At 45.8% G+C, this 72,089-nt stretch overlaps 1 long non-coding RNA gene across 1 annotated transcript; it reads right to left on the bottom strand.

Moving 5' to 3' along the window:
* Nucleotides 1-43,392: 43,392 nt before the first annotated feature.
* On the bottom strand, nt 43,393-47,587 carry LOC138381502 (uncharacterized). The gene is made up of 3 exons (XR_011233161.1): nt 47,294-47,587; nt 45,010-45,118; nt 43,393-44,179 (listed from the first exon to the last, which is right to left on the bottom strand). It is a non-coding gene; the product is annotated as an uncharacterized lncRNA (long non-coding RNA).
* Nucleotides 47,588-72,089: the final 24,502 nt, after the last annotated feature.

The following is a 72,089-nucleotide window of genomic DNA, read 5'->3' as shown; positions in this document are numbered from 1 at the left end:
AACATTTTAAATCCTTTCTCAATCTTATTTATTGGGGGAAAAGTGGGGGCTTTTTTAGCCTGTAATTTGCCTTTCATTTCTTTTGTAATGTTTGACAGAAAGTTTTTTTGTGTGCTCAAGTCTATCGTTTCTGTTTTAATGCCTTCTACCAGATTTAAGCTTAGAAAGTCCTTCACCCAGAGACCAAGGAGTTATTATCTCTTATTGTTTCTACATTTTAAAATAACTGAGTTCTAATTAATCTGCGGTTTATTTTGTAAAGTTAGAAGTGGATATTTTCCCCCCAAATCTTGCTAATTATTGTACCATCCCTGATTGAGAAATTTTTCATTTCTCCATTAATTAGTGATATCTCATTTAACATGGGTTAAAGACTGATCAGTTTTTACTGAGCATGGCGATGTTCACTGACCTCCTACTTCTTGTACCCGTGACGTTCAGAGTCACCTGCTTTGCATTCGCCACATGCTATAAAATCTGGGGAAGCAAGTTCTCCTGCATTTCTGCTCTTGTAGAAAGTTTTCTTAGGTATTTCCACCTATGTGTTCTTCCAGATTTATTTGGGAAAATTGGAATTTTCCATTCTAACACATAGCTGCTCCATCTGAAAAAAAAAATGTTTTTAGCTTAAATTTTAGTTTTATTTATTTGGCTCTTTTGTATTTATTATTAAGGATATTCTTGTCTATTTTATTTTGAGGGAGCTATTATAAAAGGGATATCTTTTCATTATATGTTTTAACTGGCTAAATGCTCCTAAACAGAAATTTTACTTACTCTGGTGTATTTGTAGTGAGTTTGGTTACTTTACTGACTTCTCATATAAATTTTTCAACTATTAGGTAGATCTCTTGAGCTTCTGTGTATACTTGTGGAGTGATCTGAGAACGGGGTGCTCGTTACTCCATGCACCAGGCTTGCAGACGTCCATACGTAGGCAGTTCCAACCCAGGCAAAGCTAACGGGTCACAACAGAGGTCAGAACGAGGGCTGACCGTCGGCAGGCAGGAAGGAGGGCGGGGAGGCATTCCTGGGGCCCCTGCCATCCTGGTGCTGTTCTTGGTGGTGGCCACATGGTTACACAGGTGCACTCAGTGTCTGTGCATTTATGATCTTTGGATTTTTCTATTTGTATGTCTTTTTTTTAATGGACATGTCACTTTTATTGACAGTTTAGGGCCACAATGGACAGTTTCACAGAACAGAAATAAGATAGTCCAGGACAACAGAGTGTAAAATTGTATCAATAGAAGACAGGTTCATACTCGTCACCCTCACCCTCTCCCTCAGCACTGTGTCCTCCAGTCGCCTCTAATCCTCTCGAGGGCAGCTTGAGTTAGCGGCCCTTATACCTAGACTTATACACTGCCCCACTCTGTTGCCCAAAAGAATAGTTTAACAAAACCCAAACTTCTAAATTTAATTAACAAATTATTTAAACTACTATTTCCTAAGGAGAGGCTATGTCTCCATCTCCTCTTACCGCACCCTCCCCCGCACACTGGCACACCCACATGTGGGGAAGGGTCTGCAGATGGTCCACGTCGTGCCTGCCACTCACATGGTGGCAGCCCTGAGTCACACGTGGACACCGCCCTGGGAGGGGCTGGCGTGCAAATCTCTGAGGGGGTGGGGTCCTCGTAGAGCTGGAAAATGAGGACTGAAGCTTTGGTGGTTAACCCGCTACCTGTGTAATGATGCCAACACCGAGACAGAAACAACCAAACTTGCAGAGACAGCAACAAGACCAGGGCAGGGAGACAAAGCTAAAAGGAATCCCCAGGAGACCTGATGTGTCCTGGCCAGATACGCAGGAGAGAAGAAAGGGACGAATCAGGTTGGATTTTTACCTACGCTGTGACTTAGTAAGTGCCCTCCTCCCCGGTGTAAACAGCGAGGCTTGTCAGTTACAGCTCTGGGATCCGGAGCTTGGGGATACTCAGCATTTAAAGGCAACTTCATAAAAGGCTTCACAATTTTATAAAATTGAAAATGGTTTGGGGTTGTTTTGTTTCCATATCTTTGGGGTGATAAAAAGCTCAGACACTACAGAATGCCTCCAAACCCTTGATAATGCACATAAAATGTCAGGGCCCGTGAGCATCCTGAAGTTTATCCCCAGGAACCCCTGGGATCTATGGATCCCAATGTCCTGATCTGAAATTTGTGTCTATGAAATATATCCAAGATATTTTGTTATGGGAAAACAAAATGCACTGCAGACAGTATGTATAGCTTGATCCACTTTTCCTTCCAATATTATATGTAAATCAAAATTCATTATCTGAAGGGAGTGAAATTGGAGGGTTAAAAGATTTATTTTGTCTTTTTAAAAATACACTATATAGCTAAACTTTCTGAAGTATCTTAAATAGCAAATATATTACTTTTTAAATGTATCTAAACATATGAAAAATTTTAAAAGAAATTAAGTATGTTTCCCACAAACCCAAACTCTGACCGAATCTTACATCTCTGATGGCTTAAAGCAGTGGACTAGAGCAGCCACCATGTCCCAGAGTCTTGGTCAGTCAGCCCAGAGCAGCTCGACCAGCTGCCGGACATCTGTCCCTGGTCACTTCCCTCCTCCCTCCCTCCACTCTCCGCCCTTCATCTGCTCTGTGAGTGCTTCTTTCTCGGCCACTGTTGGCCACCTGCCTCGCAGACTGACATGGCCAAGGACATCTGAATGTCAGGTGAGCCTTTGCTCGACCGAGCTGCAGTTCTGTCGGGCCACCCTGTAGCCCTGTTCTGTCACCAAGACACTGAAGTTCTCAGCAGCAAAAGCCCCTACCTGTTCTTGAAGACTCATTCATTACTTGTTAACTCAGGCATTTATTCAGCACATGTTTACATAGAACCGAATGTGTCGGGGGTTCTACAGAAACAGAGAAATTAGCTATAAAAGGTAAATGGAAAATCCACCCAGCTAGAAGTTCAGAAAACATGCTCTCACAGCTGCTGCGCTAAGCGTCATGTGAAAAGGAGTCACTTCTCACTAGAGAGCAAAGAAATGCAAATTGAAATGACAGTGAATTGACATTTTCACTTGTCAGTGATGAAAATAAAATTATAAAACTCAGTATTGGTCCAGGTATGATAATAGACAATTTCTGTCGACTGTGGGAGACCAGGTATCAATACAGGTGTGGCAAGTTAATGTAGTAAGATACTCATTTGTGCTCCGTTCCCTCTAAATTTTTCTTCCTTCCTACAAGGAAGGTAGAAGACTATTCATTTCCTATTGCTTTGTAACAAATTACCACCAATTTAGCAGCTTAAGACAAACCTTGTTTATTAGCTCACGATTTTGTAGGTCAGAAGCCCAGGGAGGGCTCAGCTGGGTTCTCAGGGTCTTACAAGACAGATTTGGGTGTCTGCCACCTGTCATTCGTTTTGGTGGCCCTGGGGGACAGTCTACTTCCAAGCTCATGCAGGTTCTTAGCAGAAGTCCACGCCTTGCTGCTGGAGGACCGAGGTCCTTGTCACGCAGGAGCTGCTCTCAGTTCCTGGCAGCTGCCTACATTCCTTGTCACGAGACCTCCCTCAGCCTCCAAAGCCAGCCTGTGGTCACCCTCACGTGGAGTCCCTCTCACGCTCTGGACTCCTGTCTCCAAACATGACCCCAGACTCTTGTAAGCACTTGGCTGATTGGTTCACACAACTGTTGAAAATAAATAAAATAATTTAATAAACAAAACAAAATACCGAGTTTTGGCGTGGCATTTGCACAGTATTTTTGAGGCAGTGGATAACGGATACACTGACCTTCCTACGGCTAAGACACCCCAGATCTCCTGACCTGGGCAGGGAGCCAGCACCGCCAGCAGCAGGAGGATGTTTGCTGAGACGAAGACGAGGGGTGGCTGCTGTTTCTTTGTCCCTTTGTCTTGTCTGTCTCTTGAAAGTGAATTCTATTTCACCTTTTGTGTCTCTCAATTTCACCCCTTCTGCACACACACACACACACACACGCACACCCTTGCCCTGACAGAGAAGCAAGGACGGGCAACTTGGCTGGCAAACTTCGAGAGGTTTCCACACCTGCTTTAAATCTTATAGCCCTGTGAACCAAGCCAGGGTGCAGCGCACTTCAGTGTGCTTTGGCCGGAGATGTTAGACTCTGACGTCACAAAGTCCACAGAGTCCCGAGGGCTGTGGAGAAAAGGGAAGTCTTTGCAGGCAGAGGGCGGGACCCAGCCAGGAGGGCGTTAGGCTAGAGGGCTGCACTTCCCTCTCTCTTCCGCAAGAGGAAAGGACCAAGCTGGCCGTGTGACGCTGGTGGCGGGCTCTGGTTTCCAGCAGACGTCACAGCAAGAAAGCCGCGGCATTTTTATTTTGGGATTTGGCACAGTGCCCCGAGGGCACACTCTCTCACGTCCAGCTCTGCCTTCAGCCCTCTGCTCAGCGATCCTGCTTGCAGTCCGCTGTTTTCTCCTGCCCACCACACACCTGTGCTCCCACCCCCGGGACATACAAACACATGCACACACCTACTCATGCGTGCACACAGTCAGACACACAGAGACACATAGACACGCACATGCACATACACACAGGCACACCTTCAGGTACGGACACACTTACACACATACACATGTGCACACAGGAACATAAACACACACTCTCAAACACAAAGACACACGTGCTCACCCAGGTACACATGTGCTAAGATGCACACACCTACACACAACTTCCAGCCCACGACGTCCTGTCAGCCACGCGTGTGGATCTTCTTCCCTGATTGTGTGCTGGCCCTCCGACTTTGCCTCTGAACTTGGTAATTGCAGTGTTGGGGAAGCAGAACCGCAGAGCAGCCGTAACAGCAGCCCCGGGGCCAGGGAGCCAGACGCCAGCTCCCAGCAGGGCCTGCACCCGCCCTCTCTGCTGACACAAGGTTTGGATCTAGATCATAAACCCCTTAAGTGCCTTCATCTTCCTTTCTTATGCTCATTTTCCCTCAAAATCGCCTCTGCTTTTCTCGCCAAGGCCTTTGATTGTCTTTGTGTTGCTGGAAGCTGAGCACATCCCACCCCGAGGGGCTGCACGGTCCTGCAGGGTCAGACGCCTGCAGGCAGGGAGCCAGGCGTCTTCCCCGGCACAAACCCAGCAAGTCTCGCATCCAGCTACCTTCTGTCGAGGGTGGCTTCTCCTGCTTTCTAGCTGTCCCCATGGCGTTTGGACACGGTCCCCAGCTCCTGCAGCTGCAAGCTGCGCAGAGCCAACTCGGGCACCAGCTTTTCACTTCCCGACTGCTGGAAGGTGCCAGCGGAGGACAAAAGTTATCCTTGGTGCTTAGGCTGGATTCCACTCCACTTGGAAAGGGAGACTTAAACAATTCCTGGTGGTTTTATATGAAAGTTTCCTTTATAAACACAAGAGTGAAGCTGGTGAAGCACCTGTGCCCTGGGGTGGGCCCCAGCCCGGGTTTGCGTCAAGAGTAGGAACTTGGATGTCCCTGTGAAATCCACCTTTGCAGGGACAAAGCCCCCAGAGGATGGCTTCTCTGATGGTTGTGGCACATTACCATTGATTTGCAGAGGCAGCTGTCACGTGATGAGAGGTGCACACCGGGGCCCCCTCTTTCCTTCCAGGGACTCATAAAGGCTGTGCACGGCTGACCTGGCCCCACTGCCACGAGCTTTGCTGCGAGGCCACTCGTGGATGCTCCTCACCTCCAGGCTCCCCATTCCTGCCATTTTGCAGCCCCCGAGTCCCAGCTCGGGGAGACAGCAGGGCCACTTCGGTCCCTACATTTCCCTTACGCCACCCAGGTACCCCCAGGCCAGGCAGGGCCAGTGTGTGCCAGGACCTGGGCCCCTCCTCCCGGCTCCTTCATGCAGGCTCCAGGCACCCAGGCTGGCTGGCGGCAGTGACCGGTCCCCAGAGCCTCCAAGCTCCTTTCCCGCAGATTCCAAAACAGGGTGCCATCCGCTCTGTTCTCAGCTTCATACGGGCACAGCCACTTGTAGCCTGGAAACAAACCACCTAAACGTCTCCTTAAACACCCTGAAACCCCACAGCGTGGAACTCACGACTCCTCATGTTCTCAGCCTGGCCCAGATACCTATTTTAAGAGTGATCTGTGGGGGGACAGAGGGAGAGGGGTGCCCAGGACATAGAATTTAAGAAGAGTGTGCCAGTGTCGATGCCCGGATTGTGTTACAGCACTACAGTGCTGCAAGGGGCCCTGGGGGAAACTGAGTAAAGAGTACCCGCGATCTCACTGTGCTGTGTTTTTACAGCTGCATGTGAATCTATTAATACAATGATCTCAAAAAAAAAAAAAAAAAAAAAAGAAAGAAAGAAAGAAAAAGAAAAGAAAACTAAATGAAATGGAAAAGCAGCCAGAGACACACCATGTTGCTGTGGGCATTCTGGTAAGCCTGCATTCCTTTGGGCCCCTTTTATCTTTATCTTTCTCCTTTGGGTTTTCTTTATCTTGTCCCTTTAGACTAGTGACCTTGTCTTGTACAGTTTCCCCGGAGGAGGCTGATTCTATTGATAGTAATAGCCGCTGGTTAGACCTGCTGCAAACACAGGTAAGAGGTGCCGGGTCTGGTTTCCTGCCCAAAGTATCCCCTCTCCCCGCTCTCAGGGACGGAGTCCGAAAGGCTTTCCTGAAGTCACTTGTTCCTTCCGCAAACATCGGCTGGGCACCGGCGTGTGGTCACTCATGGTGTTGAACCTTCCGGGCTGGAATACAAAGGCACGATCAGGGACCCTCTGTCAGAACAACCCAGAGCAGAGGGAAGAGACACGGGCAGTCGGCACGTTGTAACACTCTGGAACCACTGCCACCAGGATGGGGATGGAGCTCTCACCCAGCCTGTGCTGGTGGCCTGCCTGGAAGAGGTGGCCTAGGGTAGTTCTTTAAGATGAGAGGAAAGGACATCTGCCTTGTCTCTGCTGGGTCACCTTTACCCTCCTGTTCTCTAGCATCTTCAGCACAGTGGGGGCACCCCGTCCCCAGTGCCACATGTGTAGATCAACCCGTGTCACCTAGCATTACACATCACATGACCTGACATGCTTTGTTTCGGGGTTAGACCCATTCGGTGCCAGACATAATGCAACGGAGAATAATTACTGAAAGGGACAAAGGTGAGAATTTAGGCCCAGGAAAAGACTAGGAAAACTGAGCAACGTTGGGCATCTGTAAAACCTAAGTGGACTTTGATCTCAATCATCTCGTCCCAGCGCTCAGCGGGACAATTCACCCAGTCTTTCTGCAGCCTCTACGGAGTTTCCAACCTGTGTACACCAAATTAGAAAAAAAACCAACAAAACCCCTCTAAATTACTTAAATCCACTCTCCACCTTCTCCTCTCCTGCCTCTGACTGCAGATGGGAAGGACGTCTCGCTGTATTTAGGGACAACTTTACTCCAGTGGCTCCGTGAACCACCAGAAGGACTCTCCAGTAGGCTAGTGATGGCTTAGAAAGTTCCAGATAAGTGGTCCTCAGAATCCCCTGGAGGGCTCGTGAAGACACAGGCTGCCAGGCCCCATCCCCAGAGTCTCTGATGCAGCAGGTGTGGGGTGGAGACCGGGCGCCCAGGCGATGCTGATAGGGACGCTCTGGGCACCACTTGGAGGACTGCTGTTGCAGGCACCTTCTAAGGGCCAGGTGTCCACCTTTCACAGCCTCCCTGGGGCCTCCTGTGGTCAGGACGGGCGTGTGGATGCAAAAGGGACAGGGACCAGCGGGATCCTTAAATGGACTCTCTCATGCACATCTCGCTACCTGCTACAATGTCCCTGCCACAGTCAGCATGTCTGGGGAGTTAGGGGACAGGAGTAAGAATTCTGAACCAGAAGTCAGGTGACCCCACTGCCCCAGTTTTAGTCTGGATGCTACCACTTGCTTCCTGGTTGATTTCAGGAAAATGACACACACTCTCCATTACTCTGTGCTTTCTCCATTTAAAACCCCCATCTGTCACACCAGGTCTTATAGGATAAAGTGAAATAAAATATAAGAAAGCAATTTTTTAAAATATAATTAATTGTTTTCCTTCTGTTTTGCTGTCGTATCACACAACAGAGCAGAGCACTGGAAACAGGACACTCAGAACCTGAGTGTCAGGACCTCAGACTTGACATTCCCACAAGAGTGGGCCAAAGACGCAGGAGCAGGCAGTGCAAGGGGCTTCGTCTGGTAGTCAAGACCCTCGACCTCGGCCTTCGGTAACAAACATGCCAGGCCTCCAGTGAGGAACGGTGGGTGATGTGGGTCGTGGGGCGTAGCAAACGGGAGTCTCAGAGCAGGGTATAAGCAAGGTTCTAAGCAGGCAGTCGTGGTGCTATGTCTCAGGACTCGGACGGTCCTGCTGCGGGGAGTGGTTCCAGGACAGGACTCTCACCGCCAGACGCTGCAAGCCCCTCCTGCCCATTTCAAAGCCGGACACACCTGGGATCTGGCCCGGTGGCTAACGTCTGTCATCCCAGTGTTTTGGGAGGCCAAGGTGAGAGGAATGCTTGAGGCCAGGTGTTTGAGGCCAGCCTGTGCCACACAGCGAGACCTAAAACAAAACATAAAGCAGGGTGCACCTGCTGGTTTGGACGTCAGACATTAATCAGACAGGCACTGGGAAGCAAGCTTGGAGACCAACACTGAGTTTGCACCAAAGCAGGAATCCTTGAATCCCTCCTGACTGAGAAAACAATTGGGGCCTAGATGAGCCTAACTTGCTAAAAGTGCCAGTTAAGGAGTGTGACAGATTAGACTAACGGTCCCACCTCTGCCGTGTGACTACACCGTACTCCCTCCCCCAAAGATGAGGAATTTGCAATGTAATGGAAGAAGCAACAGTTACAACAAGATGTGCTAGGTAACACGAGAGGAACTTACTCAATAGGAACTATCAGAGTTCAGAGAGACAAGGACCAAAACATGACCGGGAGGCTGGCAAAGTCTGAGCGTGAGGGTCTTGTCTACCAGCCAAAGCTGCCCTGCCTGCCTGCTTCCCAGACAGAAAGGAAGTTTTCTCAGAGACAGCACTCGAGCCAGGCAGCGTGAGGACTGATAACCAGACAGCTCTGAGCCTGCCCTGCGTTGAACACAAGGCAGGTTGCTTCCAGGTAGAACAGAAAACAACCGAGACCAAACCCAGGGTTTGACTTGCATAGGAAACAATGAACTTCCCAGGCCCAGGGCCACAGAATGCCACGTTAACTCCAGTCGGTGATCTTGAGAACGAAACCCGTGATACCTTGAATGGTGCGGTTGGGTCAGTCCCTGTCCATTGCCACTCCTGAGTGGGGACATTGCCAACACAGAGAACCCAAACGTAGTCTCTGAGCAGGTGTCTCCTTGCCCAAACACCAAGGACTGATATGAGCAGACCACTGCAACAGCAAAATCAACTTTCTGCAGAGAAAAAGGCTAAACATGTGATTGACTCTTCCAGAATTCCTTTTTAAAAAGTCCTCTGTACATCTTGACTGTGATCTGGAAGATTATTTGTTTGTCTGCAGTAAGTATTCAGTGCAGGACTAGGGAGGGGCACTCTAATGTGGAAAGCAAAGTGGAAAAAAGGCTCCAGTTTCTAAGTAATTGATATCCTTCCTTGCAGAATTTTATTTGAGTTCATAAAACAGAGAATTGCTGGAAGCCCAAAAGCAACCAATGATAGACAACAAAATCAAGCCTCTTCTATGCTCGGCCCAATGTCTTGGAATATGTGTGTGCCCTTTGTCCAACATCTTCTTGGGCAGCCATGGCTTCTTCACCAGAGGACTTGGGCAGCCAAACCAGAACTGTGGATAGAGCTGGTCTGTCTCTACCTCCCAGCTGCCCACGCTGGTCAAAGTTAGCTCTCAATCTGGAGAGCAAACCCTTTGACACATTCTCCCCCAAAAGCTGATGCTGTTTTTCTAGACTTTTCAGAGGGAGAGAGAGTGTCATACTTAATTGTATTAATATAAGTCATTGTTTGAACTATGTAACTTCTAGAGATATTTCTTAGAGGGTTACTATAGGTCACAAACACATTATGTGACTCAGAGAACAACTGATTTCCCCTTTTTAAAAATGGAGAAACCACAAGGCAGACAGATGAGGTAGCTTTCCCTGGCTCAGGCGGAAAGACCTACATCACCCTCTGAGTAGCTGAGACAGCTCAAGCCTGCTTGGGCTCATGAAGGAGAAGTGAAAATCTCTGTGCCACAGAAATCAGATGCACAGCGTGCAAACCCCACGTGTGAGCAGGAGAACCGCAAGGCTGAAGGGGCATGGTCCTTAGAAAGGCGGTTTCACAAAAGTCCTGGGATTTACGGCATCACAGAGACAAAGAGGATGGGTTGTCAGTCAAAACAAATAAAATAAAACAGTGAATAAAATGACTCTTGAACATGCGCTGTCTTTCATTTCACTGGCTCACGAATTTAATACTGAGTTGCCAGAATGAGGCCAGAAGACGTCTTTGCCAGAGTCTCCAAATCCCAGCTTGTTTAATGGCGTGACTTCCGGCTAGCACTTTGCAGAGGAGATGGTGAGAAGTGGTTGGATTCTGGACACAGACAGCAGGTGAAGCCAGCAGACTATGCACGTGGTTTAGATACAGGTGTGAGAGAAAGAGAAGGCAGGGATCACGCCCAAGGCGGGGCCCGGGCAGCCTCTGGCCCGTGCGCCAGCTGTGAGGCATATTTGCCTTCACTGCCTCCAACTCTCCAGCACTGATGTGAACTCCCTGCGCAGGAGCCCCTCGCCTGTGGGTGTTTGCCTCCCTCCGTCACAGGTCCTCTTTTTCCTCTTCCATAACCAGGGAAAGGGGTAATTTTGACTTTTTGCATGGAAAATTTTAGCTGCAAACTTAGGGCCAGTCCTTCTGCGTGCATTGTCACCTGGCTGTGAGTGTCCACAGAGTGGACAGCAGCTCCAGTCGGGTCTGAGACAGTTGGTTAGCAAAAGTCCTGTCCTGCTAAGTAGCCAGTAGACAGTGTTTCTCCCCACTGGCTGCCACCAGGGCGATGTTTGATGGTGAGAGACAAGGAACAAGCGTGGGGAAACTGCTGCCGAGGAAGAGAAAGAGTCGGCTGTGCACGCACCTGCAACCTAAACGTCACGAAACAGCTCTTACCCCCACTGCATGGGAAGTCCTCGAGCATTTTCTCTGCTCTTCTCTTCCATTTAGTTTCATTTTTTTTTTTTAAATGCTGCTCCAAGTCCACTAAACACGTTCTCTATTCTCTCACAATTTAGAAAATCACTCTTTCAGACAACACCGGATGAGAATATCGTTCTTGCTGAAATCAAAAAAGCGATCACGCTGCTTCTGACCCAGCCACCTTCTAAAGGGCCCGGGCAGGCAGGGCAGGCCAGCAGCAGGCAGGTGACTGAGGGGGACTCATCTCTGGAAGGCACTGAGCTCCCTGGGGATGTGCGAGAAGAGCAGCCAGGAGCACATCCTGGGCTTTCCTCCTGCGGAGCTCCCAGCACCCCCTCGGGCTCAAGCTGTCACCCCAGCCCTCTTCGGTGGCCCCAGGGCCCAGATGGGGCCACACCAACCACTCCTCTGGGACTGGCACTCTGCGTACAAGAGAGACACCATCTTGGAGTGGACAGAAGACCAGCCCATAGGTAGGTTTCCGTATCTTTTTTAAGAGATAATCTCTGTGGAGACACAGGGAGAGGGGCACACAAATAACCCACAGAGAGAAGGTTCCAGAAGATGCAACAGTTTCAGAAGATGACAGAGTTTGGAATGTCTTGGCCCCAAGTTCGCTGTGCAATGGCAGCTTCAGGCTTCCATCTTCCAACCGTCGCTTCTATTCATGGGGTCCAGCCAGGTCCCCGTTCTAGCCCGTGGTTTTCAGCCGCCTGTCTCAATGAACTCAGTTTAGGCCGTTTTTATAAACCAGATCTTGTTATGTTGTGTAACCACTGATTTGTGTTCATTATCTTGAACCCAACCACTTTAATGGACTCTTCTATTAATTTTAATAGTTTTTAATTTGTGACTCGATTTTTCTAGAGTCACAAATTAAATATCATATCATAATCATATCACAGGCAAATAAAGATAATTTTGTCTTCTTGATTCTAAGTTATACATTTTATTGCTGTTTCTGGACTTATTTCATCATCCAGAACTTTTAGAGCAATATTCAACAGTAGGAAATGGCAGGACTCTACTTCTGATTTTATTAAAATTGCTTTCAGCATGATATTGTCTGTTTGGTGTAAGATGTCCTGTAATATCTAGTTAAGAGATTTTTTCTTTTTCAATAACAATGATAGTTAAACTTTACTAAATACCACTTCAACATATTTTTCTGAGAATATCTGAAAATATTCAGATATTTTTTCTACTTTTATATTTTAATTTAAAATATGCATCAATAGATTTTCTACCATTGGAATAAGCCTTCAATGACATCAAAATCTTGTAACGTATCTATGAATTAACTTGTAAGTATTTTACTTAGGATGTTTGCAATTTTATTAATAACATACTATCTTTGCCAAAGAGAAATAGTGGAACGTACAAGGTCCTTACTTAATGGGTGTGGGGATGAGGCAGGTGGTGATGAAGGCTATAGAAAAACAGAGAGCAAGGGGGTAAGGGGTACGAGGGCTGCAATTTTATAAGGTGTGATCAGGGTAATATTTGAGCAAAGACCTGAAAAAGGCAACATTGTCCAGCCACATGCACAGCTCAGGAAGGGCACTCCTGGCGAAGAGAACACCAGATGCAAAGTCACATTTATCCTAAACTCAGCGGGAAAACATGGAGGGGAAAATCAGAAGATGAACATGATCATGTTGGCATTTATTTAATCAAATTGTTTGTTATGTTGAGATAAATGAGAAGATCTGTCAAAGCAGCTGGGAGCCAACCATGGCGATCTTGGTGAGGGGTGAACCAGGGCAGTGACCGGGGTGGAGAGATGTGGATGGTTGGAGAAGTGGCCCAGAGGTAGACTTGACCAGGTGTTTGCCTCTAGGGAGGGCAGATCTTGAAGCAAAGGGACCTTGAAAGGTTATCTAACCCCCACCCCAGGTTTCTGGCTTGAGCAACTGGGTAGATGGAGGTGCCATTGCCAAAGGACACTTGGAGAACAGACCATAACCCACATGGTTGCCAGTGGACATCCGGGTCCCAGGCCTGGGGAGGTGACTTCTGTCTAACCTCATCTCAGTATGACAAGGGACATGTGATCGTGCATTTTGACATGTTCCCTGCCTCCCACAAAACTTAGTACTGGGGCAGGACAAATTCTGCTGGTTTGAGGTATTAGCAGTCCCAGTTGCATGGAGTCGGCGCTAAGCAGAGGTAAAATCAAAGCATGGCAGGGCACGATGGGTGAGTTTCTCAGCCTACCTTTCTATAAGTAGTTGCCACATTTACTCATCCTGTCTTTTTATGAGTAGATTCAAGACTTAATTGAAAGGCAGGTGGTAAAACAAAAACAAAAAATGTTTTGTTATTTGGAACCTTTAGAACCTCTGCAATGAACAGAATCTTTGAGTCTCCAAAAGCTCATATTGTTGAAATCCTAACCCTGTCCCCTATGTGATAGTGTTAGGGGGTGATTAGGTTACAAGGGTGGAGCTCTCATGATGGAATTAGTGTCCTTATTAGAGGAACCCCAGAAAGCTCTCCAGCCCTCCTTTCACCGTGTAAAGGTGCAATGAGAAGTCAGCAGTCCACAACCAGCAGGGGCCCTCACCAGAACCCACCCATGAGGGCACCCTGACCTCAGACTCCCAGCCCCCTCAACTATGAGAAATGAATTTCTGATGTCTATAAGCCAGCCGGTCTACGGCCGTTTGTTGTACCAGTGAGAGTGGACTAAGACAGCTCTCGGGAGGTGACAAACAGGAAGCCCCAGGCGAGTAGAGACCTTGCCAGGTTTGGATGTACGATTCGGAGGTGGAGGGGGCGGAGTCATCTGCTCTGCAGAAATGAGGGAGAAGAGGTTGGATCTCCTGCTCTACGGTGGAGGGAGAGGAGATGTGAGAAGGGAGAGAAAAAGAAAGGACAGGTGGACCAGAAAGACGGCAAAGCCTTGAGCAGGGCATAGAACGACTCCTCCCCAGGACACCGCCCCACGTCTTAAGGAAAACCTACCACACTGGCGAGCGTCAGAGTGACTCAGTTCTTGAACAAAGGGGCCAAGTTTCAAGATTGGGTGACATCTAGAAGGCAGAGGAGGCCCAGAAATGGGAAGGATCACAAAACTCTGCAAAAATGCCTGGCTTTGAATGCAAGTTCTGTGTGATTCCTGACTGTTCACCTAAAATTCTGCGAAAATGCCACATGCCATGAAATTTTAGCGGTGAGGGAGAGAGTTAGGTTGAGAGGATATGTTCACCTCTTCAAAGAGCACATGGGTGCTGAGGGGCCAGCTGGGTGAAATGATTATCATAGAGTCCCTTCCCACCCCCAGTGACATCCCTCACTCCAGTTTGCTTTTTCCCTTTTTTTTTTTTTTTTGTCTTGTTATTTCCTTCTTCTGGCTCATTCCTTTGCTGGTGATATTTCAAATCTGTCCAACACTAAAATTGCCTTCTGGAACAATGTACCTGCCTCTGACAACGTGCGCCTCACAGCCTGGACCTCCATCTAGAGCTGTGACTTCAGAAATGAAGCAACCTCAGCCTTCCTGCCCCACATGAGGAGATTGGCTCAGACTAGATTTTCCTTGCTGTTATCCTCCTCTTCCTCTTCCTCCCCTCCCTTTCCTCCTTCATCACGATGCAAGCTACTGAAATCGCCTATGCTGTTTTATCAGTTGATTCTTCTACCACAGGTTTTCACAGAAATATTTGATCTAAGAACATCTGCTACTGTCTGGAACATATTTTTTTCCCCCAGTACTTGACTTTGCACTTCCTATAGCTGTCAGATACGCGTCGTTTCACAGATTCTGTGACATAGCTCCATATTACTGAACAAACATCAATTATGCTTATGGCTGGAATTGTGTCAATCTGAATGCAGAACGTGCCAGCTGTCTTCCCTGCTAACAGACGTCTTAATTACTCTGGTCTAATTATGCTGATACTGCAAGTAATGCTGTTTATTGTTGCTTTAGAAATAAAAATAATATCACTAAGTGACTTCTAAGGCTTTTCTGGTTGGGCTAGCTTTTGCAGATTCAAAACATTAAGATGCACGAATTCTGAACCACGCCTCGACACAATGTGGTTGCTCTTCCCGCCTGCCATCTACCGGTCTCCCTACATCTGGACCCGTCTTTGGGGGCTTCAACTGCATAGGTCCCTCCCAATTGAGTCCTTGGCTTAATTAATTCTATTGTCGGGTTCTTATTGTTGAAATAGAATTACGGAGATGTATTTGGGAGGTGTCATTTCAAGCCGTCGGTGTGACAAAATCGTTTTAGTGTTTCTCCTTCTAAACTTCTGTATTCTGTTTAAAACATCTATGGCTACTGTATCTTGAGACTTGTATTTATGTTTGTGGTCTTGGCAATTAGTATCATTTGTTTGAAAAACAACATAACACTCTCTCTCTCCATCTCTTTTTCTCTTTCTAAAAAATGTTCAATTTGAGATCTAATAATCCTGTTCCTAAAAACTAATCCTCAAGAAAAATTCTGACCCAAAACACTACATGCACAAAAATGCTTCTGAAAAATTCTTGTTTAATAACAAATCAAAATAATATTATCTAAATATTATTTGTGCAATTACTGCCACAAGGGGCACCCAGATTATCATCCTTGTCAATATTCTTTTTTGTTCCATGTACACATTTGCCATAATGAATGAGGTGAGGGTGTTTCTCTCTGCGTACCTAACCTGGCAAGACCAGTCATTGGGCACAGGGTTCTCCTAGGATGTTTAATTGATAAATGAGATATCACACATGTTTAACACTGAAACTTTCACTTTCTGCAGACCCGGAACTCCATAGCCGTGGCCAATTCACCACTCACGGGGACGGAACAGGAGGCTTCCCCTTTGCACAGCAAGGCATGGGACCTGACACTCCAGGTTTATTACAAACACACAGAACCAGCAGGTTTTGGTCCCTTCGATAACTACAAAGTCTCAAAAGAGGTTGAGCACATGATTTCCAAGGGCTGGCCCTGCACATCATTCAAAACGATGGAAGAAAACAATCCTTTCAGACACAGCTCAGGCACACCACCAGGCGTTCTCTCTTCCCCTTCTTCCCTGTCTGCTTTCTTCTCCCTTCTCTCCACAGACCCATGAGCAACGTCAAAGTTAGCATTAAGGATGAGGGGGTGAAATTTCCCACCTTGGCTATCGTTGCCCTTCCGATACCTCTGATGGATTAAGCAAACACTACAGAATGGCTAAAGCAGGACAGCGGTCCCAACAGCGAAACAACACTCGGGGGAGGAGGGACAGGCATATCCACACCTAACGGGTGCGGCGCGCACTGTCTGGGACGGGCACGCTTGTAGCTCTGACCCGGGTGGGGCAAAGGCAAGACATGTAACCTAAACATTTGTAGCCCTGTAATATTCTGAAATTAAAAAAAAAAAAAAAGAAAGAAAGAAAGAAGCATCAAAAAAAAAAAAAAATTCAAAAGTTTCTGCCCTGAAGGAATTTAGAATAAAATGAGGATTAAAGATACTGAATAAATGTGGTAAATTAAAAAAATGGAAGTTTTAAAGACTCTGTCAACTTGGAAATGGTTTTGATATAACATCAAGTGATAAAAGTTGAATGTGAAATTTAGTGTGTACTCTGTTTACTTCTATAAATGAAAAGAGTAAATAATTTTGGTAGTACTATGACTTATTTACTTATTTAATGTCAATATTTAGAATAAAAGGGAAAACTATTTTATACTGTATTCTGTGGGATTCTTAACAAGTTGCGTGATTAAGGGAAATACTTTTACATCCTTACACACCTCTCATTCCAAGTGGTAGAAAACACGTAAGAACATCTCCAATGTAACAACAGACTGTAGCATGTAACCCTTATGAGGAATCTGATCTGAAGATACCAGCTATAAAAAGATGTTTTTGAGAAAACTGAGGACATTTGATTATGAAATGGGTAAAAGATGATATTAGCAATTATTGTTAATTTTTCAAGGCAAGATAACGGCATGATGGTTATGCTTTTTAAAAGTCCTTATTGGTTGGAAATATATTTATATTAGAAACATGATACTTAAGATTTGCTTTAAAATTTTTTTTAAATGTGGGGCAGAGCAATGTGAGATGAGATTAGAAAAAGGATGATAATAGTTGAAGCTGAGTGATGGGCACATGGATATTTATTATAGTTTTTAACTTTGGGGTTTGTTTAAAAATTTCCAAAAAAGAAAAAATGACAATACAGCTGGGTACAGGTATGGAAATGAAAGTGAAGCAATAGCGGAATAATCTTGGGGCTCAAAGCATTAAATCAGAATAGCTTAGGATTTTGTTGTCACTGAAAAATGAGATTTACCGGATTCTTTTCCTCTGTGAACACTGCTGTCTGTGCTGTTGATTCATGTGTCAGATGCTAGGGACATGCTTTTGTGTTTGCACTGGGAAACGTTCAAATTTTCTTCTTTCTTATGAATCAGGTTATTTTTCACTAATTGTTCTTTAACTGATTGGTCAATACATTAAGGATAATCTAAATTCTACTTAGTGCTAAAGGGATTCTCAGAGATATAAGAAATAAATAAAGATACAAGAATGAAAGATTTAAAAATTCAAAGATCATACAAAATGAACACAGAAAACTCATGTTTCCAGGTAACCTTGAGAAAGTGTCTTGGAGCAGGACACCATATTTGTTTCTGAGTTTCCTGGTAACTGAGGCTAAAAGCAAAATACAGATTGTACTGAATATCTGAAAAGTAAAATCAGACACATTCATCTGTGTTCATAATGAAACTATCCTTATGATGAAATATATCCTAAGGATTATTCTTGGATATTGAACAACATGAATAGCACCTTCTGTTGCTGTTTTATGTAAGACACAGAGCTACAATTTAAATGAAAACTTCCTGAATTCATTGTCTATGAAGTTTCAAAATACAACATTAATTATAAATCAGTAGCATTGGTTCTGTGGAAGGTTAAGAAAATATGCTCCAGGCATTTTGTTTTCTGAAGATCTAATTAATGTGAATAATATCAAGGAATTAGCAAGCCATGCATCCTGAGCTAGTCTATCACACCGCCTGAGGGATTTGGCAGAACTTGGGTGTGGGCTGGAGGGGCAGCCTTCTCTCCCAGGCGCTCTCATGCCCGCATTCTATCAATTCCTGTGCTGTATTCAGGAAAAAACACCAGTTCTGTTAGACATTCCCAAGTGCCCTACCAAAAAGGGTTCAAAATCAAGTGCTGAGATGTGCTGGTCCAAAAAAAGTGGTTTTTCTGCTGTAAGACATCCTCATTTTTAATACACTGGGGTCTATTATGAATGTTCAAGAGGTGTAGAGTGCACCATTTCTCCAGTTTGGTTGACCATGGAATCCCTCTTCCTCCCTTCTTTTTTTTTTAATCATGTGGTGTACATTCTGATCTCTCTGTCCTCAACACGTTCTTTGGGAAATACTGGATTACGGCATCAGCTAAAATGAGAGCTGTGAGCTTTATATAACATTGAAAGCACCATGGTTCTCATTGTGTCATTCAGAGCCAAACTTGCAGACTCCTAGATTAATACGATGGCTCATAGCAGGTGCCTGATTGCCTGATTCATCCTCTCCCACCCTCCCATTAAAATACCATTGAAGGCACACGCAAAATTGCAAAATTTGCAATTGCACCAGAAGCTGAGAGTATCAATTAATTCTTGGCCACAGCCTAGGCAGGATTTCTGCCAATGGTGGTGCAGATGAGGACAGACTAAGAAACTCTCATTAGCTGATGCACAATGAGGCTTCTGAAACACAGCCTGGCTTCTTCTCATCTGAAGGTCGAGGTGCCCAGCAAACGCCAAGGAGAAGCTGGGCACTGAACTCCAAGCAAGATGAGAATTGTACCCCAAGGTAAAAAGGGCCACTTCCTTATCCCCAACCACTGACAGTTTTGCTAATCTGTATTTCTTAATGAGCGCACCATGAGTGAAGCAACCTGAGACCCTTGGTCATCCAAAAATACCCTTCTTCTCTTCCAGGCAGAAAAGGCAAGAGGAGACCTCACACTAGATGAACACTAATTACACCAGAAATGTGGCTAATGGCAGCCCTCCCTTCTGATCAAGGTCTGAGAGGAGAATTCTGTTAGCAACAGAGTGGTCAGTGAGGGGGTCATGCATGGGCCTGATGCTGGACCTTTCTACAGCACAGCTCGAATGTGTTAAGTGACCACAGTGTGGTTCTCAATGTAGTCTAAGGATATCATTTCAGTAGATATTTAGCCAATAAAGAGATGTTAAGCATTGGACAGATGGTGAAGTACCTTATAAGTTAGAGAGAACATTCGTACATTTGAAGATAGAATATATATCTTCCAAGTTATAAAAAGAACAGAAAATATAGTCTATAAAGCAAAAGACAGAAACAAAGGAAAATCAAGCATGCATAAAAAAGACATAGAGCATAAAAATAAGATGGTAAAAATAAGAGCAAACATATTTTTGAGACAATAAACAAAATAGTTACAGTCTCCTTTCCAGAGACTCTAAGACTGCCTCAAAAAGAAAATCTAAGTGGGTGTTGTTGATATGAGACTCACGACTAAGACAAAAGGACAAAATAGATTATTTTAAAAGGTACACAGATATATTGGGCACACACAAATAAAATAAAGCAGGATCTTCAAAAGTGATGTCAGACAAAATAATATCCAAGGAAAAATAATTAAACAGAAAAGATTATTTCATGTTGGTAAAGATATAATCATGATGAAACCACAAAAACCATGAATCTTTATGTGCCAAATAAAATGTCATTGATGTATTTAGAGCAAATGTTGTTAAAAATCTAAGAAGATATTCACCAGAAAAAAATTGTATTTGGAGATTTTAAGAGACCAAGAGAAGGTTTCTTTTGCAGGTCAAGGAAGGGATAGAAAATTTTAAGAATCATAGAAAATTTGGATAATAAAATAATGTGGTCAGTTGGGGGTTACCCTGAAAACAAATTTCATCCTCAAAACAAGACATGTACCTTCTTTTCAAGCAACTATGGGATATTTACAAGAATGACTATTACATAGTGCATACAAACACCTTGAATTACAAAAACAGCTATCTTGCATAGGATGTGTTATGAACTTTGCAATTAAACTAGAAATTAGTAACTAAAATTTAAGCAAAAAAAAGCAAAAATAACTTGTAAAACTTTAAACACACTTCTTAAAAAAACTTCGATTAGGAAGAAGAATTTAATTCCTTACAAATGCTTAGAGCTCTAGATTTTTGTCAGCAATTTTGATGCACCAAGACCATTCATTGTCATCTACCAGGTAAGACATTGTGTATGTGAATATCATGTTTTCAGAAACTCAGAATGGCAATGGGAAATGCTGAAATGATAGCTTACGTGTGAAAACAGACTACGGAACAATATGGAGCATATGCTCCTAATTTTTTTTTTTAAAGGAAATGAACCAAATTGTCAAGAGTGATTCTGTGAAGGGAAATTAGAGGTAATTTAAATTCACTTCTCTTTATTTTATGTGATTCTCAAATTTGGGGCAATAAATATGTAGTTATACAATAAACAAACAATAAGCATTTTTTAAGAAAAATATTTAACATTACAATGAAGTCCAGGATGTGCTGGCTGTGACTCAGATGCCAAGTGCCATGGCTTGGGCAGGGGAACAGCTGCCCCATCATTCCAGCCATCCATCCCAGACCCTGCTCAGATGTCTTCTGCTCAGGTACATCCTTGCTTGCCCCTCAAGGGTTCACCTTCGGGTCATTGGTTACTGGTGACTTCATCAGTCTGTGATTTTGAAGACTTCTTCCTTCTTAGCAAGTCAGACAAAATTACAATTTCTCTTCTTCCAAAATATGCTTCCATTTCCCTAACATCATTCCTATTCCCGCAACCCTGTACCCAGTGTGCTCTCTACCCCTTTTAGAGAAGCCCCACATGATTTGTATTACTGTGGGTGAAGGGAGAGGCAGAGAAAGAAGGCAAAATTCTCCAAAGAAACAGCCTTGAAAACTATCAACAGATCAGCCAGGGTAATTCCCAAAGAAAGGGCCTTTGTGAATCTTCACTGATTAATTTGGTTTCAGTCCAGAATGGAAAAACAAATACCACAGGTTCTCATGTATAAACCATGGATAGGCATGGTCGTAAAGTGGTGTAAAAAAACACAAGTCAAATATATGCTGTCTCCAAGAAACCAATTTAACTTGAAAAGATTCTCATAGACTCAAGATTAAGGGGTGGAAAAAAAAATATTTCATGCAAATGGAGACCAAAAGCAAATGGCAATAGCTATTTTTACATCAGATAAAATATACTTTAAATCATCAATAGTAAAAAATGACAAAGATGGTCATTAGCTAATGGTAAAAGGATCAAGTCAACAAGAAGATATAACAATCCTAATTATATATGCATCTAACATAGAAGCTCCCAGATTCATAAAATAAATACTGTTAGACTTAAAGTCTTTCCTTTTCCTTCTTTCCCTTCTTAAGGAAAGAAATAAATAGCAGCATCATAATAACTGGGGACTCCACTGACAGAACTAGAGAGATCATCAAGGCAGAAAATCAACAAAGCAACACTACAATGTGACTCTAGAACAAATGAACCTAACAGACATTCTACCCCAAAACTGCAGAATATACAAACTTCTCATCAGCACATTGGACATTTTCAAAGATAGATCATATGTTAGGCCACAAAACAAGTCTCAGCAAATTGAAAAAAAATCAAAATTATATCATGAACCTTCCCAGATCACAGTGGAATAAAACTGGAAATCAATTCCAAGAGGAACTCTCAAAACCACACAAACATATGGAAATTAAACAACCTGCTGCTGAGTGATCTGTGGGTCAATGACAAAATCAAGATGAAAATCCAAAAATTTTTAACTGAACAACAAAAGCAATACATGCTATTAAAAATCTTTGGGATACAGTAAAAGCAGTGCAATGAGGGAATATCATAGTATTAAATGCCTACATCAAGAAGCCACAGAGATCACAAATTAACAACCTAATGTCACACCTCAAGGAGGTAGAAAAAGAAGAACAAACCAAATCAAACTAGCAGAAGAAATAGCAAATAGCAGAACTAGATGAAATTGAAACCAAAATACACTACAAAGGATCAATGAAACAAAAAGTTGGTTCTTTGAAAAATAAACAAAATCGGTAGACCGCTAGTTAGATTAACCAGGAATAGAAGAGAAAGGATTCAAATAACAGTATTGAAACATTGTAAACAAAGGGTGACAGGATCGGGCAGTTTTAGAAAATAATGTGGCTGTAGGAGGAATCGTAAGTGAGATGTAGGGGCAAGAATGGACGTGGAGTCACAGGGAGGGGACCCGATGGAGTGGTGCAGGTGGCGTTAGAGAAAAGTGGACGGGTTTAGAAGACAAAAATCACACAGGGCTTCTTAACTGGGGTGACTTAATGCTCCAAATTCTGGAGACCTTTTTGGTTGTTACAACCAGAGGGAGGTGCTACTAGCATCTAGCAGGCAGAGGCCGGAGGATGCTGTTAACACCCCACCATAGGCAGGATGGCCCCCCACTGAGAATGCAGTGGTGCTGCAGGTGAGAAGCCCTAGGTCAGCAGGACTGAGGAGGGACTGGACCCCAGGACAGTCCCGTTTGCTGGCGTGTGTATGGGATCGGTGACGATGCCAGTCACTGAGGGAAAAGACCAGGCGTGCAAGGTAGACAGCAGGGTGAGGGTGTCTCTCCCTGGTGGACTCACCACTGTCGTCATTCTCACTGACACAGCGTGTCAATGTCTCTATCATCCTCCGGAGTCCAGTCCAAGAAAGCAGGTCTCTGCCTCCTTCGGCCCAGGCCAGCACTGGGGAGTGTCCCACACGGCTTCCTGGAGTATGTGATTACGTGCAGCTGGACGTTTACGTGTCTGTGGATTTCACCAGAAACCGCTGACCACGTTCACACGTGGGACCACACAGGGCCCAGAAGGGTGAGGTGCCCTTCAAAGGACTGACCTTTATTTTATGTTCAGTCTTTCCAGAGGGCTGAGGGTCCTCAGGAAAGACTGAGGAATCAGGGGACACCTGCTTGGTCCCAGATGGGAAGTGCCACTCTTAGCACAGTCCACCCTGCAGGGCCCCCGGAGCCCCAGCCCCTGGGACTCACCCCTGCATCCTAAGGAGAGGGGAGCGCAGCGCAGCTGCTCCCCCTGCGTGTCTGTAGGTGGGCGCCCGTGTCTGGGGCACCCGTTTCCTACTTTCACCCAGACAACTCAAGCTCAGTGCTCTCTTCTCAGCTCTCCCTTGGGGAGTCTGGGACCCCCAAAGATGAGGGGGACGTTCCCTCTGATTGTCCCTGTCAAAACACTGATTATGTCATTGATCCTGCTGGCCCCTTGAGGGCAGGGACTGAGTTTATGGGTCATCCCCAGAGCTCCCGAGGGGCACTGCCCTATTAGGGGCGGCCCAGTGGCCCGGAGGCACCAAGCCCTGCCTGGAGCAGGGTCTGTAAAGTCTGCAGAGATGAAGGCGCAGGCAGCGGCAGCCCCAACCTGGGCGTGGCAGGCACTGGCAAAGACGCCCCCTCGAAGCCCCCTGCAGCAACAGCAGCTTCTAGGCTCTGCCCAGTGACAGTGGAGGAGCCGGGAGGGACGGAGGGAGGGGGACAGCTGGCAGGCGCCATGTGCTAGCTGAGCCCATGCTATTCTCCATCACTGCTGAGACAGTCCTGGGCCCCCTTGAAATAGTTGCGAAGGCAGACTTCTAGAACAAGCAAATGGAGCTCCCAGAACAGCAGGTGCAGGCAGAGCCCCAGAAACACAGGGTATAACCACTATCTTGACCTGGTTTTCCCCACAGTCTCGTGGGCCAAAAAACATGGATCGTACCAAAATCACCTATTAGTCATATTTCTAGGAAATAGTCTCTCCATCAGACAAATTGCAGCCGATTCATAAGACAGAGACGAGATCTTGCCTATGTTGTAACAAGAAATTAGATGTGAATGAATAAAAGGCATTTATTTATTCATTACTTGATAGCCATTAATGATTTTTCAATTTTAAATCTTGGATAAGTTTTTGTTTTGTGTTTGTGTTTTGTTGTTGTTGTAGTTTTGTTATTTTGTCTTACACTGCGGGTTTGTGGCAGAATCAGTCCAGAAGTCAGGGCTCCGGGGAAGGCCTGACTCACTCGCCGCACCAGACCCATAGGAGAGTGGACCAGGCCGTCCGTCCTCCCCGAGGAACAAGAAAACACCCCCATTTTTGAAGGATTGGAGAGAGAGCATGTTGACCAGCAAGCTTAACATTCCAGACCACTTGGTGAGCTTTTTGCTTAGTGTGGATAGATTAGCCCTGGACTCAGCCCACCAGCCTCCAAGACTCTGTTGTGCTTTCCCAGCACGGTACCTTTAATTGTGCTGGAGCCTGTTCCTGGAGCTCTGGCAGCCCCTGTGTCGGCTCATCAAGACCCCACCATCGGCTTCCCCAGGGAGCCAGTGCTGACCGGAAGAGCCTCAGGGAGAGCCTCAGGCAGGGGTATTGGGGACCTCCTGGGTCAGCTGCCAAGAAGAGCGGGAGGGGCAGAAGGAGAAGGGGGGGTGGGTAGAAGCTGGGGGCGGTGCAGTCTCAGGGCCGGCGCAGCCAACCCCATGGGGCATTCTCAAAATGAGATGACCCCCAGAATATTCCACCACAGGGGCACAGTGCACAGAATAGAGGGAGAGAAAAATCTCAGAGACAGAAAAAAAATGCTGCAAAAAGAAATAGGAGATACTCAAGAGAAATAAACTCACCTTGACTTTGGGCAGTGAAATTTGGGAGAAGCATCCTCCTTTTGTCCCTAGGCAGGCACAGAACACCCTGCAAGTCTGCCCTCCCTTGGTCCCCAGTTCATTCAATGATTCCAACGCCTCTTCACCCCTCACTCAAGCCACGGCCACTGGGGGGTCTTTGCCTCTTTCCCGCTCTCCCCACATCCAGCGCATCAGTAAGTCTTACTGGCTCGAATTCCAAAATAACTTTTAATTTTAAAAAGGTTGAGTGCCAACTACTCTCATGTCACCTTCAGTTACCCGGTGAAACAGGCGTCAGTGTTTCCAGTTTCCACAATGCAGTTTCTAGGGCCCTGGTGGGTTCAGGGACAGTCCCAAGCTCTCAGGAGAGACCCCAACAGAGCCAGGGTGTTGATGCCCTGACGTGCTTGTTCTCCCTGCAGCTCGACCTCCGGCTTCCACCACACAGAGTCAGGACGTCACAACTGAGCACTGCAACTGCTTCAGCCGACGCCCACCTGAGTGGCACTTCTTTACAGCCGGACTAACGTTGTTCTGAGTTTTAAAGAGTGCCCCTCCCCATGTGACAGTCATCTGCACAGACAGGACCCTGTGCCTCCTGTTTCCTTCTCTCGTTTACCATGACATCAAGACACTGTCTTCGCCAGGCGCTGAAAACAGAAGCGGGTGTTAGCGAAACCGCTGCTGTGCAGAGTGAAGTGTCCTGTGCCGGGAGTGGGTGAGTTTTCTGGCCTCGTGTCTCTCGGTCTGGCCCGATGGCCTCTGTCCCATGTCTCTCTGGCTCGATGGCCTCTGCCTTCTGCTCACTCCCGTCCTGCCTGTGCTCTCACAAATCGGGCACGAGGGAGGAATTCACGCTGTTGCTTTAGCTAGGAAAACAAACTCCCCGATGGCTTCCACGCTCATTCATTCATTTCTCAATTTAACAAAAAAGTAGGAAGCGCCTACTGTGTGCCAGACACAATAATGTCTTCAAGGAACTTCAGCCAGACGAGGTGAGAGGAGGGAAAACACGAGATTGAGATGCAGCGTCACTCAGGGCTGCCTACAGTAAACCCAGGGGCGTTCCCAGAGCATCTGCAGCGGGAAGGATCCAGACCGAGTCTTGCAGGACACCTCGGAGTGACGCAGGGAGGCAGAGGGAGAAGCACGGTCTTCTAGACAGAGCAGCAACACGCTGTGAAAACAGATGCCCTTGGGGACACCGTGGGCACCACTTGCTCAACGCCCGCTGGGGGTGCCCTGCCTGCTTTGGAGATTTCCTTCTAGATGAAGGTAGCTCCACAGACCTAACACTCCTGGCCTCTGTAGGCTTCGGGTGGAGGTCAAGGGATGTATCTGATTGGGGAGCTGGGAGAGGAACAGGTGGGATAGTCGCCCGCCCCTCTATGACGGACAGAGCTCCGGTCTCCCCCAACCTCCTCCCCCTGCAGAGGCACGTGCTGCCCGACTGCCCCGGGCTGCATGCATGTCTGTTCTTCTGGGGTCCAGGGTCAGGAAGCCCCTTGGGCTGCACACCCAAACCCCACTCTTTGCAGTCAGCTCCAGCAGTATTAGAGTTCGCCTTAGAGCTCTCTTTACTCCTCTTTCCCATCTCTTAGTTATTCCAAACTCGGGGTGTGATTTCCTGGTTCCCCCGCCCTAATCCCCCTAGACAGCTCCGTTGCTGAGGCTGCTCAGGTGGCCAGTCCCCTGTCCCTTCCCAGCGCGTGAGCGGAGCACCTGCTGCGGACCGGAGAGAGGAAGCGCGAGGTGCCAGGTGCCCAGGTGAAGGAAATGAGGCCACGTAATGATGTGCTCAAGGTCACACAGCCTGTGGCGATCCAAGTCCTACGTCAGGACCTGCACCTGCACATGCCGCCGGTGAGGTCACACAGGGACCCAACCTCAGTGATCTGCTGCCACCGTCTTTAAATTCTTAGTAATATTTGAACAAGAGTCCCCACGTTTTCTTTTTTGCACTTGGCCCTGCAAATTACGTAGCTGGTCCTGGCGGGGGAACCGGGCTTAGAACTCAGGCCCCCTTAGAGTAAGGCCGGCGCACTTCCCGCCACCCCTCTCTGATGACTGAGTGCTGACAGAGCTGAAATAACACACGTCCCTGCCATAATTTTCAAAGCTAAAGCCAGAGGCCTGAGAGCCGCTGTTGAATGACATGCCCAGATTTCCTGGCTGCTGTATCATTCCGGCCCCAAGCTGAGAGCTGCTGCTTTTTCTTCTAATAAAAGTCACCTCCTGGGGCAATTGATTGCCATCCTACCTGGGGCTACAGGCAGCGAGTCTCAGAGTCAGCCAAAGGTCAAATTGGCACCAGGGCCTGGAGAGGAAAAAGGTCAGCAGAGCTCAGAAAGGCTTAGGAAAAATGCATCAGGCACAGAGAACCCGTATGCTCACAGGCAGAGCTGCTGGAACTGAGAGACGTTTACAAGCCTAAAAATGAGAAGGGGGGGGGGGAACCTCTCCACCAGCTTCATTCCACGTCATTCTCAAGAAAACTATGGCACCTGTCTCTTATTAAGGACACATTGATGAAGAGAAGTATGTTTCTTTCTACCCCAGTGACGGTGCTTCTTAGCTGCAATATTTAATCTGCAGCAAAACATAAGAAAAAGAGTGCTTTGGGTAGAGTTTGCCACAAAGGAAGGTTTTTCTTGACAAATTTATCTGTACACATTTTCTGTATCTAGATACATAAATACATATGGAGAGAGAGAGAGAGATTCATGTATACAGATGCCCATTTTCTATAGCACATTGGACTGCAGGCTTACTCCTGTTGCATTAATAGATTGAGAGTGAATCGTGTTTCTCACCACCATGGGACTCCCTCCTCATCAGCCAAGACCCCCTCGGCGCCCAGAGTAACTCAGAGGCAGAAAAGGCAAGCAGGTTCACAGAGGCCCAGAGGAGCGTGCTGGCCTGGTGTGACCTTGTGTTCACCCCCAGGGGCCCAGGTGTGGGATTCTGGCCCAAGAAGCAAGGTTATCATACACATTTTAGAAACCACATTTTATAATACCTGCCTCTCAATTTACACTCAATTAGCTTAACCAGTTAAGGAATAAATCAATGGAACAATTCAACAGTTAAAAAATATACAACCTCTAACTTTTCAAATAAAACACACCAGAAAAAATGGTAAGATTTTTAAATAGTTCATGTTCTGTGTCACCCTTTAGAAGGTTCAAGGTTTTCTAAATTTTACATATTGGAAAAGCAGAATTCTGAACAGGGAAACACAGAGTTCTGTAGACACAAAGGGTGGGAAGGTCCTATTCACATGGGCCTCAGAGACATCAAACAGAAAAGCAGTGATTTGGCTGGACCTGGTTGCTCATGCCTGTAATCCCACCACTTGGGAGGCCAAAGTGAGAGGATTGCTTGAGGCCAGGAGTTCAAGACCAGCCTAGGCAATGTAGCAAGACCCTCTCCCTACAAAAATTTGAAAAAGAAGAAGAAAGTCAGTGACTCAATTGCTTGGTGGGTTAAGGCTATTTCCCCTTGAAGAGATATTGCTATATCCCTTGTTAGGACTCAGAGGAAAATTTAAAATGATGCCTGATGTCTACCTATTCCTTTCCAATTCTGTTTCAATGTTAGAATTTTCTTTTGCAATTATGTTTGACTAACATTAAATCTCTATAGTGGGCCAGCTTGCTTAATGCGGCAACAATGTTTCATTCCCACGGAAGTGTTCTGTTTTCTGAAGACAGGGGGGTTTCCGAAGCAGCCTGTTGATGTGGGATTTTGCAGGCCTCTCTCCCAGATTACCAGGAAGCCAGGGCACTTGTGTGTGGGTGTCAGAGATGACGACTGGCCCTCTCCACGCCCATCTCTCCCCGTGTCCTTTATCAAGAAATCAGTCCCTGCTGCCCCCAAATGTCCCGCTAATGGCCTGCAGGTTGCTCCGCATCTCAGGGCCTGCCTGGGCACCCTGGCAGCATATCCTTTCACACTGTCACGCGCTAGACTGGTGACTAGTCTGCTGACTAGACGGCATTTGGATAAGGAAAGGACAGGAAGGCACAGCGATGCGTCTCGCTGCCTGTTCTGGGGTGTGCGCGCAGGGCACTGCCTTTCCTGGACAGAAGCAAAGCGCCACGCCTTGCGCAACGCTGTCATGTGAGACGTTCCGCAGAGCCTCTTGGTGGCCGGTGAGAGGCCCAGGGCACTCACTCTGGCCGTCCGCAGCAAACACCAGCTGCTTGGAAACCCACGAAGGAAGCGTTTCGGGGTCACACGGCAGGAAGAGCTGAGGCTGGGGCGGGCGCTGTGCCGCATACTATCCCATTATTACTGTCTTCGTTTAAAGACCAGGACACAGGCTCGGAGAAGAAAAGCAAGTTGGGCGAGCTTGCGCAGGACGCACCATCAGCAATCTGACCCTGTCACTCTGCGTGACTCTAATCCCCAACTGCTTTCCTCTGTCAGGAGCCAGCGCTCACAGTGACGAAACTTCCTGAGCCACCAGCCTCGTGAGCCAAGGCTGCCAGTGCCCCAGCCCGGCGAGTGGAGCAGGGAGGAGCACCTGTGTGCTCCTCCAGGTGTGTGATCTTCCGTGCTCTTTGGTTACTCTCTTCAGCTGTGGTTGCTGACTCAGGTGGCAGGGAGCCAAAGGGGACCACATGTCCTTTGGCATGAGCAGAATTTGTTTCCAGTGGGGACCAGGCACAAGCAGTTTGTGGAGTCATTTTTTTGCCTTTCAGTCCTAAATAGATCTCCTGAGACAAGGCTCTTGTGATGGATGGGACTGTCCCCTCTCTCACTTCCCTCCTCACAATCATCCTCCCCCACTTCACAAAGATGGTTCTGGTTTTTTGAACTTCCCCAACCTTCCATTACATTGACCCTTGACCCACACACATTATTAACGGACAATGTCATGCCCAAGAGACTTCACAAAGGAAGTTTCTTGTCTTCTTTTTATAGGGACACCCAGCACTGGATTGGGGCCCATCCTAATGGCCTCATCTTAACTTGATTACCTCTGCAAAGACGCCTCCTACCTGCCTCCAGGGCTCCTCGAAAAAGGACATTTCAACATTGGTGTTCGTCTTAAAAAAGCGAACAGCACTAATGACTGAGTAACAAACCCTTTTACATGCCAGGTGGTGTTTACTAAATGTTTACCTTTTACAAAAATGGTCTGTTGATTGATCATTTAAAATTTTTCTTTATGAAAGAGCACTACATGTTTTTGGACATAATTTAGAAAGGCTTCAAAGAATTGAGTAATACTGATTGATAAAAAAATGAAACAAAAAAAACTTCTTATATTTTCACCTGTTTATTGATGTGTAAAGGTCAGACTTCTCAGTGCTGATAGCTACAGAAAAGAAGAATAGGCATAGTTTTTATACTGAATTCCAATTCATTCTGGCAGTAGAATGTTCATACTCAGACACACGAGCTAATTGAAAAATAAAGCAGCCCCATCCACCTCATTGGGATGAATTTTTGACAACACTGCTTCTTTATGTTTAATATTTGTCCATCAAAAGGTGGAATCTATCTGTGTTTTGATCAGTTGTGTGCTCCTAGTAATTGCGACGATGATGTGATCCAGAGGAAATCGTTAGCACCTGGATTCTTATCGCGGGCACAGGGTATCGACCCATCTCAGTTCCTGTTCACAAACACCCTTGTTTCTGCTCCAAAGATAAATAATCAATAAAATACTTTCAAGCATTAAATACTTTACATCAGATGAGATTATGTGGGAATGGAAATGTGAGTTCAAAGAGAAAAGAAAGGATGTAATATTTTCAACTGCTCAGGAAGAGCTTGTTGGTAGTGGTTTTATTTTAATGTATGAAAAGTGTGTCTCAAATTGCTGTGATATTTATAGTCCACTGGATAATTGAAAAGAGTGATGCTACCATTCTGTTTCTAAATGTCAGCACACTTGACCCTTGAAAACCTCGGGGGTTGGGTGCTGACCCCACGAAGTTAAAAATCTATGTGTAACTTTAAAGCCTCCCCAAAGTTAACCACTAAGGGCCTGCTGTTGACCAACAGCCTCACCGATAACATAAACAATTAACACGTAAATAGAACAGTATCTATATGTATTTTATACATTCGTGACATACTAATTTCTTCTTAACTTTTTCAATATTTCTAGGCTATGTGATTCATCTGTGAGTTTTTCAATTTGTCACACTTTGCCAAAAAAAATGTTCCCACATAGTTACTGAAAAAAATCTGCATATAAGTGGATTCGTGCAGTTCAAACTCGTGTTGTTCAAGGGTCAACTAGTTGTAATTCACTGGAAATCTCATCTTTTGTAGCTGTTTAAATGTGTAAGAACAAACTTAGTAAAGTTAAAAATGTACAAGGGGTAAATAGATTTACAGAATTCTTTTGCTGCTGGCAGCCACTGTTCCGGGCGCCCTGCAGCGGGAGTTTGGACAGGGGCCGGGTGAGCAGCCCCTAGTAGTCAGACGTGGGCCCGCCTAGTGACTTACTGGAGCCTGAGTCCCATCCCAGCCCTCCCCAGGATTCAAGTGTGCGTGGAAGGGGGTGAGCCTGGGGATGCCTCACCGACTGTCAGCGTCTTGTCAGGCCCCATGACCACGTGGTCTCCCAGACAACTGAGACACGAAGTCTGCAGGACTCTCAGGGCCTGCCCGACACCACTGCCCCTGCCCCAGGAGTGCGATTCTCTGGGGACACTTCCTCCATGTCCCGCATTCGCCTGTTTCTACAGCAGGTCTCCTGGGTGTCAGGGCAGGGAGAGCTTTCGTTCCCGGAAAGTGTTTCCCCTAGAGAGTGAGTCTTGCCCTCTCTCTCCCCATCCACCACGGCCGGTGCCTCTCCACCTGCTCCCCTTCCCCCCGCCGTAACAATGCACCCCACACCAGGTAGCTTAAAATCACAGAAATTTATTGCCTCTCAGTTATGGAGCCTGCAAGTCCCAAACCAAGGTATTGGCAGGCCGTGCTCTCTCTGATGGCTCTGGGGAGGACACTGCTGTGCCTCGTCAGCTGCTGGGGCTGCTGGCATCCTCGACGTGCCCTGGTTTGCAGCTGCGCAATTCCAACCTTGGCATCCATTGTCACACGGCTTCTCCCTGTGTGTCTTCGTGTCATCCTCCCTCTGTGCACGTCCCTGTGTCTCTTCTCTTTTTCCTGTGGGACACCAGTCGTATTGGATTGGAGCCCACGCTAATGACTTCATCTTAACCCGATGAGGTCAAGACCCAATTTCCCAATAAGGGCAAATTCACAGGTACTGGGGGTTAGGATTTCAACAAATCTTTTGAGGGGACACAGTTCAACCCATACAGCTACTGAGGGTATATTAGAAAATTCTTCCTGCTTTTCACTTTGAAGGATGTATTTCCAGATAATATTTGGCATTAAAAAACATGGATTTAGAGTCTAGATCTTTCCTGATTTGGAGCACCTTAGTCTTTCTGAGTCAGTTTTCTTATTTATAAAATGTGTATAACATACAATATTAAATTCTAAGATTGTTCTGAGTTCAATGTGAGCTAGAGTGTGCCATGCGGTACTCAGTAAGCGGTACCTACAAGAAGGATATCTGGGACACAGGGGTTTCTAAACTTGACTTCCTTTCTTTCTCCATGAACTCAAAATCCAACCCTCTTATTTTATTTTTGGTTTGTTTCTCTTTTGATGTCTCTGCGGTGAGTAACTTCAGGTTAATCATAATCCTTGGCTCATGGTATAGCATGATTGGTCCATGTTACCTTTTAGTTACTTAGTTTCTTTATTTGCGTGCACGCTCTAAATGAACACTTGTGAACTAGATCATCAATTATACATTCCATCTAGCAGCAGGCTCCACCCATAGCCACCCTCCCAAGTTCCATCCGGAGCTTCATAATGACCGCACCTTTCCTTCGGGACCCTAGATAGCAAGTGACTGCGTTGGATGAGCTTCTAACTCACCTCCCTCTCACAGAGCCTGCTCCAGAGGGTTCTCCCGAGTGAGTCACCGACCTTATGACCCACCACCCAGCACCATTGCTAGGAGCAGACAGCAACTCCTGGTCAAAGCCCCAATCTGATTTCGTCTCCTGGGAATTTAGAATTTGTCCCTTGAGGTTCTGAGTAATCACTGCAGGGCATTTAAACCACCAGTCATGAAAAGTTGTGCCTGGGTGGTCACACTTCTGCTGTGCACAAGGGGGACAAAAAGATCTATTCCTCGTGGAGAAAGATAACAAGGAAGATGGGCACACAGCAAAATGGGGAACAGGGAGCAGGTGGCTCCCCAGACAGAGCTGGAGAGAACAGCCTCTTGTCCCTGATTGCTTCCTAAATCTAGATTCTGTCACCTCCCGGCGCTGGGCTGTCTGTCCTGCCATTGAATTCTGGAGGAGCCCTTGCAGTTTGCTGAAGCTGCCCTGAGTGGGTTGCCCCACCTGACAACCAAGTGATCAGAGCACACAACCACGCTTGTATGGGACAAAGCCACATCTATATCTCATACGCAAGCATTGGTTTGCTAATTCATCTGTGACATTTCTGAATCTTTTGTCTCTATGAATCTTCTGTCTCCAGGCTAAAATGACAGAGACAGAGGCAGGGTGTGGTAGAAGAGGCAGCCACTGACCTGTCCCCAGCCACTCGTGAGCTCTTTCTGTTCTAAGAATCTGCCTAGTCTTTCTTCAATTATGATTGCCTAAAATAGAAGTAGTGACTTTGCACTCTTTATCACTAAAATAAGTGGAGAATTATTACATTCCACCAGAATTGTACTGTACAGCAAAGATAAAATACATATACATCAACTGCAGGCCACACAGTCCCAGGACCACATCAACAACCACCAGAGCCACATCCGGAGCCCTGGGTGCTAATTTCTCTTCTCGTGTGTCCGACACGAGACCTTCTGACCACAACCAGCACGACTGGCTACATAATTTGCAGGAGCTAGTGGAAAGCAAAAATGCAGGGTTGCTTGTTCAGAAAGTATTAAGAATTTCAGGAAGGTGACATTAAACCACATTCAGGGCTCTTCTATGCCCAGGGCCCTGTGGGACTACACTGACCACACCCCTGTAAAGCTGGCCATGACAACCGGAGGACAGGTGCATGGTGCGCTGCTGGCCGGGAGACACATCCATCTTAGTCTCCTGCAAAGAAAGTCTTTTTGAGCCTTGTAATATAGTTTCTGCACCACCTGGGAGCTGCCATTCAACATTTGTGGAATAAATGAATTGCCTGTGGCATGAGCTAATGGCCGATGTGGGAATATAAAATAATTAATTGCTTCTCCAAACACCAACAGGAGGAAAGGAATGTTGAAGTAGTCAGCTATTATGGGGACTCGAGGCAGCCTCAATAAATAGGCCAAGTCTGGAATTGGCTGCTACCTGGCCTTGGAAAAAGACAAGCATGAACAATCCTTTAAAATGTAGCAATGACAGAGGAAGGATGGTCCCCGTGGTTGGACTGGAATTCCCATCAGGCGCAGGAGAGGTGATTACAAGTCAAGAAATAATAATAGTGCTCCTTAAACTTTTTGCATCTGATTGATCCAGCCCAACTGTTTAAAGTGTCTCTGGCCTCACTCCAAAGCTGCCGAGTCAGAGCCATTTCTGACGGAGCCCTGGAATCTGCATTTGTAGCAAGCTTTGCTCATAATAAAGTTTAAGACCCACTGGTATAAGAAAACTGTAAATCCTGACCTCACATTTCCTGAAGACCATTCCTTCCCAATCTGTTCCAAATATTACTCACTGCCGCAAAGATGAGGCTGCAACTGCCCCGTGGGTGCAAAGAAGAAAAACGTGGGGAGAGGAGCATGGAGGAAGCGGAGCATAGGCAGAAACTGTCCTCTGGAGTAGCTCAGCTGCCTCTTGGCTTCTCCCAATCTTTTCCTGACGGCCCAGGCACCACATGGAATAACTCTCCACTTTGTTCTGAGAGTTAGAGAAACACTAGGTGCAGTCGCCAAGAATGTTGTACCGGAAGCGCAGCCACGTTCAGCCATCTGCTCACCAAGCTGACTTACTTCCTCTGAGCGAAGTCGCTCATCCAGCGGAGCGGTTTACCGGAGCCGGAGAACTTCCAAGGTCGCCTCCACCATCAGCACATGGTAGGAGCCACGCGGCTTAGTACGGAGAACACTGGACCAGACCTCGGAAGGCCCAGGCTCAGTGTGAGCTCCAGCGCCCATTAGCCCTTGGATTTCGAGGAAGTGCCTTCGCTTTCCTGAGCTTCTTACTTATTTCCTTTGAAGCTTTGAAGTGGGATAACAAAGTTATCACCCAGAGATTTTGTGAGAATTAAATGAGGAAGTGTGAGTGAAAATACTTTGAAATGTTTATATCAACAAAGTGGGAGTCGTGGTCTCATGTTTGAGAGTGTAAACGCTGCTACCTCGAACATCTCTGGGCGAGTCTGTCGTTGTTCCAAGAGGCAGTGTTACTGGGTAAAAAGCATCATTCCTGAAAGTGGAATCTTGGGGTCAAAGGATGCAAACATTTTAAGGCCCACGATGCATATTGCCAGATTGCCCCCACAAAAGTTGTTCAAATTGAACTCAAACCAGCATTGGATGTGACTAGTATTTCCCACCATTCTGGTCACCAATGAGTATTATCTTTTATTTGCATGTTTGTAAAATCTGGTCTTGTTTAAGTTAATGTTCCTTAAATCTCTAGTGATGTTGACATTAAATGTATATATATACATGTGTATGTGTGTGTGTGTTTATAATGCATTGTCATTGTCATCTCCTCCTTTGCCGTGCGTGTGCTCTCAGCGAGATGACGCGCAGAAAGCACTCGGCCCGGGTCAGGAAGGTACGAAGACCTCAGTGAACTTCAGCTGCCACACTGTTGCTCCTTTTCCCTAATCGTCTGTTGGCATGGCCAATATTTTTCTGAGTTTGTTACTTCACTCACCATTCTTTATGACATTTCTTGCACATAAAAAAAGCTTTTAATTTTGTGGTAGTTAAAACATTTTAAGCAGGATATGAGATAGCTACTGTTTATAATATCACAGACACAGTCTTCATCACACTGACAGCATGACTTGTCCTCCCTTTCCCCCTGCCTCCCCCACACTTTTTAAAGATGTGCTTCAGAGCACTTTACATTGAATGAATACTGCAGGCTTTTTAAATTTTAAAATAATAGTTACAAGTTGAACTGCCTGGCCTTCGAGTCTTATGGAGTTTCCCATGGGTGTTAATTTATGGATTTTTTTTTTCTTGTGAACCTCATTTTGATAAATGTTATTTTCCATCCCCTAAAGGCTTTTAAATTTGAAGAAATATTTAATTTTAACCTCCCTGTCATGTTATCTCTACATGTTTTCCTTCTTGATTTTGTGTAATTGTAGTGTTTTATCTTTTTATTATTTTTCACATTATATATCTATTAATATCTTGATTACTTCAGAAAGTAATTACTGATGACCTACTAAATTCTAGGCAGTGTTTTTGGTGTTGAGGGTGCACCAGTGAATAAAACAGCAAGATTCCTGCCCTCGTCATGCATATATAGTCTAGTGTCTATTTTGTTAATTGCTTCTCAAAGATTTATTTGTCAAAAGCTTTCCTAAATTTATTAATATTTACATTTTCCTTCATTATTTCCTCTCTACTATTTTCCCATATTTTTGTCTTGAATTTTTCTCTAATATTGTTTTCTGAATGGTTAGTGTCTTTAATTTTTTCTTAATTAATAATAAAAGAATTTGAGACTATGAATTTGATTCTGAAAATAACATTAGTTTCAACATACAAGTTTTTATGTGTGGCATTCTCATTTTTTAAGTTATACATTTAATTTTTTCTGGTTCTAAAAGTATTTATTATTATATTTGTAAATCCTTGCACTGTTTTCATGCCTGAAAAGTTTCTCCTAACTAGAGGTAAAGAAAATATTATAGTTTTTATATTTTAAACTCTTTAATTTGTTACACTAATTAAAGTTTATTTTAGACTGTATCAGATAAGTTTATTTTTTTAAGTAGCTAAACATGCTCTCAGTTAAATAATCCTTTTCTCACTATTTTATGTTGTCACGGATTTCATGTTAAGTTCCCATATATTTTTGGTCTGTGAGTGAGCAGTCGCCTTTCTTTAGGTACATTATACTTTAATTACTTTAAGTTTATAATATGTTTTAAGGGCTTCATCATTACTCATTTTTAAAATAAATTATTATCTCTTCCACCCATTTAATTTTTCAGATTATTTTTAGAATCACCTTATCAATATAGAAAAAAGTCCATTAGAAAGTTATTGGACTTTTATTGAACCTGTAGTTAATTGGGGATAAAAATGGCATTTCTAACCCTGATGAGTTTTGCCATCCAGAAGCATTACAAGTTTCTCCAAGCCTCTCCAGTTGTTTCTATTTAAGTGTGTTCTATTGTTTTCTTATTTGTCTGATTTTTTTTCCTTGAATGGGTTTCTAGATTTTTTGCTAAGTTTATTTTTATATATATGTGGGGGGTACCCATATACATACACATGATGGCACATACATACACACATATGTACACACATACATACAGTGGATCTTTCTTCTGCCAGGTATTGCCATTAATAAGGAGGTTAAATATTCGTTCACATTTATTTGGTTACATCTCACAAATTACTGAGTTCTTTTTTCAGTTTTAATTCTAATTTTAGTGATCTTGGGATTTCTAGGTAGACAATTATAAAGTCTCCTGATAATAAGCATTTTTCTCCTTTTTTTATTTTTCTTACATGTCTTATTGCATTGGCTATAATTTCTAGAACAATGTTAAAGAGGAGTGGTGACAAAGGTCATTTTCTTCTGGCCTTACCTTAAATGAATCTTTCTAGAGCATTTCAACTTTGAGTATGGTTCTAATCATTGCTTTGAGGTTGATATTAAGTTATGCTTTAAAGGGAATAGCCTTTCTAGCATACGGTAAAATATTTCATATTTAAGGCATACCAGTTGTTGAATTCCTGCTATGCATCAATGTTACACTATTAGAATAGAGAATAGGGGGTTTGCAAAATGAGGTTATCTACCTATTTCAAGCTGAAACTAACACTCTCATTTCCTGGAAAAATGAGGCCTGCACTTTTTTTCCCTCTAAATTCAATCTAAATTCTCCTCTAAATTAAACCTGCAGTAATTCTGCCTTCAATAAAGCTGTCTTCTCATGATTGTATTTACTAAATTTGTCATGTAATGATCCCTTGTTTTCAACTTTCACTGACCAGGATTCTGAGTTTTCCAAATCATTGCCTATAAAGAGGAAAAACATACTAAAGAAAGAAAGAAGAAAAGAAGGAGAACATAAGATGTTCCTGTTTACTCCCATCTTGGCCTCCTCCCCAGCCTCCCCCTGGCCTCCCTGGACTCCCCCAAAGCTCCTGTTCTGGGGGGTGAAGTGGTGCTGTTTTCCCTGTTCTGAGGAGGGACCCTCTCTGTGTTACCAGGTCTGATTTCTTGAGTACAATACAGTAGAATTTGGAAGGTCACAGTGTTAATTTTCTCCTTTAATGAGATTTGCTATTTGTTGAAAAGGAGGCTTTTCCCCCCTATGGTAGTACAACTGCTTTCTGTGATTTGTAGACTACAAATACAAGTCAGATTGGTTTTTATTTTGATTCTTGAAGACATACAATAGCAACTTTCTTTTCTCCATTATGTGTTTTCTGAATAGGTGAGGATTTTGTGAGCGGTATGTATATATTTTTTAACTTTTAGTGTTTTATTATTTGTACCAGCTGCTTGCAGGGTTTGGACAGTGTCTACCATCCTGCTGCACAAACCCTGAGTGGCGTTTGTGTCTCCCTTCCACGAGGCTGTCGGCTGTAGGAACTATGGAGTCATATCTCCAGGCATTTCCTAGAATCTGTCCAGGAGACACTAATTTTTAAAGATGACCTTTGACAAAGGGGGCCAGTAGACAAGTCCACAGATTCACAGCGAACAAAGAGAAGGCTTGCGACAAAGAAATGCGTTTCACTCAGTTTAACCCAGGGTTTCCCAAACATTGTATTGTATAACCCCTTGCCTTGCCTAACAATCTAGGTCTACAAAACACTTTTAAAAACACACTGTCCTTACCCACATCTCACAGAAAATTCCCACCGTTTCCCTCATGAGTAATGGATTAAAAATTATATCATAGCATCTGGTTGATCACTTGAAGTTGTTTATAATTGTGAGTAAGTTTATGGTGCGATCTCTATGTAAATATGACCCCATAATACCTATGTAGATGTGTCTCTTTCCTTAGTGTGAGTTCAGCCAATCTCTGCTTTTGCTTTTCCATAAACCATGAATCCCTCCAGTTAGTCTTGAATCCTTGAACCCTGGTTGCTCATGGACACCTGTACTGTGTGCTCCTACCTGACTCTCGGGGGAGTGCCCGGGCCGGCGGGGCAGCTGTCTGGCGAGGTGGGTTTCCATCTAGGTGCGCCACAGCCTCACGGGGCTTGTCAGCGCACAGTAATCCTGAGTCGTTTACCTGTGTGGACCAACTCCATCTCCTCTCCCTGGCCCAGCACTGAGCACTTGACCCAGCTAGCCAGGCGCCAAAGCGCTCGGAGATATTTTTCCAGTAGGGAGGAAAGGATCTGTCTCTCCTTTACCTTCCTTTCTTGCGTCTCCTGTTCACCACAGCGAGCACGTTCCAGAAAGCTACTGGGAGTTCGGAGTCCAGAGCAGAGTAATCGGCCCATATTGAAAAGTAACAGCTGCTTGTGGCCAGGTGACAGGGACCTGTGGCCTGGGACACTGAATGCCTCTAATTGTGTCGGGTAATCCTGGCCCCGGAACTTTGGGCACCAGCTTCCCGGTGTGCTCAGGTCAAGTGCAGACCCCTGCAGACCTCCTGAATTAGCAGTTCTTGGGTGTGTCCTGGGAATTGGCCTTTTAAACAAACCCTCAGGTGATTGCTGTGCCCATGGGAGTGTGAGATGTTTTTTTTCCAGAGGTACAAATCATCTTTTTCCTTACCAAGTCTTTGAACTGGGAACTTACATCAGATAAAACCTCTTGCTGTAAATATAAGACCAAATTTTTTTTTTTCCTTCCTCCCTTCCTTCCTTTCTAAACTGCTTGTCCATAAGCAATCACCAGCCACTCACCAACTCCACCACCCTTGCCTGTTCAGGGCTCTGCCAGCCTCCTCTCTGCTCCTAAGAAAAACCCTTATTGAAGTGCTGGAGCAGACAAACCCCAGAAACAATAAAGGGCCTCTCGAGCTACTCAAAATAAATTATAGCAAAGTGGCACACAAGCCCTCCTTTACCCATGAACTGACCCCATGTCCTCCAACAAACACCCCAAACAGCAACCACAAAGCAAAGAGAGCAGCAGGCCCCCCTCCTGGCCTCTGAGAAAGGCTGACAACCAAGTCCTGTCTTTCCCTGGCCGGCTCCCCAGAGCAGGCGGGTTCCAAATACTCTCCTGCGCTCTGCATGCGCTGTTACCGTGCAAAGCAACCGTGAGCTATTTGGGGGAGAGTGCAGTTATTAAAACAGCCATCAATTTAAATTCCAACTTCCTTAGAGAAAATGTAGAAAGAATCATTTCATTTTTTCATAAATTATAAATATACAAATATCTCCAGAAAAACCAACAAATGGAGCTTCTTTATGCATAAATTTATTGAGGACTTTGGCTCGTGGATCTTTCTAAAAGAGTGTGAGTGTTAATCTATTTATAAACTCATAGGAATAAGAGTATTGGTTGAGCACCTGCTATATACCATATGTATAAGATATGTGCACCAGATATGCAATAGTTTACATTTATTAAACACTGATTATGGGCTGGGCACTATGTTAAACCGTTTGCATGATTTACCCTACTTAATCCTTACAACAACCAGAGAAGACACTAACATAAAAGAATGCTCATTTTACAGCTGAGAAGATTGAGGCTTACAGCATTTTGAAGTCACAGATTTATAAGCTTCTGAGTTGGAAATAAAGCCAAGCCTGTGGAAGCCGGGTTTCATTCTCTCAATGCCCGCAGGCCACATGTGCTGTAGCTGCCCCGGCCGCACTGGCTCTCGTAGCTGAGATGCTCTGTGGTCGGCGGGATCACATCAGGACCGGAGGATCCCTGCAGAGCTGCGTCAGGTAACCCAACCTGGAGTCTGTTCCCAGTGCTGAGCGAGGCTGCATTTTCTGGTCTCTAGAAGGGCTGCTGAGACATAGTATCCTTTTTGTTTATGGGTGAACTGTGGCTCCCACCCGAGAACAAGGACGAGAACTTCAGAAAAGAGCCCAGTAACTGGCGTCTAGAGCACAAGGCAGGTACCCTGGGAGGGCTGCCTTCCCGTGCGTAGGTCTTTGAAAGCCAAGTTAGATTGACCTTTTTTTTTTTTTAAGACATGGTCTTGCTCAGTCACCCAGGCTGGAGTGCAGTGGCATTATCACAGCTCACTGCAGCCTCAAACTCCTGGCCTCAAGTGATCCTCCTACCTCGGCCTCCCAGAGTGCTAGAATTACAGGTGTGAGCCATCCCACCCACCCAGACTGACTGGTTTAAAAACTCCATCTCTATTTTAACTTTTTCTTCCCATATCAAAGAGGATTCCCAATAACAATTACTTTCAAATTTAAGGCCACCATCATTGCTGAACAGTTGGTGTTCTATCCTGGTCTTGCCCTCTGAAAGTGGCAAGGATGAGGCCCTCTTTCCAGCACCATAGGAACAGGCCCAGGAGCAAGGACGTCACTTCCCGTTACTGCCCACGACGCCAGCGGCCCCCAGCCCCACACCTCGGCCATCCTGGCAAGATCATCGTGCATCCAGTCCCGCTGGGTCAGCAGTGGGCTTCAAAAGAAGCAGCAGATGGAATTTCTCCTGGAGTTCTCTCTTGCCAGTGAGGGGGTCTGGGGGGTGACTGTGCCACCTCCAGGCTGAGCAACGTTGGTTCTATCAAAGTTTCAGTGCCCCCCCCCCCCGCAATAACAGAGACACTGCCCCCACCCTCCCCAGCACAACTGGCCAGACTTGGGATCAGGCCGTGGCCAAAGGAGTCTCGGACAGGGTGGGCCCCAGGGAGGCCACACTCCTGGGGCTTCGTCTAAACACAGGCCAGATTGGAAGAGAAGGGGCCAAAGGCCCTTTGATGCCAAAGAATGGTGTAAGTTCTAAAGGCTGAAGACAAAAGGCAGGTCTGAGAGGGCAAGGAGTTGATTTCACTATCTGTTCCTACACACATCTCCCTAGAGTCGCAGAGGCTTGCGTGGGAAGGGGCCTTCAGCCTCGGGCTACAATGGGGCAGCAAATTACGCAGGTTTCTTTACGGCAGGATTACTCGGAGATCTTACCATGAACTGTCAATGGCACAATGGAGTTATATTTGGTTTGTGGGTTTTCCAAACTTGCTTGAGCAGAGGAACCTCTATGTGTGGGGGATGGGTGGTGTGGGCGTGTGGGTGCGTGTGTGTGTTTGTGCATGTGTACGTGGGATGTGGGGTGTGCACGGGTGTCTCTGTGTGTAACACGGGTGTGTGCATGTGTGTGTGTGTGTGTGTGTGAGTGTGGGCGTGGGTATGTCCACCTGGGTGCGTGTGGCACTCCCGGAAGCTCTGCTGGGAAATGCTGCAGTGGAGTCTTCATCCCAGGCACTAAAGCCAACACTGCAGTGACTTCCTCTCTCTGGATCAACATCTCAGCCCCTCTCGGCTACTGGCCTCACAATTTACACAGCTGACATCCAGGAAAGGATTCCAGGATCAGAAATATTTTAGGTCAGTTTTCACTGAGATTCTAGAAAGCCTCCGGGAAGATGGCAGGTTTGAGCAACATGTTCTTGCTCCAGAGGGGCAGAGAGATGAACTTCAGCATCCGACCCAGTGCCTGTCGCCTGCTCTGTGGCAGGAAGCACAGAGGCAGGTCACAAAGAGCTGCTGTGTAGGGACCCGTCTGTGCTTGCACAAGGGAGTGCGAGTAGAAATAACTGAATATTGATGTGGATGCAGCTTCTTCCCCCACTCCCTTCCCAGAACCCTAAAAAAGAAAAGCTATTTTCCTCCAGAGCAGCTCTAAACAAAAATGATTGCTTTGATCCTTCTGTAAAGAATTGTCTTCTCATCCTGGAATAACAGCCACCCTGCAGCACTCCCATTCTGCCCCCTGGGACCAGGTGCAAAAGCCACCAGCCAACCGGTCTGGCCCAGCTGTCTTGATTTGTTTGATATGAGGACGGTTTACTGCCTTCCCCCCTGCTGACCATCCTAAATCACAGCCTTTCCAACCTGTGGGGTGGGAAACTTCAAAGGGCTGGGCCTGAGCCCTGCTTAGCATTTGCCAATGCCCAGACACTAAGGAACTTGAAAGGGAATCTCAGCAGCTCCCTTGAGAAATTGCCATTAATTTTGTAGAGAAGCCTCAGGAAACGTTTGCTGCTCATCTTCACTTTTGCTTAGGCTTTTAAACAAGCTTTAGAAACTGCACAACCAGGCACTCCAGTCCACAGTGTCTGGAAAGATCTCTGCGGGGAATGCTTGGGCCGGAGAGGTGGGGGTGCAACTCAGAAAAGCAGACGGTAGGAAAGAAGGAGTGTGAACGCTCACAGAGCAGCACGGGAAATTACATTTATTTACTAGGAAGCTCTTCAGAAAACTTGAGCAGGTTTAAACTATGAGGTCCTGGTTGAGAAACTGTTTCACGGACAAACACCTTAAATGGAATAGAGTCCAGGTTTTCTGCATAGTGGAAAACCATTTGTAAACTGCATCTCAACCTGAAAGTGACTTTTCCTTTCACAAGAAAGATACAGCGCCCTGTGATTTCTAAACCCCGTCCCTCCCACCCCTGGCAGCCATAGGGGTGGAGCTGAGAACTCCATCCTTGCTGAGCAAACCACCCCCCCAATCCAAGGCAAAGCAGAAAGGTGCTTAACGGTCCTGAGGGGGCTGGCCTCCCTGACCTACCAGCTGGTGACAGCTCTCTTCTTTGAAGTCTTTTTTGCTGAAAAGCTGACATTTGAGCAATTGCAGATCACCGCCACACTGAGAATGTGCTGGCATTAATGATAAGGCCGGGCTTTTGAGAAGGTGCACACCACTGTCCCCTGGCCACTTGGGGTGTGGGTGACCCCGGGAACCGGGGCACTGTCTGTGCTTATTTACCTTTGGGGCATCTCCATGCAAACTCTTGTCCGTGTGTGAAGACGGCCTGGACTAGACAGTCTGGCTTCAGGCAAGTAGAGCCTGTGTGTCACAGGACCGTGCCCACGTGTGGCAGCAGGGATACAGGATGAGCAGGGAGGGCACCCCCACAGCACAGAGAATAGGCCATACAGCTTTGGGAAGGGACGATGTCACCGTCATCGATCTTTTCACACTGGAGGTCACCTCCTTGGCCCTGGGGAGAGTAAGGCCCCTGTTGCAAAGACAAGTAAGAACTTAAGGTTCGCAGCTTCCCTAGAACTGAACCAAACAAGTATTCACATAATATTACTTTGGATTTCATTGAATTTTATTACATTAACCTCATTTCTATGTGCAATTTTAAACATATGGTTTATTTTCTAAGAGGCCTTTATTTTTTCATTAAGCCCTTTAGAGAACCTACAAATTATCCCACTGAAACAATTCCAGTCACGAGTTTTTGCTACTATTGTTCCAGCGTGGGACTATAGTACAGTTGTCCCTCGTATCCTCCAGGGACTGGCTTTGGGACTGCCCCGGGTACCCCCATCTGTGGGTGCTCCCGTCCCTGCGCAGTGTCTGCGTATGGCCTGTGCGCATCTCCCGTGTGCTTCAAACCGTCTCTAGGTTACCTGTAGCACCTACTCCAATGTAAACAGTTGTTACACTGCATTGTTTAGGGAACAATGACAAGAAAAAGTCTGTCCATGTTCAGTGCAGACACAATCATTTCTTTTCTTAATATTTTAACAACCCGCCGATGGTTGACTCCCTGGATGTGGAACCTACGGATACAGAGGGCTGGCTGCATTTTACCATAGTCACATTCAGGAATGCACAAATCAGAGGAAGAATGTCTCCTAATGTTATTCCTCTGAGGTAACCACCATTAACCTCATGTCAGAAAATTTTCCATGCACATGAAATCTTTTTTTGTGTGTGGAAATAATCTTGGCAAAGGACTTTAGAACTGGCTTTAGATAAATAAAAGTAATAGACACATCTGAAAATAAAACAGTGCCGCAAACTGGACCACACTGCGTGTGCTGATCTGCAATTTACCTTCTTGTGAAGGGCGTCACAGTAGTGCACGGCACGGACGTTTCCTAACTGATCTATCGAATTCCCAACTGACGGGCCTTTGGGTTGTTTCCAATTTTTTGTTGTTTTGCTGTTAAAAACAATGATGCAACAAGCTTTCTCAAACCAATGTCTTTGCATATTTACGCTATTAATTCCACAGGACAAATTCTGAGAGTACAATTGCTGCACCAGAGAATACGGGCATCTTTCAATTCTGACAGCTGTAAATGTCCAATTTCCCACTATCCCAATGTGCATAACCGACTCCCTGAGCTCTTCCCACTCTTGTGCCAACCCTGTCACGGGGCAAAATACACCAAATGCTGACGTTGATTATCTCCTGAGGTGTGGTTATGTGTCTGTTTCATTGTTTTCTCCATACTTTTCTTTAATTTCCAATATTTCCACTGTAATTATAAATTATTATAGAATTTACCAAAATAAAGTTTAAGTACTAGCTTTCAGAGGTGAGAGAAATTACTTTCCATTAGAAATTAGAAAAGGTTTAGTTCATGCCTGTAATCCTAGCACTCCGGGAGGCTGCGGCTGGAGGATCTCTCGAGTTCAGGAGTTCGAGACCAGCCTGAGCAAGAGCAAGACCCCAGCTCTACTAAAAATAGAAAAAATTAGCCGGGCGTGGTGGCACTCGCCTATAATCCCAGCTAGTTGGGAGGCTGAGGCAGGACGATTGCTTGAGTCTGGGAGTTTGACGTTGCTGTGAGCTAGGCTGACGCCAAGGCATTCTAGCCCAGGCAACAGAGCAAGAAAAGGAAGGAAAGCAGGAAGGAAAAGAAAAGAAAAAAAGGAAAGGAAAGGAAAGCAAAGCAAAGCAAAGAAGGAGGGAGGGAGGGAAGGAAGGAAGGAAGGGTTGGTTGGTTTAGTGAAGACTGTAATGCAGGAGAACGCCTGGCTCCTAATAGGCATCAGGGCTCCTGCACGGGCAGGAGGGTGTTAAAGTTGAAGCTGAGACCCAGAGAACAAGATGATGAGGACGACAGACAGGGATGAGCAGAGATTTCTGCCCTGGCAGGGCTGGGCTGTAGGAAGAAGAATGTTGCAGCAGCTGTCGGAGAACCGGGGCTGGGGAGAGACCAGCCCTAAAGCAGTTGCATGTCCGGGGCAAGAAGTGCTGCAGGCTCAGCGTCAGGTAAGGGGCTGGACGGGGGAGACAACTGAACCCAAAACTGTGGAAGCAGAAATGTGAGATTCTGTGGGGCAGCTTTTTCCCTACATAAGCAAACAGAGCTGCAGGTGCCCCTTGCAGAAGCAGCTCTACGACCTGAGCAGGTTTTTCTAGCTCAGCTATTTGTGAAAAATAAATCTCAGCTTGGAAGGCCTGGAAGGATTGTGCAATCTCTCACCAGAGAGGTCGTGCTCGGGCTAGCAATGAGAGGGTAATTTAGACCACAGTGAGTGCCTTTTCCCTCAGGAACACTGGGTTTCTCCAAAACGACAAAAAAAATGTGTGTGTTGTAACAGTTTCATTTCTAGATCAATATTTTTTTCAAGGAGGGAAAGAAATTACAATTTAGGGAAAACAGAAGAGAAGCGGGTGAAACTCCCACTGAGCCTCTGTTCAATCGCCAGGACCGGGGCCAGGGGCGGGGCCGGCGCGTTCCCAGCCCCGAAAGCTTATGAAAGAGCCGCAAGAAACCCATTAAATGCTTCAGCACAGATTAGGGAACTGGCTCAAAGGGATCGCATTTTTAAGGTAAGACCGTGGCAACAGGACAACCTCCCAGATCAGTCTCTTTTAACCACAGAGGCTTATTTCCTGCCCAAGTTACAGGCTGGCGGAGGGGAGGCTGTGCCTCCGCCCCACAGTGCCACACCGAGGTTCAGGGGCAGCTGACTTGGGGGCCGGGTGCTCTCATGGCAGAGGGGAAAGATAAGAAAGCTAAAACTAAACAAAAACAAAGAAACCTGGGAATGGCCCTGAACCTTTCAGCTGGGAACTGGCACGCTGTCTCACTTCTGCTCACGTTTCATTGGCCTAAGAAAGTCACGTCCCCAAGGCCGCTGTCAGTGGGATGGGAGGGAGGTTCCCTGCCACCTGCTAGAGGAGCACTGTGTAGGCTTCTTGCAGGGGAGGGGACGCCCGCAGCTGAGAACAACCTGCCAGGGCCAGGGTGGAGGGGCTGGAACTTGAAGCCCCAGGCCTGCTCTGTCTGCTACAGGCACTTCCTCCCAACACCCTACCCCGATCCTGGCCCATCTGAGTGGATCTCTGATTCCAGAAGGGTGCCTTGTGTTCCTCTCTCACCTCTGGCTGGCCTCCTGTTCCTCCTGCAGAGGACCACTAGGACCATCGGGCTTCCACCTCTGAAACACCACCTCTGGACGGTGCCTCTGAACCTGGAGTAACACACTTGCTGGGAAATGCCGATTCAAGTCTGGGTCAAGCTCAACAGGACCATTTTTGGAGGGCTGACTTTAACCCTCCGGGATCTACAGCCAGATCAGTGCCTCCCACTATGACCCTCTGCCTTCCCAGCTTCTTCCAAGTCTCCCTCCCCCGACTGTAAGGTGCCAATATACTTTGTAGCCAAGTGGCAGAGGTAGGAAAGAAAGATCTCTACCAGAATGGGCGCCTCCCCTCGAGTCAGTCCACGGAGGGGCGTGTGCTGGCAGGTGCCGCCCGCCCTGCTGGAGCTCATTGCCAATTCTGCCCTGTTCCTGCTTGTTCTTTTCCCATGTAGTATTAGCAAGAACCCGTGTTTATGAGCTACAACAGTGAGGTCTATGCAAACAAATTCTCTAAGTAATAATAACCAGCCTAAATAACATGCTCAAGAACAAACAGAGCTTTGCAAAATCAGCTTCTCACATCTGAGTCCTGTTTGCAGAATGCTTCTTGTGTGTGCAGGAGAAGTCTTGGGTGGCTCTCAGGGGACCTGGAAATTTCACTCTTTGACCTGACAACCAACAGGTAACCAGAGAAAAAAAAACAACAAACCAACAAAAATAAACAGGATTACTTAAAACAGGGAAGGCAACATAGACAACCCCAAATCTAAGAAAACAGAGGAGGAAAGGTGTCCACTGCCCCACCATCTTGGCTATCATTATTTAAAAATTTTGCTCTAGTTCCTTTCCATGAGTTTGTAAAACTAAATGATAGTTTTTACATAAACTTTGGGATCCAGTTTTTCTTTTAAATTTAACATCAATAGATGTTCTTCATAATGGTTGCTTTTGGCAGCTGAATAATTTTCCATTTACTGAAAAGATTGGATGCGTGTTTGGTAATTTAATTAGCCAGTTCCCTTACTGCTGAACACTTAAGTGATTTTTATTTTGTATATTTGCAATGATAAAGAATACTATTATGAATATTTATGCATTCAGGTTTGTGCATAAATATGAGGCTGTGGCTATCTGATTTGTTTAAGCAATGAAGCTAGAGTCACAACAGTAGAGGTAGAAAATGATACGGCATATTTACAAGAAACCTAAGAAAAATGATGCCAATTTTCTTTTATGTTTTGGAATCTGTAGGAAGGGCCATCCCTTTAAGAGCTTATGCAGCTGACAATGGGGTGTGCTGTGAGAATGTTATAGGGGAGGAAAAATATCCCCTGCTAACTATCTGAGGTTCATTGGCTGGGATTCCTGTAAGAAAAGACAGGTTAACAAGAGCAAACCCTACAGACTTATTCAATATGAATTGTACATGACATGGAGCCTTCATAAGGAAATGAAGAAGACCTGAAGAAACAGTTAAGCCTGGGTGTTCTTATGCTAGCCTGATGAAGAGTCTTAGCATAATGTGATAGGATAAAGGGTGTTAAGTACACTGGGGACATTGTAGCGAGACCTGTGCGTTCAGATTCCTCTCTGTGTCCCGTGTGTTCAGAGGTAGGATGCTCCCTGTGTCTGGGTACAGGGAAGGCACCTCTGACATGGGGGTCTTGTGACCTGCTTTAGGGGAAGGTCAGAAAGCCCCTCCTGCACCTACTGCTCCTCAAATTTCTTTGGCTTAAAACACTCAACATGCCAACATGCCGTACTCTGGGGTACTGTGTCCTGACCCCCCGCCAGTGTCTTTCATAGCTCTCCTTCCCTGGCTTGTTTGCAGGATAAATGGATCCTCCCCAGAAGGACCCATGGAAGAAATTTCCCCTCAGGTATCAATATCTGAAACATATGGCCCACCTCTGAAGAGCTCGTTAGGTTTTATTGTATGGAAATTACGAATCCTGCAAACTAAGTAGTCTCAGCTCTAGGGAGCTGGTGCATTTGTGAGGCTCTTGTAGCAAGTACTTAGGATCCTTCCTTACACATTTCTCTGCTAATCTCCCCTTTAACTTTATTTCCAGTATGCTCTTTCTATTTAAAATGACGTTAGAAAGGAGTTTTTGATAACGTGCAAAAAGAAAAAGAAAAGAACACAATACTGTAAACTGCAAAAAATAGCATTAAAAAAGGAATAGAAATGTATGTGAGTGCTGGAGTTGGGGGGATTATGGATAGTATTTTCCAAGCTGGCTTTTGTAAATTTTTCTTAACATGAACGTGCGTTACTTTTATAAAGCTATTGAGAAAACCATTAGCTTTGGGAACCGAAAAGGAAGTGCGAGTGAACTCACTCCCTGCCCAGGCAGCCGGCACCATTTACCTGTAACGGCGTTAGGAAATTGGAAGCAGGAGCGTAAGCACTTGTACAATTTAATAATTTGCTGATTACTGCCATGCATTAGACTTTAACTATTTTGTCTACAAAGCATGAGCACCCTTTACGTAGTTAATGTAGCCACATTAAACATTTATGTGACGTCTACATTCCCAGGGCTGGTTCGTTTCCATTTTTTCATATCCTGAGCTGATGCAGCTGCTCCGCACTTCCCAGGAGTGGCTCTTGCACATGTGAGGCAGGAAAGCCTCTTCTGCAGGGATGCCAGAACTGGAGAGGGAGGCAAGGCGCAAAGGTTTGCCCTATATTTGTTTGTTTCCTTTTCTTCTCCCCTTTGCCATTGCAGGGCATTTCCTGGGCGTCATGCTCTTTTCTCATTTTGATTGATGCTAATAGCGTTTTCAAACTGCAGTTTCCCCAGGATTACTTAAAAACCGGTAGCAATGTTTCCAAATAGTGCAACACTTTTCACTCAATATTTTCAATACTTCTAGAGTGGTTAATGCCTGGAAAATGAATTCAAAGGATTTAAGAAATCATTTTCCCCAAAACAGTTGTACCTCGGAAACTTGATCAAGTTCTGAGTTTCTAAATACATCCTTCACGAAAACTAGCTCCATAAAATTAAACTACCTTTGTTATGCCTCCTTCTTAAGGTTGCCGGAAAAAGTGCATGGCATCCAGTTAAATAAACGACATAAAATACATGGCATCTGGTTACATTTGAATTTCAGGTGGACAATAAATAAGTTTTTCGTATATGTATGTTTCAAATCTTGCATCCTCTTTTCTATCCCAAATGAAGACTCCTTCACCTCTAGGTGGAACTACCAGTCTCCAGAAAGGCAAGACTGGCCAGCGCCTGCCCAGGCGGTGTAGGTGGGATCAGCTTTGGCAGTTTGGGCAAAACAGCTCATTTGATGCCCTTCTTTAAAGATAGGGTGATTTTCACTCTATCACAAAACAGAATTTCAACAAATTTAGTTTACAGATCTAGTAGGCTTTTACTAGCAATTCACGAGTCATGCAGTATCCCATCTATGAAATAGAAAAGGCGCTCTGCCGTGCTGGCAGAAGAGTCAGGTGTTTTTTTTTTTTAAGGTAGCTTGAACAGGAACAAAGAAACAGCTTAGTACAAAAAGGTGGACTGGTTAACATCAGATCACCGCGGGTCACTTTCCTTGTAAGAGTCAAAGCAGATGGGACTTTCTCTTCACACCGCCACCGTGGAAAACTGGCCCATCTCTCTCCTGGTTTCTCGAGAAATCAGGTCAGGTACACAACTTAGTTTCAGTTTAGAGACGTGGAACTTTAGCATGAGTGGCTCTGCTTTGGTTTGGTCTGTCGGGGCCTCGTGCAGGAGCCCAGCCCCAAACAATGGGCTCCTGTGCTGTAGTGCTTTGACAGCTCTCCCGAGGCTGCCTGGAAGACCTGTGCCTGTGCCCCTAGTGCTCCCACCTCCAGTGTGGCCGGGAGGTCATGCAGTATGGTGGCCTCACCTCCAACACAAAGTTCCTGGAGCGCAAGGGGAACAGAAGGGGAAGGAGAGAGAGGGGGAAAGAGGGGTAGCTTGCGATCCCACCGCTAAACCTCTGCTAGTCAAGTGGCCAACATGGGGTGAGTAGACGCTTCATGTGACTGGTGGAGTGGCTGCACTTTTCATCCTGTGTCCCTCAGGATGGAACAGAAGCAGCTCACACAAGCACAGGGGCATTTGGGACAGAAGGCACCACGAGGAGGGAAGCCCCTGAGAATGTGCAGGGGTGACGGGAGAAAGTCCCTCTGACATCTGAGTTACACTTGTAGAAGAGACAGAGCTCTGTGTTTGGTAACCAATTGCTTCAACTGCAATCTTGCATCTACCACATATTGGCTGTGTGATCTCAGAAAAATAACTTAACCTCTCTGATTGGATTCTACATCTTTAAAAAGAGAATGTGAACGCCTGCACGGAGGGTCTCCTTGAGACTTAAATGAGACGTGAGTTGATGCACCCGGTACACAGTATGTGTCTCCAAAACATCAGTCCTCTTTTTGTCTTAGATCCACTATTTCTAGGGGATGAATACGCTAGAAAAAAGCAGTAGAGCTGAACAACTAATCACTCGAAATAACACACGGAGCAATTCTTTCCTGCTTCCCCGTGACTTGTTGGCTACAGCTGTAGGAGAGGAGGAAAAAGAGCCAGCTGACGCCACGAGAGCGTCACACAGGCAAATGCAGTTTTCTGTACACCTGCAGCCCCTGTTGCCACACACGCGCACACACACCCCTACTGCTGGGTCATCATCCGCCAAAACCAAATTTTATTATAGTCGAGTTGTTTGAAATTACTCATAGCAAGTCTTTTCCCTATTTTTGTGCATGATTGAATAATCCATCTAGTTAACAAAGAACATGGTATCTTTTTGCTTCCTCAAGCCCTTCAAAACAAAACAATGCAAAACGTATACCGTTTACCAAAATCTATCCGGAAGTACCAATGTGTTCGCAGTAACTGGACTTTCTTCCACTTGAGCTCTCTGCCTCGTCCAAATCCGCGCTAGTTACAAACTCTGCTTGGGGAGATCCATGAACACAAATTCAGTCTACACCTTGGGTGTCAGGGATGCTCTCGAGGTTTGGAAAAGTTGGATTCAACAACAGTCTTAACTGAGTGCAGCACAGCCAGGGCGAATCTGAGCTCTTGCCTTGCTGAGAACCGGCCTGATCTGTGCTCCGGGTGGTGCCGCCCATCTCAGGGTGCTCATCAGGATTTCCAGGGGAGCCACCTGCAGTCCCGAGGCTGAGACGGAGAAGGTGAGCTCAGTGCCAGCTCAGCCAACACTGTACTCTCAGGCCACGGGCACAGACGGGCATCCGAATGGCTGTGGGTGCGTGCAGATGGCTGTGGCTTTGTCCTCTCCCCGGGAACCAGGAAGACAGTGTGTCTCTTGTCCTCTGCACCCTCTAAGCTATCTTCAGGAACCCGTAAGGAACACTTTTGTCATCACCTGAAGGAGGTGAGGGGTGAAGTATAACTCTCAGGTCTGGTGTAACTAGATGACTTTTGCAGCAGGGTAGGACATTTGTCCATTCTAAGAGCAACACTGCAGTCTGTTTTCAGATAGGAGCTCTCCACTAGCATGGATTGAACCCAGAAATTAGGATTGCAGACGGCTGGTTATATCCCCAGTGGCTCTAGCCAGAAACAATTACCCACTTGCCTCATTAGAACAAGGAACACATGGCTGATTGTCTCCACAATTACCCAAGTGTGGTTCAGTTTCTGGTGCCTGTGAACTCGGGACCATGAAGAGGGGCTGGCAAGGGTAGAAGAGGAATTAAAATTCAGCCGTAAATACATGGTCTGCCATTCTATTTTTAATTCCCTTTCTTTGCAAGGGGGAGTAGGGAGCATGGGGTACATAAAGAGGGAGGCTGGGCGAGGTGACCCCTGTGCTATTTTCTGTCTTTCAACTGCTACGATCCATGGTGAAACAAAGCACAAAGAACCACACAGGATCTGTGATCTGTTTCAATAGAAGCTACTTTATCAGAAGGCGAGAAATGGGAGTGGTATGTCCTCCCTGCACTTCTGGAAGTTTCCTGAGGTCCTGCTTGGCTTCTCTTTGGCAGCAGATGGGACCCAGGGCAGCAGCCCAGCCTTGGCTGTCAATACTCTGCCTGGGCACAGGCAGCGAGGGGACTTGGGTTCAAGCTTTCTGTATTAGTCCGTCTGGGCTGCCATGACAAAACATCTCAGAACGAATAATTTATCATCAACAGAAATTTATTTATTGTAGTGTTGGAGGCTGGGAATTCTAAGATCAGTGTCCCAGCAGATTTGCTGTCTGGTGAGAGATCTCTGCTTCATAGATGGCGCATTCTATGTGTCCTCACGTGGCGGGGACCAGACAACCCTTTTAGAAGGGCACAAATCCCAATGCTGCAGGCAAAACCCTTGTGTGACCTAATCACATCCTAAAGGCTCACCTCTTACTGCACTGGGGACTATGTTTCAACGTGAATTTTGGAGGGACACAAAACCCAAACCATAGCAATTCCTTCTGAAATCGCTCATCCGATGAAACTCTGGCCTTCTGCCTACGCATCTTCCTTCTCCCTTTTATCTTTCTGCCTTTGTATCTAGTTTGATTTTCTATTTTCCCCAGACTGTCTGAGGACCCCGTTGTGTCAGTAAATGTCCGGTGGTGAAGCACCACGAGGCTGCAGGTTTTGCACAGTCAGGATGGGGTTCACTCGCTGCTAAAGAACCCTGCTAAGGCACACTCGAGCCCTCTGTCTTCTACAGAGACATCCTTGAGAGCAAACAGGGAAAATGAAAGGGATGCTAATAAAAATAAATATGAGGCAAGAGATAACAAAAACTTTAAAAAGGAAGAAAGAGAGAAAGGGAGGGAGGGAGACGGTGTCGGGAAGGTCAGTAGAAGGCTCCCAGCTCCTGCTGTTCAGCCTTGCAAACCTCCCCCTTCCGGCAGGTCGGATTGATCAGTTTATTCTGATGTGTGATGATTAATGAAGGTGGACACAGTAAGCAGCCTAAAATATTGATATTATAAAAAGGGATACTTAAAAATGTCCTGAATCTCTCCCCAAAAGAGGTTCACAGTAGTGGGCATTTTAGATGATCTAGTTTTGGCTAGTGTCTCCACTTCAGTAGCCCATGAATGAAGACACTAACAATATAAAGATTGAGTTTGTGCATACGACTTACTGCTGAGTTTCTAGTTCATGTCATTATTTATATTGAGAAAATGTATCGAGCAAAATGCATCGATGAACAATTTAATTTTTATGCCTTTGTACAACTTTCCATGGGCAAATTTTTGCCACTCACAGTTGTTTGAAGAATCCATCTTGCTCTGTCATTGCTTAAATTTTTCAGATTTCCATTGGCAGCTGAGAAAGCCCTCAGGATTGTCAAGACATTTCCCCTTTTATCGGAGGAGTCTTGAACAACCCTTGAACTCCAGGGAGGACGAGCAGACTTAGTACTGGGATGCTGGCGGGGTTTTCTCTTCTGAAAAGAAACAGTAACAGGCACGCAGGCTAAGGGGTGGTGTGTCAGAAAATACGGTGTCATCTAGTTGCGGGTTTATCTGGGTTTTCAGGGTGGTGATTTGATGTTTTTGAATCTGTGTGTTTTGCAGATGCTGACGCTGTAAACTCCACAAGGGCAGAAACTGTAACCCGACTGGGCTTTCAATCCAAGCACTGCCCAGCATGACTGCGGAGCTCGGGCTGCGTGACCTTTTCAGAATGACTCCGGGTGGGATGCTTCTGGAAAAGAAGCCCTCCCCGGCTGCCAGCGAGGGTGACCAATGTGACCAGTTTTTTCAACTTCCTCCCTAATGGCAGAAGAGAAACCTCCAGGGTAAGTCCTGACGGGGCAGGACGAGCTCCTTCCCAGTATCTTTTGCAGGGCTGTGCATCAGCCCCTCCCCACCGCAACAGAATTTCACAATATTCCCTTCTGAGTCCACCCCTGAGGGCAGCATTCCTAAGTAACAGCTCTTTAGGACGTGTGAAAGCGAGAAATCACCCTTATTTTCTTGGGAGGAATGTCTGAGACCAAAAGCCAAACAGCTGCTGGCCAGCGGTGGTGCGCTCTGGCACCTCCGAGACATCTGCCCTTTCTGCCGCCTGTGGCACCTCTCATCTTTGAGGCAGACGCCATCTGCCGCAATGTGCCCTGAGCTCAAGAGAGCCTGTCTTGGCAGAGGAGAGCCTGTGTAAAGGCAGTCGACAGCAGCCCAGTTTCTTATTGTAAATATGGAGAAGTCTGTCAGGAGGAGAGCCGATGGTGAGCAAAAAGTTTGGTAAGACATCACAAATATATAGAACATTTTACTTGAACTTAAAAGACACAAATGGAGTTGTTGGAAATAGAAGCCCTCTTCTGATGTGACACTAAGTTCTATCTTTGAGTGAGGCCTCCTCACTGGAGTTCAGCACCGTCTTTCTCGCAAAACCAGTTCTTTAATGTGCTGTCTCAAATTCTCAGATACAATTTCTTTAATGTGGAGCAAGAACTTAAGAATACTTAAAAAACAATTATGTGGGTAAAATCTTTCTAGGTTTTTTACAATCTCCACCCCACCCCCCAACTGTTTGCTGGTATCTGGTCCATGTTTTTTAAAAAAATATTTTTAAGAGCTTCATTCTTATTCTTTCTGGCGTATTCATCTTAGTTTTCGTAGCAACAATAGCTCTCTTTCCTTTTGCACTCATATTTCGTAGATTCATGTAGTATTTATGTAAATTACATAATTATGACAACCAATACAAGTAACATAACAGGCTTGAGAGCTGACCTCACTCAGTCTCAGGCGGATTTATTAGAGAGCAACCCACTAGCCTCAAGCAACGGGCCACGTTGAGCCTGTTTTGCAGAAGGCATGCAGAGTGTTGGTTAATCTAGCAATGTGGTTATGGGAAGGTTGGTCCAGAGTGCTTTTGCCATAGAAGATACAGTCAAATAAGACTCTCCTCTCTCCTCACTAAATTTGTTGGATAGGTAAGCTTCCCGTGCAAGTCAGAAGTGGGTGCGATAACATCAACCCTTCAAGGCACTGACCCGGGCTTTGCCGGCTGAGCCAGGCCCTTGACCTCCTCCAGCCAAGTCTCTTCTAGTCATTGGTTACGGCTGGGATGGTCCCATGGAATGTCTTAGAACATCTTGGGACTATTCCCACTTCCCTTTTTCCATGTTCTCTCTCAGAGCAACCAAACTGTTCCAATGTTTGAGATGTCAGAACAGTACCTCATTCTGAACAAATCCATGCTGAAGGTTCACCTGGAACCCCGATATGTCTATATTTTTCTCCTTTAAAAAAATTGTGAAAATATCTCATGAAATTTGGGTACCAGATTTTTTTCTCATTGAAAAGTATGTGATATCTAAATTGCCATTGCATTAAGTATTATTTTTTATCATCATTTTAAATGATTGCTTAGAGTCGTAATGCATGGAAATACGGAGACGAATTAATCATTTTCTCTTTTATTCTTTTACTTTCTTTCTTTTTTTTTTATGCCATAATAATAGCATCGCTATTATCCAACACTATTCTAAAAGTTCTAGCCAATTCAGTAACATATAATTACTGGAGAAAAACTGAGATTATCATTAGTCACAGTTGTGATGCAACCGAAAAACACTATTAGAACTAAGAGCAGCAGGATTGTGGTAAATAAAAATTAAAAATATATGTGTATATATGTGTATATTTGTGTGCATGTATATACACAAACACACAGTCACGCACACACATGTATTTAGTTTTCCTATGTGACAAAAATGACCACCTAAAATATAATATAAAGAGCTATAAAATTGTAACTAACTAAGGTATAACTGAAACCAAAAACTGTTAGGTCATACAAGAAGATCATAAAACTTTGCTGGGGGACATAAGATTTGGTTCTTGCCAAAATAAATGCTATAATTTTAATATGACTCCATTCAGACTCTCCCTGGGATTCCCTTTTTGGAACTTTGAATGTAATTTTAAAATTCATCTGGAAACGTCAATGGGAAAGGCTGGACGGACTCTGTAACCCAGGTCCCCCTCCCTGCCCGACACCCACCAGCGCTGAGGCGCACTGCGGAGATGTGGCGCTCTAGAAGTAGCACTAGGATGGCTCAGCCACCGGCAAAGGAAATAGGACAGAACGTCCCCAGACAGACCCAAGTGTGTGGGAGAATCTAGCATTTGATGAAGACGAGTTCAGGAACTAAGGCAATACGGGGAGTAAGCATTAGTAACTCAGGCACATGCCCGATCTGGCCAGCCTTCGTTTCCATTTCTCCAGGGAGATTTTCCACGGCATTTTCATCAGGGTTCTCCTGGTGGCACTCACTCAGAGTTTTCAGTTTAGCATAGCGATTCAGAACTTGGACTTGGAAGCCTGAACGGCTCAGGTTCAAATCTCTGCTTACAAACTAGGCGACTTTGGACAAGGTATTGAGGTCTGCTGTTTTCTTGTTCATCGCATGGAATAGGAGCAGTCTTAGCTCGTATTGCTAGGTCTGAACTCATGAACTGTATGAGAATTAAAAGGCTAATCTCTGTGAAATGCTTAGAACAGTTCTTGGCACCCAGTAGGTATCATCTAAGAGCTAATGATTATTTTTATGTCATGGCTTTCCTTAAAAACAACAACAACAACAAAAAACAGACTTTATACAAATTCCCCAAACAAATTCTCAGGACACTTAGAACCTCTTCTCCCATGTGAGGGAGGTGCCACCTCTTCTCCTTGGCCAAACCCCTAACCACACTGCAGGTGCAAGCTGCCCCCGGGGCAGTTTGAGCCTCTTTATTTTAAAATTAGTGCCTGTATATTTTTAAAGATGTCAATTTCTTCACCAATTTATTCTAAAAAATGTGATAATCTTGTGAAAATCGAGAGGTGGGTGCACAACAAAATGTTACCAGTAGTTATCTCTGATGTGATTATGTGAGATCTTTAGTGTCTTACTTCTCTCCAATTTCTCTACATTAGAAATAGTTTCTTTCACAATTAGAAAATATATATATTAATATGATGACAACAACAAAGACTTAGAGAAAGAAGCCTCAACTTACTGGTCTTGACTGACTAGGAGTCCCTGAGCCCTTGCTTTCTTACTTTTTAACAAAAATTGTTTAAAAATGGACATGGAAGAGCTGTTCCTGGTGCCCACGGGGCAGACTGTCCCAGGCTTGGGCCCATCTGGCCTCCCCGCAGGCTGGCACCATCCTTAGGTTTGTTTTAAGTTGATGCCAACTGTCCAGAGACTGAGCGGTCCGTAAGTAGATGCATTACAGTCTTTGGAGTGCTGGCCCCTGAATCCCGGCGGGGCTCCGTCCTCCCCTGGACACGGTAAGTTTTACGCGTGTTCGGGATCTGGGGGAAGACAAGCCCGGTTTGCAGCAGGAGGAGGCAGCTCCCTTGGTCCCAGGAGAAAAGCAGCAGCTTTTATGGCCACGCTGGGGGACAGAGGTGGGTCACCCAACACCATCAAAGGGCTCTAATCAGGCGGCAGGAGGCTCAGGAAGTGTCTGGACTCAACGCCAGACGGGGGAGTGTCTGGGATTCTGAAGGTGGTTAGGGATCCCGGCTCTGACGTCTGACGTCAGCGGCCTGGTTCAAATCCAAGGTCTTCTATTTTTGGCTTAACGGCTGTGTGGCCTCAGGCTGGCTCTGTCCCTCCATTTCCCCTTCTGTAAAATCTGGGAAGCGATGGTACTGAAAATAAAATCATTTCATTTTGTGAGCTTTAAATGAGCTGATGTTGGCCTAGAGCCTAACCTCTTAGAAAGCACCCTAAAATCTTGCCTTTGTTTCTGGAGGTGGAGTTAAGAGAAACTGGGTACAAGAAATTTTACGACGTAATTTCTTAGAATGAATTCATTACAAACGTCTTCCCAGTGGAACTACAAATACCTATGGCGTGGTCCGACCTGTGTCCTCAGCTTTCAACATTCTTAGAGTTTGCGATCTCTGTGGGCAACCTGAGCGTTGAGTAAAAAATGCCGGTGTTTAAATGCAGTGACAAGCACAACTGCTGTGAGCGAAGGAGGTGGTTAGGGATTGAGCCACCCAGTGGGATTCTAAGGAAACTATTGGGACCCCTGACTGGGCATTTCCTCCTCATCTTCCTGTTTGGTGAGCGTCCGTTTGGAACGTATGTTGACATGAAGACACATTTTGCAGGCAGAACTATTCCGCCTAGAAAGCAAACATCTGGGGACATGTTATTGTTCCAAAAAGCACATAGTGGCTGATTTCCTAATGAGGGAATTGAGCACTGACAGTGTTAAAATCAAAGCAGGTGGAGACTACACCGGGAGCAGCCTCTTTTTCCTGCCATAGTTAACTCTTAATATTTTCTCATTTTGCGGTTACCATTCATTGTTTTCTTCTCTAATTTGAAATACAGAACTCACAATTCAGCTTCCACCTGTGGAAACAAAATCCAATTGAATGCACAAACAATTCTTGGGAAACTAGGATATGAATAGATGTTTTTCCACATTACCAAGATGCTCCTTTAGAAGAGCGACTATGGAAGAAAGGCAGGGAAATAATCCCAGCGTTCCCACGTGGGCTCTGATCCGGCTAGATTCACGCCCAGGGAAAGCCTCACCCTTGGCCTGTCTGCTCCCTTCTGGAGCTAAATGCTGGGAGTGGTGAAGACCACAGGGCACCGAGAGGCACGGCACGGCCAGGAAGGACAGGGACCACAGAGCAGCCAGCAGCTCACCCCCTGCCCCGGGATCTTCCTAATACGTTACTCAGAGGCCATCCTGTTATTTCCTGGCATCAGCCGCCCGGCGCACTCCAGGGAGATGAGAAATGATCGCATGGCGGCCCTGCCCACCTCTCTCCCTGTCTCTCTGTCTTCCTCACTGTCCCAGTTCCTCCGATCTTGCAGATCCTCAAACTCACCCAGCTCCTTCCAGCCTTAGGGGCTTCTGCGTCTCTTCTGGGTAAGCTTGTCTCTGCATTTTCCACCCCAGTGGACCTTTGCTGGGGATGTCACCCAAGATCTTGTCAAGTCCCCAGATGTACACAAGCCTTCAGTACAGGCTCTGGAGTGGGAGAGGCCGGCTGGAGAGGAGACAGCCTGAGCTGGAGTGGAGGCCGAGTCTCGGGGGTCGGCCCAGCTTGCTGACAGCCCAGTGACCTGGTCACACCGCGGCCTTACTGCGCGTGATGCCTGTTGGGCCAGGCTGTCCCCACTCCCAGGGCCTCACACAAGTTCCTCCTTTTCATCCTGGTGCGTCATGATCCCAGGGTGGCCTTCCCAGCTCCTGGCCACCACCCCGTTACCCCGTGTGCTTGTCTCACGGCGTGTCACTCGGTGCCTCTCACTATCCAATGCCATCCCGGGGCCAGGGCAGCGTGAGGGACCGGTGAGCAGCTGGTCTGAGTGCAGGCCCAGCTCCTCCTGCGCGCTCTCAATGTGACTTTGCACAAATAGCTTAACCCCTGTGCCTCAGTTTCCTTACATACAGAATGGGGGTGATGACAGAAGCCCCTAACTTGGGGGCCTATTGTGAGGATTAGATGGAAGAGCACACGAGAAGCAGGAGGTGACGCACATGCAAGAAACAGCAGCTGCCACCGCTCTGGTCTGGGGGTTTCGAGAGAAATTCTTCCTCCCTTCGCCCTCCCCGCCACCCACGAGGACGCACGCGGGGCTCCTTCTCCTCTGTCCCGTCGTTCCTTCTCTCCGGGAAGCAGTGTGGGGTGGCAGGAAGGGCATAACCTGGATCGGATCTCCCCAGCGCACTAACAGGTAGCTCGATCCTCTCCGAACCTCGTTTCCACAGCTCTGCAACAGGAGTGATCATCTTCTCTCGCAGTGGTTGGGGGGACAGAACGAAGTGACACGTTTTTTTGAATGCGCACCGTGGCTTTTGTGCTGCTGCTTCTACTGAAAGACACACAAGGCTGACAGACAGCGAACCTCACCACGGCTGCTGTCAGCTCAGTGGCTCAAGAAAAAGTAAAGCCTCACTTTCTAAGTGACATTAAGTATAATATTAGACTCCTGGGAAGCTGTTAGAAATGCCAAGAAGTCCCACTTAATATCTCTGTAAAAGTCTACTTACCTTTTCATTGCCCCTATGCTTGAAAGAGTTTTGTATTTAATTTCACTGGGGTATGTTTTTAAAATTTCATAATTACTAGTGCTGACACTGTGTTGTTTATGAGGTTTTTCATTCAAATGGTCTGTTATTTGAGGTTAAATTGGACAAGCTTCTGGGGACCTAAGTTTCTACAGAAAAGGGGAATTCTGGACTCCAGATAAATCAATTAACAAATGCATCTTTTGAAAATTTGCCTGTGTAAAGAACTCAAATGAAATTTTTTCTCTGAATTCCTGCCAGTCTTTTTAATCAACTGGCAGGTTTGAGAAAATAACCTGCAATCCTCCCGGGATCACTGCGGTAGGTCCAAGCCATGTTATCAGGATGGGACGTCACTGTCAGCCTGTGGACGCCCTGTGGTGGGGCTTCTGTCCCTCAGGGAGACTCCGTGAGGCCCCGGGGCTCAGCCCCACTGGGGGCAGGGAACCGCGCTCCTCAGGCTGAATGTTTGAGCAGCAATGGACGCCAGGAAAAGTTGCAGCTTGACAGGAAATAGGGGAATCCCTACACAAAAGAAGGAAATTCGAACACAATTGGGAATGAAGTGAGTCCCACGGGGAGGAAACAGGAGCTGTGCTGTGTTGATACAGAGCCTGGAAAGAAACTGCCCTGGACTTGCCCGACAGTAGGAGAAACGCGTGCAGCTTCCAGCCACGGAGGGTGCGGGTGGTGCCTGCCACGAGGCAGGGGACGAGCTGAACACCTGGTCGGTCCAAGCACTGTGTGTGCTGACGTGCAGGAGGGGGCACCTGGCCAGACTGACCTTTGAGCATTAGGACACCCCGGTGAAGGGGATGTGCAACTGTCGTCACAGGGCCTGGCCTGACCGCTTCTTGGCTGGCACCTGGGCAAGGTGCTTCCCCTCAAAGCACCTCCTTCCTCTTCATGGGCTGGGATACCACAAGTGCCCACTTCGATTTGTGAGGACTAAACTGTACATGAACAAACAGTGCCTAGTGTTTGGTGAATGTCAGCATGACGACGACAAGGATACTGGTCACACACGCAGTCTGTTCAGTAATCTGCAGAGGGGCTGAATCGGGGCCGAGGGGAGATTAAATAAAGTGCTACTCAAAGGCCTTCAGGCCAGCCAACACCACAGTGGCCTTCCTGTGTGACAGGTGAAGGGGTGCGCCGTTCACCTGGCAGCACCTAGAAGGGGGAGAGCAAGCGTTTCTGCAAGGGAGTGATGCAACCTGAGAAATGAATTTGGAGTTCTGGGGCGGGGCCAATAGGAGAAACAGTGTATGTGAACACTTAATTTATGACAAAGATGATATTCTAGAGCAATGGAAAACTGGTAATCTTGACAGTAAATTATTCTAGAATAATTGGATATTCATAGAAGACAATATATAGATCTGGGACATGACCCAGAACGCAAACTTGGGTCATCTGGAGCAAAGGGAATTATGGTCACTCTACCTACAGCTATCTACCTATGATTTCACTTTTAGGCATACACCTGAAAAAAATGTTGGCACCTATTTGCACAAACTGACACAAATTTGGCAAGCAAATTTGTATCAGCATTATTCACGGTAGCCACCAGCTGGAAACAACGTGAATGTCCATTAGCCACACAATGGATGAATGAATTGTGGTGTCTTCGCCCAGTGAAGTTGCAGGCACTGTCTTCACTGCAGAAGCTTTATAACAAGCCTTTCTGCCTGGTAACACTGAGTCCCCCAACTCTGTTCTTCTTCAAGACTGTCTTAGTTGTTATTGGTCCTTCCATTTCCATACAAATTTTAGAATCATCCTGTCAATTTCCAAAATAGTTAAGTCAAAGAACACAAAGAAATCACTGTGTGTGTCTGTATTTATATAAAGGTCCCCAAACAGGAAGAACTAAACTAGAGTGTTCAGAGATGCAAGTTTAGAGAAACAACTAGAAGGACAGGGAAAGACACTGTTGCCTGAAAAGGCAGAACAGCACTTGCCGAGAGGGGCGGGGGGAGGCGGGACTGACGGGGCTGCTGCCTCCTCCTTTGCCCCAGCGTCAACACGTGGCAAGTGTTCACTTTGTGACAGTTCATGGAGCTGTACGTTTTTGTTTTGTGAGGTTCTTTTTGTTTTTCCTCTAAATGTGCTTTATTTAACAATAATGCTTTTAATCTGTGGATATAAAACTGAAAAGTTTTGTCCCCCAGGAGGTACTATAAAGTGATAAGGCAAACTGTAAGACGGTGGAAGGTACTTGTGAAACATGTATCTGACAAATGATTATTGTGCAGGATAAACAATGAATCCCACAAATCCATTAGTGATACAGTCACGTGTTGCATAATGATGTGTCAGCCAAGGATGGACAGCATGTATGACAGTGGTCCCCTAAGATTATAATAGAGCAAAAAAGATTCCTGTCACCTAGTGAGTCCTAGACATCCCTCCTAACTTTGTAGCACAACAAGTTACTCATGTGTCTCTGCTGATGCTGGTGTAAACAGACCTACTGCATTGCCAGTCACATAAAAGAATAGCGTATGCAATTATATATGGCACATAATTCTTGATAATGATAATAAGCCTCTATGGTACTGGTTTATGTATTTACTATACTACACTTTTTATTGTTATTTTAGAGTTTACTCTACAGGAGGTATTATTTTTTAAAAAGTTAGCTGTAAAACAACCTAGAAAGGTCCTTCAGGAGGTCTCCAGAAGAAGGCATTGTTGTCACAGGAGGTGGCGGCTCCATGAGCTCTATGTGTGTTGTTGCCCCTAAAGACCTTCCGGTGGGACGAGATGTGGAGATGGGACACAGTGACATTGGTGATCCTGACCCTGGGCAGGCCTAGGCTAATGCGTGCGTTTGTCTCTTAGCTTTTAACAAAATTTTTAAAAGAAAAAATAAATTTTTAAAATAGAAAAAACTGTATAGAATAAAGATATAAAGAAAAATATATTTGTGCAGCTGTAAAATGTGTTTGTGTTTTAAGTGTTATTACAGAAGAGTCAAAAGGTTTAAAGAAAAATAAAAAGTTTATGAAGTAAAAAAGTTACAGTAAGCTAAGGTTAATTTATTATTGAAAAAAGAAATTTTTAAAATAAACTTAGTGTAGCCTAAGTGTACAGTGTTTAAGAAGTCTACAGTAGCGTATGGTAACGTCCTAGACCTTCACCTCCACTCACCACTCACTCACTGACTCACCCAGAGCAACTTCCAGTCCTGCAAGTTCCAGTTATGGTATATATGTGTGCAATTTTTATCTTTTATGCCATATTTTTACTATACCTTTTCTATGTTTAGATGTACAAATACTTCATTATGTTACAATTGCTTACAATATCCATACAGTAACATGCTGTACAGGTGTGTAGCCCAGGAGCGATACATACAGCTGAGGTGTGTAGTAGGCTGTGCCATCTAGGTTTGTGTAAATACACTCTGTGACGTTTCCACAATGATGAAATCATCTGAGAACACATTTCTCAGAATGTATTCCTATCGTTAAGCAACTCACGACTGTATACACATACACATATACATATATGGATGTACACAGATGTATATATAGATGTATAAATATACATATTTGTGTATATACATATATTTACATGTATACAAACATATATAAAAATTAGACAAAATCATGAGCCGTCATCACAGAAGGAGAAAGCAAAGTGCAAGGAGGTTATTAAAGACTCAAGTTGGGCCTCAAGGACTCAGCCGCCAACTTGAAGAGGCTCCCACCTACCTAAGACAACCGTCTGCGCTTTATAAAAACAATACTGCAGTAAATGAAAACCCATCAAACATATTTCAATCCACGAATTCCTAACGATGCCCAAAAAAGCTAATTGATCTCCATTAGAGGGTAGTGAATATTACATAATAATTTTTAAACAAATAAGTGCATGTGGAATTCACTGGATGGGCCGTAGACGGCAGAGAGAGGAGGGGCAGAAGCCGCGTGGCCCTGGGGGTCTGAGCACACCCTGATCTTGGAAGGTGGGTGGCGCTGGCTTTTGCCCAGGGCACCACAGGATGGGGTCAGATCCCTCCCGAGGGCTGGGGCGGCTCCATGGGCAGAAGGTTTGAATGTCAGGGGCACCCAGCACAGGGCTCTGGAATGCCGTGGGCACGCGGGGAATTTTAGGCGAAGCAGCCGAAGCCACAGCATAAAGAGCCCTGGGTGGCAGTGTGAGGCGGCAGGTTTCAATGGAGTCCTCAAAGATTCCTCTGCCCTTGGCCTGGAGAAGTGGCCGCCGGGCCAGCAGCCGGCGCTTTCTGGGGAATGCTGCCCCACCCCCAGCAGTAATCTCCTGGCCCCAATTTCCCTCCATTAGGAAGAGAGCCTGGGCCTTTGATTTGTTCCCACAGGAGACACTTGGGGCAAACAGATCTAAGATTTGAATTGCTTCTAGATTCCAAGATAAAAGGATTCAGACTCCTCCAGGCATATTTCATCGTGTAGTAGGAAAGTCAGTCCCACCACCCGGGCTCCTGCTCAGCCACCTGCAAAGTCACCGCTCAGCGTCCTCGGGTAGGCACTTCCTTCTAAGCGTCAACGTCCACTGTTGTGAAAATCTGAACACGTGTGTGGGGAGCACCAGGAAACGCAGAGCCAGGCAAGGTGCTGGGTCCAGTATGCGAGCGTCTCCCAGGCCACCTGCCCCCAGGGCTGGCCGCTGCTCAGCCTGAAGGTCCCGACCCCGCCCCCACAGCCCCCCCCCCCCCCCCCGCCCTTGCTCCCCCCTCAGTTCCCTGCATCCATCATGTTTATCTCCTGCTCTCAGAGCGCGATGTCAGGGATGTCTCTTGCTGACCCAGGGGGCCGGGGCCAAGAGGTGACGCATTACTCTCCGGCTTCTCTGCATAGTTCACATTCTTCTTCGGAAGCGCCCCCCCCCCCCCCCCCCCCCCCCCGCTCTGGAAAGGAATAGAATCACCTCACTGCCTCCAGGCAGCCTGGCCACGCACCGGGAAAACCCGGTCTTTAACATTTTGTCTGCATCTCACTTCCATGGCCATGGATGATTGATAAATGTAGGATTTCGCTCACACATTCTCAGATATGTTCTAAATATTAACTTTCTACTTTCTAATTAAGACTGAAAGCCATGCTCACAGTTGGTTCACGTCCTGTATTTGTACCTTTTGTGTCGCTCACGCCGACTCCAATAAGAGTTAAGAATCTAATCCAAGCAGCATAGGGAATCTATTCATCCATCACAAATAATGGTTAAAATTATTTTCCCAAACATCAAAAATGCATTTAAAAAATGATTATGTGTCAAGTACCATGAACATGTATGATTCCATCACCCAGTAGAATAAAAAAGCAGAGGTCACAGTTTCCCTCTTATTTAAACGACTTTCCAGCCAGCCTAAGAACACTCAGCAAGTGCTTAATGCATGCTGAAGCTTTGACTGGGATTATTAGTTTAGCTAATAATAGTTTTTCTAAGACTTTGTGTTGTATTTCAAACATATTTCACTGCCCACTGACCTCCCCTAAATCAGGCTTCCAAACTAAAGCTATGAGACCAAAATGCAAATACAAATAATTATGTTGTAATTTATTGGGGCAGCAAAGTAAATGATTTAAATATCACATCTACTTTTTAGGGACATCTGGGATCCTTGGAGTCCCCAGGGAGTCATCATTTGATGAGCTTTATTTTCATGGTGGGAAAGGATTTGTCTCTTGGAGCGCAGTTATTAGAGAATTTAAGCCATGTTGATGCAAATTTTCCTAAAATGTAACAGGAACGTCCCTGTCTTTCTTAAATGAGTGCACTGTACATAACTGAACTATTTTTCATGTAGTTCGGCAAAGCCGTCGACTAGCTGTGGGGTCCTGGGCTTCTGTTTTCCTTCAGAGCCTTGAGTGAACTAATCTCTGAGGCCCCCATACATCTAAGATGCTGAAATTCTCTGAGGTTCCCTCAATGTGACTGACCATCCAAACATCCCGGAAGGATGACAAATGGGACAGATTTCTGGGCCTGGCAACAGTGTGCTGAATTGGGGTCTCCCTGGTGGAGGGCCCAGGAGCTGTGTTTGTCTGAAGTTCCCAGGTGCTGCTGGCATTCGGGAATTGAGGAGGCAGAGGTTTGGGACCTCAATCATTCTGCACCTGACCGCTAAATCCTGAACCAATTTAGATTCTAAATGGATGGATGGGCATAAACAAAGCCAAGAAGAAATGTCTGTTAAGCTGAAGAAGTATGAGATTCTTTCTCAGGGCAGACTGAATGGGCTGTGTCTGTAGGAGGAGCAACCTAAAGCCCCCTGTGAATTCATTTTCATTGTGTGACCCCGAAAAAAAGCTGGTGAGAGGTTTTTCCGCTGCCATCGCACTTTAGGGGGTGGAGTGGGGGAGGTGGATGGATTCAACACCCACTATTTTCCCATTAAGCAGGAAAGGCAGAGAGGAAATAGTATTATACCATATAAAAAACGAGAATAACTCTAAAAGCTTGTGTTCTCTAAAGTGGGGCACATTCCAGGAAACTGGAGGAAGGGAACCAGCTCATGACAGTCTGATGGGAGAGGATCTTATCCCAGAAGAGATGCAGACCTCAAACTCCCAGATACTGGCCAGAGCAGTCGCTGGGTGTGAACTCCGTCTAAATTACTGGCTTCCTGTCTTATGCTTAGATCCCGTGCCAAGTCCAAGGATGAGCTCCTACACGGTCTCTCTGGCGTCATGTGCAGATATCAACAGTTTGGAGAGAGAAACATGAGATGGGCCACTGGGGGTAACATTGAACCACAGAGGGTGATCCCGGTTTGTCCACGGCTGCCAGAGGCACACCCAAAGCCATGGGTCAGAAAGTTCGTGAATAAAAGCAGACAGAGAACGATGTAACCTAACCCTTTGGCAGGGTCTTCTGGCTAGAGAAGCAGTGCCAGCAAAAGAGACAGATGGGAAGTGGTCAGTGTCATCTATGGATTAATTAGCACTGTACGTTGGACCCCAGTCAAATGGAAGGCTGCCGAAATGTCACAACAATATTGTGTCGCTAATGTGATAAATGATTTAGACGGTATGCCCAGCAAGCTAACATGGATATAAATGGCCAATGTGTTTTATGCCTGCCCACTTATCCTTGGAAGGATTTAAGATCAGAATTTTTAAAAAATGAAACACAATCAAAGAGTCACAAAGCTCTAGCTTTACAAGAATGATAAATTTAAGGTTGCAATATAGTTTGATTTTGCAATAGATTAAAAAATTGTTCATGCAACCAAATTGTCCTCTGTTGGTGAAATAGTCTCGGGTGTGCAAGGATTCAATTAACAACCCTTTAGATAACCTTCCCGAATGAATTATGAAAGATGACACATAGATAATGAGAGATTGGCAAATATATCGTTAAAAGACTGACAATGTGTGTTAACGTAAATAAACATGTATAATTGTTGTACTTTGATTACAAAATGTAATAGACTAGAAGAATTGTTTGACATAGATTGTCTGTATTACTTAATAAAAAAACTAAACAAAACTTAAAACAAGCAAACAAGACAAATAAAAACAATTTTAGGGGGCAAGGGCAATATACGTAACCTAAACTTTTGTACCCCCATAATATGCTGAAATAATAAAAAAAAAAAAAACAATTTTAAAATGCAGGCCATAATCCCAGATCACATTGATGGGCTGGTGAGTGTCGCTTAATTCCTTCTATTACATAAAAACAATTCAAATTATTATTTTATTTACAGTGTAGAGAAGTAAAAATGTATGGGTTCAAGCATGGCTTTGAAAGGTTTTGCTCCCCTCTGTTAGAATTTAATAGAGTGTGTAACTTTATTCTCTATAGCTGTAAAACATAGTAGCAAAGAGAACTCAGCATGTACAGTAGCATGCACAGCATGTGCAGTAGCATGCATAGCGTGTACAGCAACAGCAGAGAAAGGGCTCTGAAAACGTGGAGGAGCAGACCAAACGGTGGTACATGTGAAACACCCAGTAACACAGGCCCTGACATTTTATAGATTGGAAGTGTTATACTTAGGACGTTTCTAAACCAGAGTAGATCTATGCTTGCCCATCTGATAAGAGCTCCGCCCGGCGTGTGGAGCTGCAGCCAGCCTGCCGTGCTGAAACTAACCACAACCCTCACCCATCTTATCTGTATGAGTAAGCAACGGACACTGCTTTTGTTCTGCAGCCTCACCCACGGAGACCTCTTTTGGTGAGGAGGAAGGCAAGGGCGGATGCACGCAGCACATGTCAGGAAAATTTCTATAAGCAGTAAAACAACATGCACAGTTACCAAATCATTCCTGTATTTCACCATTACTTTTTGAGCATTGACATGGGGTTCTGGAGAGACAGACCCCTGCTCCATCCGAACAAGCATCGTTTGCGGTAAGACATGCAATAAACAAGCGAACAGCCTAACAGTAAACACAGCAGTTGGTGACAGGGGCTATAAAGAGAACTACAATGAGGTGACATAATCGAGTGCTGGTGGTGAAGGTGACACTCTAACTAACTAATTGATGGAAAATTAGCAGAATTCCAAAGAACCAGTGCCAGCCAGATAAAGATGCAGGGGAGAACATTCCAGGCAGAGAGAAGAGCTAATACAATCGTGGCAGGGAAGGAAAGAGCTTGCCGTGGAGGACGGACCATGGAGGGCCAGAGAGAACTCAGAGCGTGGCTGGACAGGAGAAGAGAACAAGCTCAGAGAGGGAAGCTGCAGCCAGGCTGGGCCAGGGCTTGCTAAGCCAAGGAGTTTGGATTTTGTTTGTGTTCTGTAGATCCGTCCGGAGGGTTTAAGCAGAGGACTGTCATGATCTAATTTCAATGTTTATTAAAATCGCTAAAATGTGGTGACCACTCTTTAGCAGACTGTGGGAGGCAGCCAGCGATGCAGGAGGCCAGGTAGGAAGCCCCTTCAATAGGCCAGGTGTGTACGGATCGTGTCTCAGACCAGGCTGACAGTAATGGATGTAGAAGTAGATGAGTTTGGGGTATGCTTTGGAGGCATACCCCAAATATGAACCAGACATGGGAGTGAGAGAAGAGAGGTGACCAAATGTGGGGCAGGAGCAGGTTTGTGAGGTGGGAGTCAGGAGCTGTTTGGCCATATTGAGCTTGAGATGGCACCTGGGCATTCCTGAGAGATGCCAAGTATGTGGTGAGACTCGGGTCTGGGCTGTGGGAAGGGGAGATAGGGCATGTGGGGATCATTTGCTGATGGGTGCTTTTTAGAGTCCTGACACTAGACGAGGATAAGGGTGTAGACAGAGAAGACAGGTGAGTCCAGGAGAGAACCCAACCCTAAATCAAGAGGACATTCAGAGGGAACCACAGAGGTGGGACCCAGTGTGGAGGACAAGAAAGAAAGAACAGCAAGTGAGTAAAGAGGGAGACCAGGCGCACATGGTGACAAAGAAGGCAAGACAAGGAAGCATTTCCGGTAGCACAGGGACCTGAAAGTTGTGTGCTGCTAAGAGGATGAAGTGATGATGCAACGTCACCATTTGTCTGATGAAATACACACCTGCAAAATCTATGTTTGTCACTTGATTGCAACAAGAGGTTGATATCCACTTCATCTTCCAAGGAATATATACTTGTGTCCCCTATTAATTTTATCTGTAAAGTAAGGATTTAGAAAAACAGGAAAAGTGCTTTAAATTGAAAGAAAAATACTTCCTTTAAAAGTTCACTTTAAAAAGTTGGAAAAGCCAAGTCTCCTCTCTGTCCCCAAATAATTAAAACTCACAGACAAACACACACACAGAGACACAGAAAGAGATCTTTAAACAGGTGTTTTCATTGCTCACATGTTTATAAAGTACTTCATATCTTGATAAAATCTGCATGGTGTGGTTTACCTATGTGCAGATTTGGAAAGGGTGTTATAAAAAGTCTGAGCAGATGCACGAGAACACGTCTCGTGTCCCACACGAGGCCGCCGTCCCTCTTGTGCACCGTGGCAGCAGAGGCCGAGGCCCTGCTCCTAGGTTACCCACAGGATGCCCCTGCCAACCTCTGTGCCCTGCCAGCCACTCTGTGCTCTGAGCAGAGTGGAGCCTGGGGGTGGGGGCGGCCCATGGTGTTGCCTGTTTTGCTGTGAGTTCCCTTTTCTTGACAATTTGAGATGCTTCAGCTTTCAGACAGCGAGTAAGCTCGGCTGGGAATCTCTCTGGTTTCTACACGCAGCTCCCCGTCATCCATGGTATCAGTGTCAGCTGGGGGATGATGCCAGCCTGGCCGACGGCTCTGAGGGGTTGGTAGAGCTGCAGCCTCTGCCTGGTCTGTCCCACCTCCCAGCCACCCTCAGCCACCTCACAATGAATCCCGTCAGTGGAATATTTGAGTTTATTTATTTATGTTGGATGTATCAAAATGACAAAATGGCCTCTTCATAAGTGAAACAGTAACATGAGCAAGAGAGAAATGTCATGATCAAGAGGATAACAGAAATGAAGACAATTGTAAGTACACTTCGGGCGTTCCTCTTCTATGGAAAATGTTAATGTCTTTGTCAGTTTTAGAAAGTACATTTGCAATGTTTACAGCACTTCACAAAGTAATTAAGCTCCAGCTGTATAAAAATTGCTCCCAGTGACTTTGACAGCCATGTGCATATGGCCTCAGGAAGTGAGATCTGGGGCCTAAACATGAAGTTAGTCCAACTCTCGAAGAATATTTAATGGTGCACCTCAGTACATGCAGAAAAATATGTTTCCAGAGTTTTATCAAGCAGAACTAACAGGGACCAGAATGACATCAATATAGATAGAAAAGATCTGCATACAAGAAGACCCATCATTATGTTATTTATAATGGCAAAAACAAAAG

This window comes from Eulemur rufifrons, chromosome 1 (genome assembly GCF_041146395.1).
Source record: "Eulemur rufifrons isolate Redbay chromosome 1, OSU_ERuf_1, whole genome shotgun sequence".
In the NCBI taxonomy this organism is placed as follows: Eukaryota; Metazoa; Chordata; class Mammalia; order Primates; family Lemuridae; genus Eulemur; species Eulemur rufifrons.
This window is presented reverse-complemented; position numbering and strand designations above follow the sequence as displayed.